General features: G+C 44.1%; 3 protein-coding genes and 1 non-coding gene across 4 annotated transcripts; 1 reads left to right on the top strand and 3 right to left on the bottom strand.

Moving 5' to 3' along the window:
- Positions 1-729: 729 nt before the first annotated feature.
- On the bottom strand, positions 730-817 carry trnay-gua (transfer RNA tyrosine (anticodon GUA)). Its single transcript is given in 2 exon segments — positions 730-765; positions 781-817. It is a non-coding gene; the product is annotated as a tRNA-Tyr (tRNA).
- Positions 818-2,757: 1,940 nt separating this feature from the next.
- Positions 2,758-9,123, bottom strand: LOC137908252 (bromodomain-containing protein 3-like). The gene is made up of 10 exons (XM_068752629.1): positions 8,935-9,123; positions 8,349-8,486; positions 8,131-8,266; positions 6,985-7,079; positions 6,621-6,875; positions 6,400-6,528; positions 6,120-6,291; positions 5,288-5,417; positions 4,927-5,201; positions 2,758-4,681 (listed from the first exon to the last, which is right to left on the bottom strand). Exons 1-10 carry the CDS (start codon positions 9,121-9,123, stop codon positions 4,578-4,580), a joined length of 1,623 nt encoding a protein of 540 aa, XP_068608730.1. The 3' UTR covers positions 2,758-4,577.
- Positions 9,124-11,357: 2,234 nt separating this feature from the next.
- On the top strand, positions 11,358-17,306 carry LOC137908322 (WD repeat-containing protein 5). Its single transcript, XM_068752715.1, has 14 exons — positions 11,358-11,436; positions 12,651-12,760; positions 12,860-12,968; positions 13,302-13,375; positions 13,493-13,582; positions 14,124-14,213; positions 14,302-14,385; positions 14,466-14,521; positions 15,260-15,306; positions 15,419-15,494; positions 15,668-15,701; positions 16,010-16,084; positions 16,210-16,297; positions 16,391-17,306. The coding sequence occupies exons 2-14, from the start codon at positions 12,683-12,685 to the stop codon at positions 16,489-16,491; spliced, it is 1,002 nt and encodes a 333-aa protein (XP_068608816.1). The 5' UTR covers positions 11,358-11,436; positions 12,651-12,682; the 3' UTR covers positions 16,492-17,306.
- Positions 17,307-20,783: 3,477 nt separating this feature from the next.
- Positions 20,784-49,682, bottom strand: LOC137908864 (retinoic acid receptor RXR-alpha-A-like). Its single transcript, XM_068753287.1, is given in 11 exon segments — positions 20,784-20,866; positions 20,869-20,930; positions 21,446-21,492; positions 21,494-21,552; positions 22,612-22,703; positions 24,399-24,531; positions 25,780-25,909; positions 30,678-30,847; positions 34,164-34,343; positions 36,291-36,441; positions 49,455-49,682. Coding segments are annotated over 11 exon segments (1,332 nt in total). The 5' UTR covers positions 49,680-49,682.
- Positions 49,683-71,690: the final 22,008 nt, after the last annotated feature.

The following is a 71,690-nucleotide window of genomic DNA, read 5'->3' as shown; positions in this document are numbered from 1 at the left end:
CCCCCACGCACACACACACACATTTTGTGCTTGTTTTAAATGATGTTATTTCTTAGCTCCAAATTTAAATGCATAATGAAAATGCTGGATTGTTCCTTAGATGTCATTATGAACCTCATCATCAGCCTCTCCCCCCCCCCCCCCCCCCCCCTTTCTCTCCTCTTCCTAGATGCTCCCAATCTCCCATTAATAAAATAATCATACTTGGTTGATCTATCACTTAATTGTCATTGACACCGTTATGCCACATGTTCCTTGTTAAATTCTCTTTGTCATGTCTCATTACTTTCTCATCTTCATCAGCATCCGTTCCCACCTTCAGTTTTTCTGCAGGGACATTAGGACATTTTACCTCCAGTTTAAAACATCGCAGTGCAGAAAACCCACGGGCAAGTAAATTCATTCATCGAGACGTTCTAAAGCGGCTTTCCCGCTTTGTGGGTCACAGCTGTTGCTGGAGCCTATCCCAGCTTGCTATGGGCGAGATGCTGGGTACACCTCGGACGTGTCGCCAGCCCCACACAGAGACAAACAAGCATTCACTCACACACTAGTATAGACAGTTTGGAGCGATCACTTCAGCTAAATTACATATTTTTGGAGGCGTGACGAAAACGGTGAACCCGCAGAAAACATACAACCTCTAAATAAAACTGATTCGAACCCGTCAACTTCTTGCTGTTTGGCGACAGTGCTAACCACTACGCCACCGTGCTTCCTTAAAACAGCTCCTTCGAGCCGGACTTGAACCAGCGCCCTGAGGATGCCTGCCTTGTAACTCTACAGTCCTCCGCTCTACCAACTGAGCTATCGAAGGACCAATGCGCTTTTGGCAAATGTCCATTCCCTTGGTAATCTACACCACCCCAATAAAATAAAGCACGACGTTTGGAGAGAAAAAGGCATTTTCAAGAATGCCACAGCTCGGGCAACATGACTTGTAGGCCCCATTGTGATACTGGAGGAGATTTGGGAGTTCTGGAATGACTTGCAGTAAGCCTCCATTTAAAGCCCATATAAAGCCTGGTTGAGTGAGCGAATGCAACACGGTGAACATACTCCACAGAAATCTCAGTCTTTTCTGCAGCCCAATTAGCAAAGCCTTTCACCCTGACACTTGACACAATGTTCGGTTTAACGATTAGGACTTAAGCATTGCTTTCATCAATCCGGTCTTTCTGACCGGGCCAGGAAACATTTCCCATGGGTTGGAGGGTTTGCTGGCCTAAAACCGCTACAAAGGGTCTGTGTACCAAGAGCGTGAGCGACACCCTAGCTCGGGTCTGCTGGTTAGTCTTTCAGGATTACAGAGGTCATAATGGAATTAGCCATAGCTCAGTTCTAATGGATGCTCATCAAAAGCAGGTTACACACACACAAGTCAACAGTTTTGATTCTTTAATTGGTCCTAGACTTCAAGAAGTGTGTAGTTCAACAAAAACGGGGTTCCTATTATGAGTGGGAGCTGATGTTTTTATCCAATCCACACAAAAAAAGAAAATATTCTTGAAATTGATACTTGAAATTCAAAATAAAAAAAACTTTGAGTACATTTATGACTTCTGGCCCCGTCATCTAAATCTCACGTCAAGCTGAATCATCAAGAGACTTTAACTCGCTGGAAGCTTGTATGAAGCATTGACAATGGCAGCAATCGAAATCGAGCATCACGTATTGTTCCAACAACAGAAAACAGTGTGCTGACGGACAAAGAGCTCCTCAAAGCTTTAAGAGTTGCTCAAAGTCTAATCTATATGAGACGTATGAACTATTCAAAGTTAACTAAAGCTTTATCTAATGGCAGGGGGAGGGGCGTTTGCTGCAGTTCTAAATCTCTCTCTCTTTTCTTAGAACTTTGTCCACTGCACCAAAATACACTTATTTCACTGATTATTATTCTATCAAGACAAATTCAACTGTTCATCATACCAAGACAGATGTCAGAAGGTGGAAACATGCCAACCTGATTAACTTGTTATGGTGTTTTTAAAAGGTCCAATATTGTATAGGGGACCTTATAGAAGGATGCTGGGGATGGAACTGCCAGAGAACAGGGCTAGAGGACGACCCAGGAGAAGATACATGGACGTAGTGATGGAGGACATGAGAGTGGCTGGTGTTGGGGAGGACGATGCAAAGGACAGGGTGAAGTGGAGAAGGTTGATTTGCGGTGGCTACCCCTCACGGGACAAGCCGAAAGTAGTAAAGGTCCATCAGCAAATTTATACATTGCCCTGAAATCCCTGAAAAACTGAAGTAATACCTTGATATACAAGTATAATTTGTTACCGGACTGAGCTCGTAAGTCAATTCACTTGTATGATAAATACATTTTTCCCATAAAAAAATAACTGACAAAACGAAGAAAATTTTCTGATTGGTGAATTACCGGTAAGCAAAAACAGTAGCTTTTGATTCCCCCCCCCGCCCCCGGACACACCTGGAAAAGCCATGACTTTAAAAGGTTCCATTGAACACGGGACCATTAAAGTTAATGCATCAGTTCCAACTCCATGCATGGGCTGGGAGAGATGGTCCGCTGTGGCCCAAAGTAACCGTTGTTGCTGCTAGCTGGGGGGCAGCGATTGGAAGTTCGTCGTGCCGGGAAGCTCCCACAAGTGAATATACTTTCTGTATATGCTGCATGTGAATGTGATGCAGTGCAGCTCTAAAAAGAACGCACTCAGCAAATGTATCATGTTGGGTAACTAATGGTTTTAAAACAGATCAATAAGCACCACGTCTTTTGTTACCGCACGAAAGAGACCCTCACTTTATCAAGAACAGAAGCAGTTAATTTGCAATTATAATTCTTGGTATATGCCACATTAGCATAAACCGTTCACAGAGCAGAACCGCATGCCTGCTTACTTCATGCTACACATTTCAATTCAAACATTGAGAATGTGTTCAGTGTGTTCCCCAACCCCGAGCGCTTTTTTATTTTGTTACAAGGCGTTGAAAAGAAAATGAAAACCGGAGACCCATTAATCAAAGCAAACAGTCTTTACACGATGCATCTGGAGAGTTGCGAGTGAGTGACCTTCTTAACCTTGGACTCGGGCGTTATGAGTGATGGGCACAAGCGGCAGAAGTGACTTGTTGTCATTGAAGTTGTGTCATTGATCAATCATGCCCAGAGGTCGTTGGTGGGCGCCCAGTGGCATGTTGGGAATACAGGAACAGCGTGCAGTAAAGTGTAAGCACAGCGGGCTGAGCAGACAGAACTGAACGTACGTGCCATTTACAGGCAGTCGCTGCTTCCTGTTTCAGGTTTCCCAGGACTCATTGTAGAGATAATTTACATTAAAATTATATTCTTAGTGAAGAAGTGGCAGCTACGTCTGTTTCTTTTCCTTAATGTGTGTGTGGGCTATAAATGCAAAACAAATGCTTGATTTAATTAAACCATAGTAAAACTGACAAGAGATCCAACATAAGCAAGGCCATGAGCTCCCTCTCCTGGCTGATTACTGAAGTGCAGTGTCAATGCACAAACACGATTAGAGTATAGAATTGGACTTTCCTTAATTAAAAAATTAAAAATAAACAATTGTGGATGGAATAATTGACATGCCACACTCGTGAAGCGTGAATGGAGAGTAAAAACTATACAGAGAAAATACACGTCTGTGTAAATCATTGTAAATGTCAGAGAACACTCAAAATACATTATTGTGCTAACTTTACTCAAAAGTAAAGTAAAAAATAAAACATTTCACGATAGTGGCAATCTTTGAAAAAGGTTCACAGAGGCACATACAAAATAACAAACTGTTTCAGTGTCTGAATTGTAAGACATTAAAAAGCAAAAGCTTTGATCACTGGATGATACAGAAACAGAATATTCTTTCCACGGGAGGCAGCTACATATTCCCTGCAAATAAATAAAAGGTGAGAGTTTAACTCAACTATATATCCTTCATGACGAAAATAGAGGAAAAGTAGTCTATAACCCTCCCCCCATGTATCCCGTGTACTTTAGCGGCTGCAGCGTTCCCCGATAGAAGACGACACACTGCAGTGTTTCAGACCACTGGCAATAAAAAAATACACAACCCTTCAGTCCCACAGGATTTTTGGACAAACCAAACCTTTAGAGAACACATCATTTTGATAAGAAAAAAAGAACGTTTTTTTTTTTACATGCCGATCTATATACACATACACACACACGAGACAAAAAACCCCCCACAAGTTCATAAATAGACTTGTGAACTGGGTGAGAACTGATGTGTGATGATGCGGCGCTCTGGACCTTCATCTACCTGAATCCTCCAGTCGCTCCTCTACCTCGTTCCTGTAATTGCATTTCTAAGAAGATGAATTTGGGAAAAGGCCAAAGCCGCAATTAAAAATGAACGACAGACGGGATATTGGCTGGAAGTGGGATGTAGTGAAATATTGCCTCGGCTCAGCAGCGACGCTGATAAGAAACACCAGCGGCGGATATTGCAGATAAAAAAAAGAACAGAGTGAGAAAAGTCACAGCGAACACAAAGTCAGGTTCACGCAGACGATAACGAGTACAAATGTAACCGTGAGTTACAGTTTTGAAGGTTCCTTTTTTAGAGTCATCATGAATTGCTGTTTTCTGAACTGGAGTCACCGGAGCTGCCGCTGAAACGGTCTGAAGAACTGCTGCGGCTGGCGTGGTGAGACGCGGCGTGGACGCTTCTCCCTGAGGGACGGGGAAGAGGCCGATATTTAAAATGTACGGAGTCATCTTCACTTTGCTAATAATTAGCATTTAAAGCAGCGGTTAGGGGTGTGTGAAACGTTAGATTACGCAATTCAGCATAAACAATAGATAAATATATGTAAATATTAAGCTGTCACACATTTACATGTATTTATTTATTATATTTTGCTCACACCTTTCATACCCTGATTTAGAGGAACGTGGCAGGAAGGCGTCATACTCACTTTGGAACCTTTGGAACTTCTTGTAAAGGCACGACTTCACGTATCGCTCGATCCTGCGCAGGGTGGACGGCTTCATCACCTCAAAGTCGATTTCGATTTCATCTGGGTTGCTGTCACACATGGAGTGCTCCAACGTTTGAATGATTTGGACCACGCGGCCCAGTTTCAAGCCCGGCAGGCGGTTAATGTCGAGGCTCAGCTGGTGCTTCTCTCCGTACGTCATCGGCAGACACTCCTCACTGGATTCCACGTCTTGACTCTGCTCCCACGGCTGCCTGAAGTGAAGGACAGTGCAGCCCGAGGGTCTCTGAGGTGGTGGCCTACGGTGGACGTGAGAGGTCCTCGGTGATGTAAAACATACCTGGAACTGAAAGTCATGCTGCCTTTAGCTCTCCTGCAGTCCTCGTTCTTTTCTCTTTTCTTCTTTGGTTTAATCTCAGGCACTTCGGAAAGGGCAGTGAGCTGATCGTGGACAGATTTGAGCTGCGCAGACGTTTAACAGGACGGGATTAGTGTCGAGAAAACCAAGAGCATCAAGTGCAAAAGCAAACAAAGCTGAGGCGTGACTGAGCTGTGCGAGCGAGTGTGAAGGGATGGCTCATCAAGAAAGGAATTCCCATTCGGGATTAACTGTACGCCAGGCTGACTCCAGATCAGCAAAATGATTCTATCAGCGGACAATATGCTCTCCAAATAACTGAGAGGAGACTTGACACACCGAGCTCTCCCTGCTGTGGATCTGACAGTCAAATATAAGAACCCACGTAAGTGTTTTAAGGTCCTGGCAGAGAGCAGGTAGAATCTCTCTCACCCATAGATGGTCTGACAGCGTTCCCACTACAGTATTACTGTATGTACTGTGTGAAAGAGAACACCATTAAGAGATTGTTTCTCCTCAAATATCTATCTACTTTGATGCTCGGCGTGCTAAATAGATACCGGAACACGTCCAAGAATTCCATAAACCTTGACCTGTTGATTCGAGAGAGTAGATTGCTGCAGGGATCATTCTTTCTTTGGTGAGAGCACAGCTAATCGAGCTAATCTTGCCTGTGAGCTACGCATTTGCAAAGCGAGGCAAATCTTCAGCTCGTTGAACAACAAGTCGGCGGATCCAGGAGGACGAGATGAGCAGCGAAGGTTTCTGTGACTGACTCGATAATCGAGGCTTTAACCTGCAGGTCTGAGCCGGACACCCACCTGTTCCTGCAACCCAGCCAGGAGGGCGGTGGATTTGTCGAGGTTAGCCGGGTCCGTGGCACTTATCCCACTGAAGCCAGCGCCCCGAGGGGACACGCCACTCATCTGTGAAGCGGCGTCCACTGGCTCATCCGGCATGCTTGCAAACCTCTTCTCGAAGACGCCCTGAAGTGTCGGGACGAGTAATGAGGAAACAAAAGCCAAGTTAAACGGCAAATGGAGCTTTAAACTATTCGGAAAGGTTCAGTTAGCGAAAGTAACAGCCCGACACACTTGAAGCTTTCGGGCATGAGCGACGACGCCGTGATGCGGAGGGTTGTACTTGTAGCAGTTGGAAAATATCAAGCGGACGTCTGCGGCGAACACTTGAGGGTCCTTGTACTCCGCTCTGTCCATCTTGTTCTGGGGGAAAGGAGAAGAAGAAAGAAAGATGCATTAATAATGAAAATCAGAAGAGTCAACATTTTGGTTCAGGCAAACATAAGAGTTGCTACTTTGACAGTGCCGAGGTCCATCGGGTGTTTGATGATGTCGTGGTAGTCGTGCAGCTGCAGGGCCTTGGCATCGACGGGCACGTAGAACGGCCAGGCGTAGGCCGAGTGCCTCTTTGACAGCATCTCCTTCAGGATGTCGCTGCAGTGCTTGAGCTGCCCCCCCCTTTGCTGCAGGAAGTCCTTCTCCTCAGCGTCCTTGCTGCTGAGATTGACGAGCCGGCCGGAGATTCTACGCGTCTTCTTGAGCCGAGCCTTCTTCTTTGACGGGAGAAAAACTTTAAATTATTATTATTATTTTAAATCACCTCCTACTCTCTTGACATAAACATATGATTGAGGGCGCGAAGCATAAATGGCGACTCACTTTTGGTGCAGTTTGTGATTGTCTGGGCAGTGAGGGCGGAGTCTGTGTGGAGGGTGTGTTGGTGACGCTGGGCTGGCCGGTCACATCCTGCCCACCTGTGTGAATGTATCAACATGCATTAAAGAGGAAAACGTGTTTTCATTAAACATGCGTTTAGACTTTCTCTGCAGGACTCACTCCGCTTCGATTACATGTTTTTATTATATTTTATTGTTATTTTGCATCAATTGAGTAATTTAATATTGGTTTTACTTTTATTGGTATTGTTAAATGTCGATGATTTATGTACTAAGGACTTTCAACGGAAACAAGACAGCGATGGCTTTTTTGAGATGCTCCTCTTAGACAGGATGTGTGACTGTACTTGTACTGTAATACATGCTACTGTGTGACTGTACTTGTACCCTAACATTCTATCTAATATATTCATCATCATCACGGTTGTGTATTCGGGCCTGCTTAAGCGCTCACGCCACACTGCTGCTGTCCCGAAGCATTTCTAAAGCGGCCGTGCCCGCACAGATGAGTCTCTGTGTGATCGGGTCCTAAGAAGAAAGCCAATTTCGCCGACTGCTAAATGAAAGCTGACTGGAGGAGCCACAGGAAGGACCCCCACACCGTCATTCCAAACAGGGAGGTAAAGGCTCCTTCATGCGGGCTGGAAGGTGCAGCTTTCAGTCAAACAGAATGACAGCCGGCGTTCTGCACACCCGTAGGAAGCTATTTGTGTGCACGCGCTAATATGCAGAAAACCACAAGCTGCTCGGAGGGCCCGTTCAGACCCGGTATCTGCATCCGTCCCGAGTGAGCCAGCTTTAATTACATCTGAGAGCCAATCGTTCCGACCGCATTGGAAGGCTGGTTGGGGCCAAATAACACCGCGTTCTTTTGTTAGCGTGAACGCTAATGCGTGCTGGCATGTGTTGGAAAGCTTCCTATTACACTGACATCCTTTGTGAAACATGAAACCACAACAACGGGAATATTAAGGGACTAATTACATAATTACATGTCTGATCTTTTTTAATGTGCTAAAGAAAACAGTAACGTTCTGTAAATGTCTCATCTCATTTCATCATGCGACGCGTATCTGCAGGCAAGGCAAGCTACACTTGTGCTACTAGGAAATAAACGCAAAGCCAATACCTGGAGCGCCGATTCTTTTGGGCTTTCCTTTGGCTGCGGGGGAGAAGACCTCGACTTCCTTTTGCGTCATCGAGGAAACCTTGTGCAAGTAAATCTTTTCAACGGCGAGCGCCATCAGCACGATGTCGTCTGTGGGCTGGAAGACAAAAGGACACCAAAGAAACGTTCCAGCTTTAGGGAGCGGAAGCAACCCGGAACGGTCCCGGTCAGCGGCTCACCTTATTGTAGATGTAGCAGTTGGTGAACATGGTGTTGAAGTCTTGCATGCATCCGGTCGCACTCCAGTAGTAATTGTTCTCCAACCGCTTCTTGATGGTGCCCAAGTCCATTGGAGACGTTATTATCATGTGATAATCCTGATGTGATGAAACGCGCGTCAGACGAACGCAGGAAAAGACGGCTCGTGTTTCTTAACCCAGCCGATCAAATTCTCCACTGATTTCAGGGAGGAAACGGGATCATCTCGAGATGAATGACATTCTCATTTCATCAGCCCTGATAATGAATTCATTTACTCTGGATAATCCACAGTTCTCACAGGGAGTAGCTGAGAAGTGCAATAGGGACCATTTAAGACTTAATCCACATCAAACGAGTTATATTTGAGAACTGAAGCGCCTCCTTTGAAGCATTAACCTCTGATCCGCCAGACGGCATGTTAAAATGATAGTAATGTGGAATTAAGGGTATTTCAGCCACAGTTTGAGGTTAGCTTTTATGATTTGCATACGGGCATGAAATGCAAACGCTCTGCTCGCGGTAACGCCGTCTCTAAAAGGTTTGCACCGCTTTGAGACAACTCACCGTCAGCCCCAGAGCAACGGCATCGACGGGCTTGTAAAAGGGCCAGGCAAACGGGTGCCGCCACAGAGACCTGACGATGACATTCTGCATGTACTGCAGCTGGTTGGTGCGCCGGCCCGGCTTTGCAGGGTTGGTCACCTCAGGGGGGGGCGGATTCACAAAGGGTGGAGGGTCCGTGTCCGTCGACATGGTGGCGGGCAGCTGGACAAAGAGATCGCAGGTTCGTTAGAACAGTCTGGCTCAGATTTCAGCGCTTTACAATGCTCACCCATGGTCATAGCACCACCTAGTGGCAAACAGGAAACGTCTTTTTTTTGGGTCAGAAAAATGTGTTTTCATCAAAGTGTGAAGAATGTTGACATAAAACGGGAGGCGGGTCCTGAGAGGTAAAGGGTGGCGCACTCATCTGGCATTTTAAGAACCCAAAATGGACTACATGACTGGGTCTGGCAAATCGTTTCCATCGCCTGGAAGAAGCGGGGCCTGCCACCTTTCATCCATCCTTTGTTTGATGTGCCAAACTGCCCATAGAAAATATATTGCCATAAAACCTAAAAGAATGTCAGAAATTGTGAAAATTCAGTGGATTTGACAACATTTTTCAGATGTTTTACTTTAAGAAGCTCCTCGTACAGGCGTCAGACAGTCAACTTTAACACGGAATCGTTATTAAAGACTTGAAAGTCGAGGCCACTGAGGCTCAGAGTCGTTTGATCACCCCCCCCGTGAAACAGGACCTTTCTAAACCGTGTAGCTGACGTCACAGACATGCGCAGTAAGGACGACTTGCACCGATACATCAGAATAAGCGTTTTCACGCGCCCTGACCGGGTTACAAACCGGTATAAACCACCCCTCTCCATCGGGATAGAATTGTGACCGGATCAAGCATTTTTATTCCGATCAGGATTCTAACCGGGTTAAATGTGTCCATGTAAACGCACCTAATGAGTGAGCCTTTAGCGACAAACATTTAATGCCCCGTGCTATTTCATGATGGAGTCGTACAATCACACCGCATACTGAAAGAAGGCACCTTCTGACCTGGAAAGTGTCCCAAATGCTCGGAGGAGATTTCTCTAAATGTCTGTGGAAAGTCGTTGCTTGATCCAGATCATCTTGTTCGGTTGTAAGAAGGGATTCGGGTCATGACCCCAGGGCCAGTCAGGGGTGGTGGGATTCCTGCTGCTTAGAGTTGTCCACTCTGCAAATGCCCCAATTTAAACATTCACTCTATGAGTCGCCAGGTTTTACAGCAGCGTTGAACACGTGTTGAATCTTAAACGTGTTGTTTAGAGGGGGGGGGGGGGGGGGGAGAGAGAGCGAGAGAGAGAGAGAGAGAAACTTTAACATGCTATTCTAGCAACTTCACACAAGCTTGAGTAACAAAACAAAGTGAATCTAAATCGCGGATGAACACATAATGGCGTATCAATAATTTATATTGAACAAAATAAATAATGTTCCAATTTACAGTTTTCAGCAATGTCGATGCTTCCGGTCATCAACTGCGAGATAGCTTCAACTTTAATCCAGATTTATTTTTTGGACGGAGTCCATCGACGCTGCTACACGGAGGGCTAACAGAAGTATCGATACTTATTGGGGGGGGGGGGAAGCTAGCCATTGTGCTCGCCTCTCAGCTAGCGCTAGCTGGCGCGCATTCGGCCTAATAACTGGAGCCACGAGTTCCATGAAAGGTGCGCGCTGACTCCAGAGGAGGGTAACAGCGCTCGGGCTACCGAACCAGACGCCTCCTCACGCCGCCGAAACACCACGACGAAACGCGGCGTACCAAAAAGGACCATTAGCGGCAACAACCTCACCTGCTGCTCCTGCGCGGAGGAGACGGGGGACGGAGCCTCGTTAGCTTCCCCTGATGGTCCGCGAACTAGCGAGGGGGGGGCTCCGCCGCCTGCTGTGTCGGGCTGGGGAGGGTCGACGGAGCGGCGACGCTGACTTTTCATTCAACGGGGTACATTTCAACGCGAAAAGTTTAGAGGAAACTTTTTTTGTGTTCCCCTCCCAATTCTTCCTGGTTCAGACTATCGTAAAGCTTGACTTCATTGGAGGCTTAATAAAGTTAAACTTCAGCATTCCTAAAGTGTTACTGCGTGTTTAATTCAAAATACCAATTCAATAAATGTGTATTTATTTAAAACATGTTGAATTGCATTAGAGAAACTAGAATTTTCTTAAGGAGTGGCTGCTATCGTAAATAGTTAAAGGGTTATTAAATAAGAAAAAGATGATCAAAATACATCGACTTTCTTCCAGACTTTGTTGTCCCTCATTGCTCGCCGTTAGCTTTAATGGTACCGCGCATGCGCAAAGCAGCACGCCTCGCCACATTCCCCGCTCCACTCGGCAGCTAGCCGTGCAGCAACGAGACGTTTCGGTTAACGCTTCCAATGATCGTCTGAATACACAGTCGTGTATTTCTTGTTTGTTTTGGTCTTGACGAGGACGAACGCAACGACCGCGCAGCAGCCTTCGATCTCCGTGAGTATCGGCTACTGATCGATCGCTCATTGTTTGAATGGAGGGGCCCTCCGTGGTGGATCAGCCGGTTTGTCAACAGCATGAATGTCTTTTTTTTTTAAATGCTGCTCGTTGTTTGGTGTCGTGAGGAAACCGGATTTATTCAATATTTGTGTTTCTGGAAGTGCATCGAACATCCGGAATGTTACATTTGAGCAGGAAATCGCTTTGGTTTCTCGGCGAAGGCCTTTTTGTTTGACGTCACCTTTTGAATTTAGTTGCGTTTGAATTTAAATTCAAGTCACGCACTTCCTGTTGATCCAATCTGGTTAGTTCTGTAACCTTAACCGACTGTTAAAAATATCTATTTGTAACGTGGATGACTCGGTTGGTCAACATTAGCTAGCTAAATGCTAGCTAAATAGCCCCTATTTCTAATTTGAGTTGAAAGCAGCTGCAGTTTCTGCCCCTTTTTTTTTTATTGCTAGACAAGGTGTATCTTTACCGGTAGATAAAACTGCAGTATTTACCATCGTACTATTTGTTTGAAGTAACTGCCATAGAGGTTGTTTGATAGCTGTCATTGCGCGGCTACTTCCGTTAGACGAACACAAAACAAACCCAAATATGGAACAGAAGTAAAATCCCAAACACAAAAATGTATGGAGAGAGAGGAAACTAAATATTGAGGGGAACGCTGGCCCATTCTTACCTGATGCCTTGCTCAGTGGTTCTGGGCCTCACACATCTTCAATGGGGGGGACAGTCTCGTCCCCCGTCTCCCAACCTAAAGCCTTGCTGGTGGAAGGGACCAGCGTCATTGTCTTTCTGGACATCCCCAAAGCGGATGTGGCCTGGACGGCACCTCTCAGAGACGCGGTCCAAACGGGGTTCCGTGAGGTTCTGCTGGCTCGGCGCTGAAGGAGGCGGCGGCGGCCTGTGGTGCACGCACTGATTTGTGCACCTGTGTGAGGCGGGGGGGTGTCGAGTCTCGTTAGTGTGCAGGAAATAAGCTTGCACAGGTGTGTTGCCGACCAGGTAACTGTTTGAATCATTATTAGGAACCGCCCTCCATTGTTTTACACACACTCACACACGCATGCACACACGCACACACACGCACGCACACACACGCACACGCACGCACACACACACACACACACACACAAACCCACATGCCACCAAGACTTTATACTCGTTGCTGTTTATGATGACGTTCATTTCCCTTCTGTCAGGTCTTTGCTCACTCGATGTTCATTTCGTCACCATGGCAACAGAAGATAAGAAACCAGAGACTGACACCAAACCTCCAGTTGTTCCATCAGCAGCCGCCGGTCAAAGCAAGGTGACGTGTTTAATCTGGAGACACTTGAGATTGGAATTGTCAGAAGTCGTGTAGAGATTTTGACCCCCCCCATTGACCCCCCCCCCCCCCCATTCACAGGCTGCACCTGCCAAACCGAACTACAGCCTGAAGTTCACGTTGGCGGGACACACGAAAGCCGTGTCCTCCGTCAAATTCAGCCCGAGTGGAGAATGGCTGGCCAGCTCGTGTGAGTCCCTCGTCTTCGTCCTCCGTCCCCGTCCTTCGTCCGCGTCCCCCGTCATGGTTCTGTCGCTTTTTTTCATTTAATCTCCAACTATTCATCAAAATGTTTGCGATCGGCTAAGGTAGCGCCGTCAGTTGCTATATCTGACGAAAACGATACAAATCTTGCCTGAGAAGTCTTTTAATATTTGGCGTAAAGGTTTAGAACCGGATTCTCTGGCGTTGCCACTTAACCAGGTCATCCTTGCATCCGTCAGCGTTACCGTAGCGACTGTCCCGCAGTGAGCGGCGAGCCGCGGACGCCTCATCGCCACTGAATGCTCGTTTGTCTTTACAGCTGCCGATAAACTCATCAAAATCTGGGGCGCGTACGACGGCAAGTTTGAGAAAACCGTATCTGGACACAAACTGGTGAGTTGGACAGATTCTGTCTCCGCTGCTGCCGGGGGGGGGGATGGAAGGCCACCTCACCAGGATTCCATCTGAACGTGCACGTTGTCCCGTTCCGTCCCCTCCCGAACGTCTTAGGGCATCTCTGACGTGGCCTGGTCCTCCGACTCCAACCTGCTGGTGTCTGCGTCCGACGACAAAACCCTGAAGATCTGGGACATCAGCTCAGTAAGAGAGGAGACCGACTGTTTATCTACGCTCCCAAACGCGTCCCCGGACGTCGTTTATTCGTGCACGGAGGCGCTGCGTTGGAATCATTGTGCTCCGTCTGTTTGCTTCACAGCGGAGCCAAACCAAATAGGCGCTGCTGTAAATAAATAACGGCCAGATCGAGATTTGTGGGGTTTTCTAAACGGGGAATCGGGAGTGCTGCACATTCTCTCCTTTTCTTGCCCCTTATGTTTAGCCAAAGGTGATCTTTAAAAGTATTAAAGCAATGCCAGTGAACATGTCCATTCATTCTAAACGGCGTAAACAGGCACCGTGTGCCCCCCCCCCCTCAGAAAAAGCTCCTGACGCCGCGGTTGGAGACGAGCGCGTGATTTGAAGCAGTGCTTTTGCAGAGTTTCCAGTGTGTGTGTGTGTGTGTGTGTGTGTGTGTGGGTGGGTGTGTGGGTGTGTGTGGCGTCTGCTACAACAAGCCGAAGGTTGCCTCGGACGGGAAACACTGGCGCCTTTGTTACACGCACGCTGTTTTTCTCTCGTCTAGGGAAAATGCTTGAAAACGCTGAAAGGTCACAGCAACTACGTCTTCTGCTGCAACTTCAACCCCCAGTCCAACCTCATCGTGTCGGGATCGGTGCGTACGGCCTGAAGCGCTCACGTCTGACGGGACAGGCATCGCGGCTGATGTTCATGTCGTTATTATTATTGTTTTGTGCTTCCAGTTTGACGAGAGCGTACGGATATGGGATGTGAAGACCGGGAAATGTTTGAAAACGTTGCCGGCTCATTCCGACCCCGTCTCGGCTGTAAGTTAAATGTGGCGGAACCTTTTGGGGGGGGGGGTTACGTCACCGTGCCAACGCTGATGATACGTCTCTGCTCGCAGGTCCATTTTAACAGAGACGGCTCCCTGATCGTGTCCAGCAGCTACGACGGCCTGTGGTGAGAACAAACTGCACCGTTCTCTCAAAACTCTGTTTAAAACCCAAAAGATCGTCTCGTGCGCCGGAGTGCGGTAAAAGCTTTGGTTTCCACTAGATTGGGAAAGAATAAGTGTTTAATGAAAAGGTCAAGTCGCCGTCGACTCGGCCCCCACGCCCATTTAAAGTGACTTCAAAGCGTCTATTGGTGCATAAATCAATCACAAAGCTAACGGTCATCAATCCACATCTCCAGATGGTGTCTTCTAATACTTCTGTAAGCTCCTTGTTCGACGCTGTTTGTATTTAAAGCTGTATTAAAGCGTGCGGCGGACAGCCGCGTCGTCGCCGTTGATCGGGCGAGGCTGAACGCTTGTGATCGACGGATGAGTGCTCGTCCCAAGCGCTCCGTTTGTGAAGGTTAATGCAGGACATGCGCGTGTCCGTATGTCGGCTGTCTCGGCGCTACGTGAAAACAAACGGCAGCTCTATTGCGTTCATTAAAAGGATGTTACCGATGTAATGGGCCTGCTGCTGTCGGTGGATTTGACAGCTGCCGTGTCTCTGCAGACACGGTTCACCTCAGAGTAAGGAAACCGGTTAAAGTTTTACTCTTATAAATATTGGAACTTCACCTAAGGACATGTCGTCGGCGTTCTTCTGCATCCTGCAGCACTGACGCGCTTCATTTTGTCATGGTGTTGCGTAATAAAATGCCTCGCAAGCCCTGATAAAATCCTATTTTGGTTTGCATGTGCAGCCGAATCTGGGACACGGCGTCGGGGCAGTGTTTGAAGACGCTCATCGGTAAGATTGACCTGCGACAGCGGAGCTTTCAGGAGTTTTCACTCTGCTGACCGGGCAGATTTTCTGACGTTCGCTTGATTGAATTAAGTCGCATTTGATTATTATTTGTCAGACGATGACAACCCTCCTGTGTCCTTTGTGAAGTTTTCCCCCAACGGCAAATACATCCTGGCTGCTACACTGGACAAGTGAGTATTTATTACCGTACTGCAACATTTGTCTGCTGTAGTTTCCTGGTTTCACCAGCAGGTGGCAGTATAAGTCCAGATTCGGCGCGCCTCTGCTGCAGCGTTTAGAGAAACAGATTTGATATTCGGTTTGTGTGAGTTGTTTAACAGCTGCGGTTGTGTTCACTGTTCAGCACTCTGAAGCTGTGGGACTACAGCAAAGGAAAGGTGAGGTCACATTTCTGATTACCTCGGAAAGCTGCTCTTAATGCTCTATTTTATATCCAGTCGTGTTACGGACTTTTAGATTTGAGTATTTTTTTGACACATTCCAGGTATTTTTTGAAATATAATATGGGCTATAATTTTTCAAAACCAGATTTGGAAATCATTACATAATGTTTTCATACACAGCATGCACATTGTGTATGAAAACATTGACTATTCCATAATTATGTTTTCTATTCAGTGCCTTATAAATGCTTAAGTACTTTTTGTGCGACACATAACTCTTCATTGTCTTTGCATCATTCCAGTGCTTGAAAACCTACACCGGCCATAAGAATGAGAAGTACTGCATATTTGCAAATTTCTCCGTCACCGGCGGGAAGGTAAGAACTCGGGTGTTTGACATGCGCGGCGTTTCCTTTGCTGCTAATCCACGCCTCACTTCCGCAGATTGTGTGTTTACTTTGGCTGTACCTTCTTGAAATGATGGTGTGTTGCTCCCTTGCAGTGGATCGTGTCGGGCTCCGAGGACAACATGGTTTATATCTGGAACCTGCAGACAAAGGAGATCGTGCAGAAGCTGCAGGGCCACACAGGTGTGTGTGTGTGTGTGTGTCGGTGGTCTTTTAGCAATGATTGGATGTTTGTGATTGTATAAATGGTCTCAAACTTCTAATCCGGCCTTTCAGACGTCGTCATATCCACCGCCTGCCACCCGACAGAGAACATCATCGCGTCTGCGGCTTTAGAAAACGACAAAACCATCAAGCTATGGAGGAGCGACTGCTAAAGCCCTTTTGAATCTTTGGGCCAATTTTCTTTTTCACGTTTTTTTGTTGTTAAAAAAAAAAAAAAAAAAGGACAGAAAGAGAAGGACTCGTTTTCTAACAGAACTCCTGCTGGAAGGCTGAGGAGGGGCTTTCAGGTCATCACATTCAACAAGGCGACCCAAATGTGACACAGTACGAGCCCAGAGCTGCTCCTGCAGCGGGACACGCTGCCCCCGATGCTCCACCCGTCTGTTAACATGTATTTGTTTTACCTAAGTGTTGTGGCTGCTCTGTATTTTGGACGCTCTGCAGTTCAAACCAACTCGTTCCGTCGAGTTCAACAAGTCAGCCTTCATTTCTATTCGAGTCCTTTTTGTAATTGGGCATTAAGCTTTCTTTAGGTTAAAAAATATCAAGTTAATTTATTTGTGCATCTGGCACCAGTATTACACCCCCCCCCCCCACGCTGCCAGATCAAGTTGGCGCCGTGTGCCATAGAAATATATAGAGGCTTCATTTTACCCAGGATTTGTTTGGAACGGAAAACGAATAAATCCAAGGAGTTCTTTGGTCCCACTGGAGCGTTGATTTTATCCCCCTTCACTTCAGACGTCTAGTTTTATTGTTTGACAGTGACCCAAATGCAGTTTTGAGTTCTAAAATTTGTACATACTCCGTCTTGGATTGTTTTAACTGTGCACGTTTATCCTCTCGTGCTCACGCCGTAGTTCTGAACACGAAGCCCGGCAGCCTCTGTTCTCTGTAGCCAGCCTGGATTTCGTGGAACATGTTTGCAGCTGTAACGCGCATCTTAATAAAGCCACTTGTTTGTTTTTGTATGTGCAGTATATATATTTCACCCGATGGAAAAAATGAATCTGTGACATCACAGGGAATCAAAAAGTGTCAGTCGAAATTACTTTGAGTTGTTGTGTTTTAATAACAGTTTTTTTTTTCTGTCCATGAAACATCAGAACAATCCACAAAGAACGGATGATAAAATGTCATCTCTTTAAAAATAAACAACCATAACAAAAGGACATCCCCCGCCTTGCAGCCACAGTTCCAAGTAAAGGCGACGGTTACCAAGATGCCAAAGCCAGCAGCGACTCGTCTCTCATTCGATAAGCTTTTCACACAACATATACGACAACGCAGGGAAAGAACGAAGTACACGAGCAAGGGATAGAATGACCTTTGTACAAAAATAGATCTTTTTCCAAGCGTTACGTTTTCTGGTCGACGCAACAAAGAAAGCATTGATTGTGTCACAAGCTCAGCTTTTCCTGATTACACTTTTAACACGACGGCCGAGCGACGCAGGCGTTGGGGGGGGTTTATCGCCGCCTTCTTTCTGAGGTCCCGTAAACGGGTGAGGAGAAGCTGGTTTCTGTTTAGAGCTGCTGCGATTCTGCTGGTTGATATGGATCGATTCTATAAAGTTAAAGTTGAAAAATGGCAAGAAAAACTATATATATAAAAAAAACACTGAGTTGGTTTGGAACAGTTGGTCTGAAAGACTCGTCTCCCTCTCAATGCTGGAATTACTCAAGGAACAGATCTGCCGATATATATTTATAAATATATACACATGTACATATGAACAAAATATAGCTTTGTTATAAAGCAATTGTGTCGGTCGCCATTCTACACGGAAACGGGGAGACATTCTCCTTAAAGTGGGGCGAACAAGATGGAAAAATACACAGTTTCATATTTGCTGTAGGATTTAACTGCAGGAGAAAAAGGTCAACAAAATGTTCGTCTGTTTTACACGCTTTCTGTTTCAGCAAAGATCCTTCAAAGGGATCTGGAACTGGCGGCCGATGCCGTCGCCACTTTAATTCAAATGCAGAGTTCTACTGTGAGTCAATGAGTCAGACTGACATTCCTGCTCCTTTTGCAGCTTAAATTAGTACAGAGTTGATGATGATGATGAAGAAACGGCCACCTTTTTGTCAGCTTGAACATCAGAAAAATTCAAGTAATGCTGCAGTGTCGCTTTCCTCCCACTAGAGGAAGCTCACAGCTTTTAAACGTCCGTCATCCACAACCCGACTGAAGCGCACACTGACCTTTGAGCACCGGAACCAACGCTTTCCCGTTAGAGAGCAGCCTCCAAACTCCACGGAGTCCTGATGGTGCCGCCAGAATAATGTTTCAGACTTCATTCTTGTCATTGAATATTTTTGATAAATTAAACAAGGCAATAATAGCATAGTTCTGGGGGGGGGGGGGGGGGGGTACCGGGGTTCATGTAACTTTCCAGAGATGTTTAGCGGAGCTTTAGAGGCAGGCTGAAGACGACTTCTTGTGTGTGCTTTATAAAGACAACACAATGCAAACACTTTTTACGGTTACAAAAAAACAGCTGCAGCTCTCTCCACCCAAGTTCGTTATTTGCATTCATCTGTACATTTAGGTTTTAAAATGAAAGCTCTAACATGTAAACGGTACATGTTCTAAGAAATATTCACACACAAATTTAGGCACATGGAATATTGTTTTTTTTAAAGCCTTTTTAAAATAAATTTTGTGACTAAGTACTTAAAACGAGGCTATTTTGATTTCAAGGATTTGACACTATTTGAAACAAAATCCAGTGAGTATTTGTTGGATCTTCTGAAAGCGTGATTATTCCAGCGGCACGCTCGATGACTCCGTTCAGCTCAAACATGAACCGCCTCGGTTTACTGGGGGTTTAATGGAAAACCAGGATCCGGGTTTCGATGTGTTCATGACATGGATGAATACGGAGAACTTAAACAATCCTCAGCGAGTTTTACTTTAAATGATTTTACTCCACGTTGCCATTGAGCAGCTTCAAACGCGAGTCGATGCCCGTTTCTATAAGCCAGACAACCACGACTGAATTAAACAGCCAAACGGTGGGGGGGGGTTAGAATGAACGTCCAGGAAAATATTACAGCAGACCCACACCTTATAAACTCTTGTTTTAAAAGATACCAGAAGTGTGTGAGCCGGTATGCATCTGCTCTCTAGACAATCTTTGGAAATGATGCATAGTTTCGCAGAGGACAGAAAGCAGAAAACAGCGACGCATATTTACACACGACATGGAGAAATATTTAACGCTTCAGTCGGCTGGATTTAGACGAGGTTGCCCAGAGAAGTGCAGAGAGAACTAACGCGTGCGCGCCGGTGACGAGGACTGAGGCGTTCCTGATTAGAACTCGGAGGCCCAGCTCAACTTTTAAGAACCGACTCTGCAGTCATGAGGTTAAGTGCCAAGTAACAAACAAAAGAACAAAAAAATAACGGCTCTGCTGCAACGACGAGTTTCACCCACATCCTACGAATGATAAAGTGAATTAAGGTCGGAGGGATGAGACGGGTGGATTTGGCGTTGCTGCTGAAAACTGAAGTAACATGAATACTGTGCCGGCTTTAACTTCCTGTACAGGCAGATAATGAGTCGCCTCACCCGCTGCGGTGTGGGTGAAACGGCGTGCAGAAATTCACATGCAAAGAAGCGGAGCGGTTGGAGGCGGGACAGACGAGGAGCTCGGCGGCCTCCCGACGGATGAGGCCCCGGGCTCACTTTGCAGCCGTTGTGATGTCCCTGCGAGGACCGCTGGGCTGCACAGATTGTACACGACAAGCTCGCCCAAAATCCGGTTCAGTCGATCCACAATGACCGAAGCCCTGATTGCTCGATTGCTGCACAGTGCTAAGAACACGAGTCAGACGTGGTTGTATTTGTTGGAATCGGGCAGAGACCTGACCTGAGAAACGGCTAGTGCAAGACCTGACGTGTTCAGTCGAGTCAGGCGGGAGTTCCTTTGAGCGGACGGATGAACCCCCCCACCCCACCCCACCCCCCGCCCATTGTTCCCTCCCCAAAGTCAGTCCAGTCCTGAAAGAGAAGCGAGGGCTCCTCTCCTAGTCCACGATTGTCCTGATCACAACGCTGAGTGTCCAAATACGGCATCCAAGCCATTCGTTTTTGGAATACCTGTAAGTACATAACTGTGTAACGGCTCCACGTTTCTCTTGTCAAGGTGCAGGAAAAGGATGAAAAGATGGCTCAATACATTTCGTTTGTCCCCTCGTCCGGCCTTATTCCAGTCTACCGTTGCTTCTCCGGTCGCCGTGTGATTTTCATATATATATATATATATATATTTCTTATTTATATATATTTTACAAGGTAATAAAACAGAGATGTGATGATTTGAAACACATCACAGGGAGCGAGAGAGAAGGCCTCCATTCAAAGTGATCTGTCCCTTGCTCCCGATCCAAGGCAGAGAGATGGGGGGGGGGGGGGGGTCTCGACCCTCCTCTGCTACTATGTCATTTGATGAGGGGCTTCTAGCATCTCCATGAGGAAGGTGTCGATGGGCGTGTCGCCGATGAGCTTGAAGAAGAACAGTGCTCTAGACACTTGAGGCCGATGGAGCGCAGCGCCGGTAACCGCAGCAACAGCTTGGCGAATCTGTCACACACACACACACACACAAGTGCAGGGGATGAAAACGGGAAAAGTATGATGAGCTGGATAAGAAAGAAGAAGGAGGGAAGGGCGGGTGACCACGATGGGAAACGCTCGGAGAACACACTGAAAAAAGTGTGCGCGGAGAATTGAGAAGTTTTCACGCAAGAACCTAAAAATATGTTTCCGTATTTTTGACAGCTTATAAACTTTATTCCACCCAGTATTTGTGAGTCCAACAACAACAACAACAACAACAGCTGATTGTCAGGAGAGCGCAGCGAGGTTCGAGCGTGCGCCGAACAGATGGAGCGTGCACGCGCTTTCAAATGTGTGCATTCGGCTGTATTAATGATATGCAGCTGATAAAACCCAAATACCCGAGGAGGCTGGGGAGGAAATGCATATGAAGACACGGCAAATGAGGAGGAGAGGAGAGCCAATATTAAAAATGGTAAATTATTCCTATGCACAGTGATTGCAGCTTATCTCAAACGTGTGCAGCTACTCTTCCGTACCTGCCGGGCTGCTCGGGGTACTTCTGTTTGCAGTAGGCTTCTAAAGACCGCGTAAACTTTCTCTCTCAAAGCTTCTACCTCGCTGGGGTTGGACAAGCCTTTGGAGTCTGTGGGGGAGACACACACACATTGCATCCAAATATAAATAAACAAACACAAACAAACAAACAACAACAGCAACCGAAGCGCTGAGACCGAGGGGGGGGGGGGGGGCTCGACCCGTCCCGCGTCTGCTGCAGCACAGACACGGTAAACAGATAAGCATTTCTGATCAACAAAATAATGAATGTAGATTCGCTGTCAAAGACTGGACTCAATCACAGTGTGGGAAAGGAATTACCCCCCCCCCCCCGCCTCCCCCTTTGCTTTCGCCCTCAGATCAGCCCAGTGAAAGCCTAATTAACAAGGAATCAGGCAGAGAAGTGAACCGGGGTCACTGGGCCTGGATGAGCAACACAAGATCAGTGTGTCTGGGCTGATCCACAGTGGCCCCCAGAGGAACAGGGGGCGGTGGGGGGGGGGGGGGGCATTAAACCTTGGGTCACACTCTGAGGTTAGTTTGGTACACGCTGGCGCCCTGGGACCGGGCTTAATACAGAACAGAACAGAACAGGCATTGCTTTAAGTAAATCTGCCACTTCTCTGGCTGGCGGGAAAACGCCATAAAAACTAAAATTAGACGAAACTAATCAGTATTTTGACTGTTGGCTATTTTGTTTTTTCTATTTCAAGCACTGAATAATCTGCTACTTCTGCTGTCCTCATTAAACCCACAAAAAGGAATTTTGTCTTGTACTTTTGGTGAACATGTGTAAAATGCTCTGGATTGGTGACCGGACGCAGGGAAGTGGAAGATGCTGCAGGAGCGGCCCGGCAGGTTTCCACGGACACTCCGGTACTCCGACACAGATTCCAGTGACACACTTTAATTAGCATCATGTTCGAGTGATGTCATGGTCACGTGGTTGTCACTTATTGTGGATGTTTAACGTGCCCGCTTGGCAACAACCCTTTAATGAGTTTTCACGTGGAAGCTACATAAGCGAAAGTGAATTCTTGCCACCGTTATAGCTTCCTTTCCCTTTTTTAGGCCACTACCTTCATTGCTGGGATGCTTGTTTTGAAATTACAGCAGCCAATCACAGCTGACGTGTATTGAAAGTTACCTGGGTTGAAAAGGACAATGGCTAGGAGGCACCCCAGTTCCGTCTTGTCCATCTGCATGTCCCTCATCTTTGACACCAGCTCAGTGAGCACTCTGCAGAGGAGAACAGTCAGACTCAGTCACACTTTGTTCTGCGCTCCATCAGGCGGCAGAAGTCATCGGGGTGTCGAGGGCGCGTTTTAAGCAGATTCCACTCTGGAGCAATACTCTTTGAATAAAATCTATTTTGAACAAATGCCCTGCGCCGACATTTGGCGCAGTCAGATGCGTGGAAAAGGTTACAATGCTGCAAAGTAATTATTTTTAGTGCATGGTTTTCATAAAAAGAAAAGCCACAGCGTCAACACAACCTGTAATCTAAAACCAGCACTCCCACCGGCTGCACGTGACGTCACGGTGGGAGTGTCGGCGCGTGGAGTCGCTCGAACTCCTCACCCCTCTTTGACTTGGTCACACCCTATTTTTATTTTCCCTCTCCTCCCGTTCTCATCCGGATGGTAAATTCAACTGCGGCTCTTAAGCTCATTCTAATTCAATTTGCTCCGAGGAGGAACAACGGGCCTGAAAGGAAAAGCAAAAAAAAAAAAGAAAAGAGGAGAAAGAAAAGAAAAAGTGTTTAAGTTTATCAGTCGCTTTATTCATTTGGTGGAGCGAGAGAGGAGACGATAAAAGAGCGATCTCTTCTCTGTATCTTAATGCTCGTCACAGTTAATGTCAAGATATGGAATACGTCCTGTGGCTGTGAACGCTGATGGGGGGGGGGGGGGGGGCAGACAGGAAGAGACAGGCTGCGGGTAATAAGGGTTAGAAGCCGATTCGTTTTTAATAAATTCAACACTGACAAGAAATGGCTAAATAACAGCTCATTAAAGGCCCAAAAATATATTTAGCTTCTGTGTTTTATAACCTCGAAAAGAGAGTCTGAATCTTGTGAGTTCAGTCTGTCTGAGAGCTGGAAGATCAGCCAGCCACGAGTCCCCCCCCCCCCCCCCCCCCCCGGCTGCACAACGATGAACACCATGATACTGGAAGCAGACAGTTCCTGAGCGGCTTCTTTAAAGTTGTGAGTATTTCTGTTTCATTATGCTGTAAATAATGAAACCACATTCTCATTAAAGGGCGTTTGAAATTGTAACGATTGGTTTATTAGCAATTCATTAATTATTTATTACCCTTATATACTAGTATAATTAGACAATATATTTTGACCAACTAATAAACTAAAGTTTAAAATGTAACTTGCCATTAATAACCTGTTGCTGCTTGCATACGACATTAATGACTAATTTATTAAGTAATACATTCCCGCGTCACTAAGTATTTATATATATATATATATTTTGTTACCATATCACTTTCTTAATTTATTTCTGTTAAATTAATTTTGGTTTTACTCATTTCTATTCAGTTAAATTCTTATTCTATATGTGTTATTTTGGTATGTATTTGTACGGTGTCCTTGAGTGCCGAGAAAGGCACCTTTAAATAAAATGTTTTATTATTATTATTATTATTATTATTAAGGGTGTGTGGTGATAAATTGATAATTTACTAACACGGTAATAAACCATCAAGTTCAGCTTTAGAGCAAACTACAAAGTCTAATTTTGATGGAATAAATACGTTCATCGATTTGAAGTTTTTCCATGAAATTCCATTTCAATCCTAAATTCTCACTGAAGGATGTTGATTAATTAACTACCAATGTTCATTACAAGCCATTAAATCTGGGTTAGACGGTAGTTTAGCTTACTGCATAATCCAAATGAAATATTATGCATCACTGACCTGTCGAAGATGGCCCCCACCCCGGCACTGTGGGCGCTGTTGCGGTGGACGTGCAGCCCCGTCGCCAACAGGATCCCGTCTTTAATCGCTATTGAACGGTGTGAAAATGATGCAATGAGGAGTTCATTCCAACCTGTAGCAGCGATGAGAGGAGGGATGGAAGGAAAATGAGACCAGGGGCGGGGGGGGGGGGGGGGCACAAGCAAATCTCTGTACAAAGGTTCACACAGCATTCAAGCAAAATGAAGCTGACAACAAAGAGGGAATTCCAATGAATCAATGAAGCTGCAGCGGGTGAAGCGTGCAGCTTTCCCAAGCACAGGCATCGGGCGATTACTAAAACATTTCCATCGTGCTTTCTGAAGAGACGGGCGTGTAAAAAGGGATGAACTGCGCCTGCCATCAAAATAAAGACGGCAGGCTTGATGGGCCAAAGCAGAGGCTTGACACAGGGAGCACAGGAGGCGCAAGACGCCCCCCCCCCCCCCCTTTGAGCGACAGGGCTCCTTTAGCTGTTCTGCCTGGCAACACTCGCCTCTTCTCCCATGAGTGGAGTTGAGGGAAGCTTTTATGTCGTGATGCAGCAGAACTAAAGAGGTTATTTATAGAAAACCTGAGAGAGAAGACGAGATGAGGGCTACAGAATAATGTCTCTCTCTGATAAACTGAAGTCTCTCCATCATATATGTGCTGTGCAGCCCCCCCCCCCCCCCCCATCAAGGTGGCTTTAGAACGTAATGGTGTAATTTGGAGTGACAGGCAGGCAGCAAGGACAGAAGAGCGTTTTAAAGCTGCCTCCGCTGTGATGCTGAGTGGGCGTCTTGTTTTACCACACGCATCAAAAAACACACAATGAAATGTCCTTGGTGGGTCTGACCGTCCTCTTAGTCACATGACCAAGATAGCGTTTCACGGCCGCATCGATTAAATGGTTTCTTTTACATGCGTCTTGCAGCCCACATACAGACACAGATAGAGAACTCGTGCACCTTGTTATCAGCTAAAACATGTTTCTGGGATTTTCCATCTATAGCCTATAAAATATAAAATATTACACCGCCAGTCATTTAAATCGCTTATAAATCAGCGGTCGACTCCCTTCAAACGATCAGGTCCATCAGGTGGAGCTGTTAAATACTAACAAAATAACTAGTTCCGTGTAAAACAGAATATTTTCCCAGTGTATGATTATGAACAGTAGTATACGTCCTTATTATTTATCAAAATATCACAGAGAAATAAATACACGATGTCTGAGTACATTTCCAGACATTTGAGTGTGTGCTTATTTCTACAGGACCCCAACGCTTGTTCAATACAATTTGTTACACCATAAAAGGGTTCCTTCTGCTCACAAAAGTTAAGATATGTTAAGCTGTACCGGCTCGTAGAAGGATGACCTGGTCATCGAGTGGCAGCTCAGAGAAGTGAGGGATCCTCTTGGCCCACTCCACCAGGGTAAAGAGCTGCTTGTCAGCTGCCTGACAGATATTTGTCACGGGATCGTTGGGCTGCAGGACGACACAAATCCAGAAGTTAGAAATTCAGATGCACAAAATGAAGAGTTGCAACCTCGTTTGATTCTCCCTTTGGAGGTGAACCTCGTGTCAGACTGGGCCACATCTCGCCACACATAATTTACATCTTACGCGAGTAGCTGATATCCTGTAAAGAGGAGAAAGACAAAGCTAATAGCACGTCCATCGCATGTAATAATTAAATTATGGATTAATCCATACCCATAATTTGAATGATCAAGTTTTATCTTTCCAAGGACGAGCTGAGTTTTCCAAAGTATAAGTTATTAACAATTTTGACAGTGCAAAGTACATTTCCTTTTAACAAAAATGCAATTCAATTAACTAAAAAAAAAAAAAGAAAAAGATATCCTAATGATAAAGTTATGAATGTTTTTCACAAAACCTGCAAGGCGGAGTCAGGGCAGCGCAGTGAAATGTGATGTTTTGCCAAGAAACACGAATCGCCAAACTTGTCAAGAAATTGTAAGGTGAAAAGGGTAAAAAAAATGGCTTCCTGGCCTCTTGTAGAAATATTCAAAGAAGCAGCCCCCAACAAGCATTTCACCGAGAATCACAAAGTTTAGTACACAAGATCGCAAACAATCCTCAAAGTCCAGGGTGGAGTCAAGTAGTGCACTAAATCACAGTTCTACCAAAATATATGAAGGGTACATCTCTGTCTCTTTAAATGTTAGACAGTTAAACATGTTCAGTTGGAGTTGATAATAATTGCCTGCAAATGAACCGACCATTCGAAGACAAAGACTGGATGTCCTTAACTGTCTGGAAGCATCAGATTGAGAGGAAACATCCTCAAACCAACAGGGAGTTCGTGAGCGGTGGTGGAATACTAATGTTAACTCGTATAACTAACTCACCAAAATGTAAATCCATCTGGGGGGGGGGGGGGGACCAAGCAATACTGCCAACGTCTGACAAGTAATTTACCCTGATCCCAGGAGTGCATACCAGTGATGTGTGTAAACAAAGACTGGTTTGCATAATCAAGTAAACACCCCTAAATTCTAAGCATCCCTGTGTGAACTCGTAACAAAGAACATTAGAAACTTCTTCCCCAACTTCCTGCACCAAATCCCACAGATCGATGCTGAAAGCTCAGAGGATCCCCCCACATCAACTGCAGCTCTCCAGAGGAGATTAGTTAAAGATGAAGGCAGACACATCCTTCCACTCACACTCTCCTCTCCTCTCCTCTCATAGCAGGCAGGCCGGCCGAACACGATCCCTTCTTCCCCTCCCTCTGGTGTGAAACTCACATTGACTGCAGAGCATCACAGATATGAAAAAGTTAAAGCAGACACAAAGCCTGCTCTGTGGTGAAAACTCCCAAGTCTTCCTTTTTCTTCAGGGGCCGGGGGGGGGGGGGGGGGGGGGGGAGAAAACAGGCACCCTATGAATATTTCAGTGTCTGATCTCCGTGGGAGACACGGACGGGCCGGCTCAGTGCGACAGTTTTCACGAGTTGCACTTCCTCTAAAAACACGTAAAAATATTCGGGTAATTCATTCGTGAGGGCAGACCAAGCCCCCCCCCCCAAAAAACAGACGCTTCAGCATTCGCCACGGCTCGTATGAACACAAGTCCCAGGCTTCTCGTTAAACACGGCGAGCCTCATGAATGTTGCATGGCTATCTTAGCCATGTTTACACTGACCTGGTTCCTTTGCCTCCGTCTGCTGAGATGACAAGAAAGAAGAGCTTAGACTGTACTTACTGTTCAAGTCACAGGATGTTACGAGGCCACCGTGACCCGTCAGAATGAGACGGACCCTCCCCTTTACGAGCTGCTTCTGTTTCTACTGTAAGATTGCATCTGAAATTAAGATGCAAATAAGCGAGACGGCAATCGATGCAAGGGAAAGTTAAAGTTCGACTAAAAAGGATTTTACTCGACAAAAATTCCAGGAATAAAAACACAGTCCTAATGAACGGGTTTAAAGCCCAGGCTGACCGTTCCAGAATCTCAGCCAGGGAAGTGCTTTGCATATCATCCCCATGAAAATTTCATCACTTAAAAAGGGGAGTCAAAGATTTGACTTTAAATTTTTCATTATTCCAGTTGAATCAAACGACACGAGCGAGACAACCGAGAGAAACATTGGATGCTCATTGAGGTCGGAATGAATTATCTAACATATATAACTCAAGTGTCCCACATTTTTTGAGCGGGGGGAAAAAAAACCGGAACTGATCGCTGTTGGCGCAGCGATGACTCATCAGCTTTCTATCTCCTAAATAACAGCAAGGCTTCCTTCGGTAAGTGCGAGGATCACGAGCAAGTCGCCCTTCATACGAGCGGAAGAAAAGCCATCCTAAAATAAAAGCAGAGAAAGAGAGGAATCCTGGGAACGGATACGACCACCTGCTTCTTTAGAGAGGTCCTGCTGCTCTTGGCTCGACCGAAGGCGCGTTACTAACGGCTGTTCAGCTCCTGTTCTAGGTCACAGAGAGATAAACACACACTGTTCTCGTGGGCCAGCTAGCAGGCGGTGGAGAAGCCCTCGTCACTTTGCTCGCTCATCTTAACGCGGCCCTCATAGGGGTCGGCAGGGCCGTCGTCCATAGAGACGCTCCTTTCTAGGGGACACACTACTTCCTCATGGCACCTCAGGAGTATTAGCTATCGAGTTTTGTTTTGTTAAAGGTTTTTGGAGAAACTACATTTACGTTTAGAGACGTGAGGTTTCAGCACTCCCGGTGAGTTCCTCCATTCGTTTTGTCTGCGATAGAGACACCTCAGCTAAACCGCTGCGGCGTCTGCATCACTGAATACGGCTTGTGGGAAATAGGAATTGTGTCCGGAAGAGGAATAATCTGGCGGATTTCTGCACTTCCCTTTCCTACAGTAAAAGCAGAGGCAGAATTGTTAGTTGTGTCTCTTGATTTGACATTGCTTGCTTTACTTTGGTTTTATTACGCACGTTCGACATGGATGAACTATTTTATGATTATTATACATTTTCCTTGTTTTGTACATTTGGAACGATGCTCCATGGTGCATGACCTCAACAGCCACTTATTACGGTCTGCTCACTGCATCATGAAATTCAGCAGAGCAAAGCCAAGCAGAAAGTGCAGCAACCATGACAACAACCCTGCTGGCTTTGCAACAAGGTAACCTGAGCTCGCTTTAACACGCGTATCAGGAGCAACCGTCATCAAATCCAACACAGCGGTGCGGAACAGATGTTTGCCCTTCAACTTAAAATGACTTTCTCTGAAATGAAAACCTTAATCTACCTTTTTTGTAAGGGAGAGACAGCTAGAGCTCTGGAGAGGAATATTTCAAAAACACTGACACATACAACCCTAATTACAGAGAAAAAGAAAATGTAAAATGTGACTGCTTAATTCTTTTCTTTTTTTTTTTTTTTTACATTTATTAGACTGAAAACAGTATAGATACAAAAGAGTTTTTGTTTTAGGTCATTAATTTTATGGCATTTTGTCTATTCCAAATCAGATGCCTGGAACAGGTTTAAAAACGTTTGGTAGGGGGTCAATAAAACATTGGGACAGTTGTGATTGGCTCAAACGCACCAGTTGGAAACATTCCAGGTGTAAACACGTTAACTGGTGACAGACGACGGCGTCGTGGTCGGGTTTCTTCAAAAGGGTCAATTGTTTTAAGAGGATGAGTTCAAACATGACAGTCCCAGTTCCAAATACCCCTAAACTGCATTTCCTTTGTCGTTTTTAAAGAAATGGGGACATGTTATAATCTACAATCCAAGACTCAGTGTATATGATTACGCTGTAATTACAAATTATTTACAACAGTACAGTTGGATTGAGGCTAAATCCTGTCACTTGCAGGTTAGTAACTCAATATAATCCTCGCATGATTCCGCTTCAGGTTGAAAAACGCTCAAACCCTGAACCGCATAAATCCGTCTATCCGTGGCGTTCTCATCTCTGTTCGGCAGGCAGTGGGCATCGGGGGACTCACCGAGGTTAAGCCCAGACACACTCAGTGCATTAGTGTGTCAGTGCTCCCCCGTGACTCCCCACTCTTTCTCCCTCTCCCAAATGTCAACAGTCATCTCCGACATATCCATCTAGCCCCCAAAATAGCTCCCATTTACTCACATAACAGCATTCGCATTTCCACTTTTTACTTCACAGGACATTTCCCTGCTTGAAGCAAATGAATACCCAGAAGAAGCTGTCCCTCTCTTCCTCCTCTTCCTCCTCCTCCTTTCAGCCCCATCCCCCACCCGCCCCACGCCTCCTATGTTAGGCTTGCCGCACAGCTCCGTGGATTCTCATGTTCCGGCAGAATTCCTGAGAAAGTGGATGCTTTGTGTGATGCTTCCAGGAACAGTCAGCCTGTTGCATTATTCATCGCTCTGTGTCAAAGACGGCCCCGCGCCGCCTAGCTGATACTGAGGTGGAAGGACTGAGGAAACTCACAATGGAGTTTCCAGCTCGCCGAAGGTGAGCAGGTAAAGCGGCAATCCGAAAAACAAGCAGCACCTCCAAAGGGACTAGAAAAGAGAGGGCGAGCGGTAATTCCACCCAGGACTCGCCGACACCTTCCCCAGGTGCACGAGGGAAGAGTGTCAGCCCCGACTCCATCCCAGAATCAACTGAAAAGGTGCATTACTCAAAAATAAAGAGAGAGTGTTCTGACAACGTCGAGGATGATGTTATCATGCAGACAAGTTGGTGTGTTTCAGTGTGTGTGTGTGTGGCATGGCATGCGAGCGTCCAAAGAGTGCATGGAAATTCCGACTCACTGAGTTGGACGGCACGCCCAGGTTGGTCTCGATGTAGGTCTCAGTTTTCGGTTCCACCGCCCGCTCCGCCTCCAGGATCTTCTCCACCGGCATGTCTTCGTTGGCGCAGCCGGTGGACTCCACCTCGTTCTCGTTCCGGTCCCTGGCTCGCTGGCGCTCCTCCTGAACGGCTGCATGTAACAAAACTGGTTCCGGTCACTACTGCTGTTTTTTTGTCTTGATTTTAAACAAATGTGTTCACACAAGGAAGAAGGAAAATTCAGTCGGGAAAGCTTATGTGGTATTAATAACTAAAAATATATATATTTGAATGAGGATTCACATTTTCTGTCTAACCTTGTTTATTTATTTTTTTTATAGTGTTTAATTTGAAAGTGAGTTAGTTCCTCTCCCCCTTTAGCTGCTTAACTTGTTTTTACAGCACATGCTTTGATTTACTTTGATCAGCCACGGTTCTAGTATTTCAGCACGTATTACTGATTAATCAGCAGTGTACTACCGAGATGTATAGCTGCAAACAAGACAGGGCTTTTTATTGGACTCAGTGAGGACTAATCTGTAGCCCTTGGAAGAGTGGCCGCAGAAAAAGATGAATGCACAGATTTTTGAAAGTCACTTTGCCTATTATTTGTAAAAAGTCAACTCATGGTGTGGTGAGACTATTCCTGCTGTTCCTAAAGCAACTTGTTTTAAACAATGCATCTAGAATCAAGTATTGTTGTTCTTGTGTGAGAATACTACCCAGAGCTTATTCAAGATACTGAAAACAGTACTGCTACATACATAATCATAGTGTTAGCTGGAATATCCTCCAAAACTGTCTTTCATTCTTAATGGAATGATTGGATTCTTGCTGATTTGGAGACAACTCTGGTTAAACTCACATAATGTCATAGTTGGACTTTGCTTCCGTCTCCCCTCGTACTGTTTCAGATAGTCGCAGCAAGCCAGTGAATAGTACATGACCCTTGTGTACTGTAATATTATTGTATGTATTATTCTCAGACCATCATTCTGAGCAGTGCAGGAAACCTTAGAGGACTTCTTTCAGCATTGTTACTTCAGAAATGTGTTTTTAAGAAATGCCTAATGAACAGCTGGCTCGTTCATACATACATAAGTACCATATTCTCTGACAATTTTATGCCTGCATGGTCACAAGAACATTTGAAATAAAAAACCCCTAATGAAAGTCAATGAAGACTTTGTCTTGTTCTCCCCCCCATGTTGTATATAAAAAGGGTTTGAGGCAAAACCGTGATGGTTCCTGTCATCTGATTGGCTCGGTGAGGAGACACAGGAAATGGGTTTGTGTACCGAGTAGACACAGAGACTCACTGTGGCCAAGGCGAAACCACACCGCCCAGCAGAACGGAAAAGATGCATTTGAGCTTTATCTGGAATTGTTATCTTTTCAAAATCCTGGAATTTACTTGATTCAAGTCGTCACAGAAAAAAATAAAATGCTGTAGCCTTTCTAAAGTGTTTCGTCCACGTGGATCAATGGCTTTCTGGCATAACAGGCTGAGTCATCAATGGCTTTATTAGGAGTTTCAATATGAGCATCCAAGCTTATGTACATACACACTGGGAGAATAATCCTGAATCCCTCGCACACTTCCCCTCCGTCTCCCCTATTCTGGTTTCTATTCCGAGTCCTGAATCAGAGAGGACATGGTCTGTTGGGGGTGGGGGGTGGAGTTGTTTGAGGAGGAGAGGGAAAGGGGCCCCATTTTAGAGGAACTGCTGTCTGGTGGTGGAGGTCAGTCCAAGGGTAGAATACTTGTGTTGGAGTCAGGGAGAGGTGAGCAGGGCTGAAATCATGTTAGCTTTACCCCCCCTCCTCTTCCTCTCCATTCCTGACTAGGAGAGCATAAATTCATTTAATCTGGTTTTCCTGTGGATTCGCTCAGCCTTTTGGGCTACTGCCGCTTCGTTCTCCAACCACAGCCCTCGGGGTGCGGGGGGGGGGGGGCATCGGCAGCGCCGCGAGTGAAGTGAGAGGTATTAAATGATAATATCCTTGAAAGTAATAAAGAGCCAAACAATGACATAAATAAAAAGTGAGGGAGAGGGGAGGCCAAGTAAAGGTCAAGACAAATTGTCCTCGGATAGAACAGCTTGAAAATACATTTTCTCAAAAACACCTTTTTGTTCTTGTTCACTTCAGTTTTGAACGATGGAGCTACGTCCCCCACATCGGCGCTGTGAATGACCAGTGCATCGCTTTGTATAATACGCGCTCTCTATATCCGGTATCTAGATACAGTAGCCGTCATGGTGAGAGGCAGTGATTGATTTGTTAAATGTGAGAAGAAATGGCGCCGCTAAGAGCGCCATTATTTTTAACACCTTCGAGGGGTGTGAAAATCCACACCTCCCTGCCTGTTGTTTTCGTTTCCCCTTAGACAGCCTTTATTGGCTCTGGAATCTGCCCTTGAAGATTATGTACTGTACAGAAACAGGAACAGAAGTACCCGAGTACCTTCTTCAGCAACTAAATGCATAATTTAGTCCCTGAAAGTAGAACATTTTTAAATAAAGCAGAAAACTTGCCATATTATGAGTAGTGTATAATTGAAATTTTGAGTTGACAGACTTTTACATTTGACTTAATACACATATAAATTAAATGTTATTGTAAAAATAATTTACTTTGCATATTGATACATATGTTAATTGAATCAATTCTCCCAATTTGTTTGTACATGACCTCCAGATTATTTTAGTTAAATAACTGAATCATAGGCAGACATTATAGAGACCTAATTAAAAATGTAGCCATTATATTGTATTGAACGGAGTAAAAAGGAGCGGTACTCCACGTGGAAGCAGTCAAATGAAGTGAAGCAGGGGAACTAAATCTATTGAAATAATAGTGAGACAGAAAATTGAATCACGAGTCTGTTTGCTTCTAGCGTTTACTGAATAACTAACGTCCCAGCAAGCTCTGATGAAGCGTCGCTGCTAAACACATTGCATCTGCAGGAGAGCATATGACTGTAAATGCACAGTAAATTAATCACAGCTACAAAGAAATAAATTGTTTCTCGGTTGCAGACACAGAAGGACTTTATTCTAATTTAACGTCAAATATCATGTGATTAGGACAGAATCTCCCTGTTTCGTCTGTGCAGTTCTACTGACGCTTGCTGTCTCTGGAATACGATGAAATGAACCGATGTGCAGTCACAGTGAGCGCGCTGGCATCTTCTCGTAGCATCGCACGCCACCGGTTTGACGACATACCATAACCGGAATTTGGATTTTCCTGTTCTATTAAATGGCTCTTAAGAAATGAGCTAAAAAAATTGTTTTACCTCCCTAAATTGAAGACATTAATACATAATAAACAGATATTCTGTGTGTTTAAAAATAAATCAAAACGAGAAACCATGATAAGATCTACATTGGTTTTTCTGTGGATTAGAGCAGACTTGATGGAATTAGTAAAGGGGACTTTGTCCTCAACGGTATGTGCTCTACCTTCTCTCTTCATGCCCATGGCCAAACACTTCTGGTAGCGGCAGTACTGGCAGCGGTTCCTCTGGCGCTTGTCGATGACGCAGTCCTTGCTGTCGCGGCAGGTGTAGGTCAGGTCTTTACGCACCGTCCTTTTGAAGAAGCCTTTGCAGCCCTCGCAGCTGTAAACCCCATAGTGTTTACCTGAGAGGGGGAGAGAGAGGAAAAATTGGTTATCTAACCCCGATTAATCCATCTGCTTTCCAGACTGACCCACCCCCTCTGCCCTGGCGACCTATTGTCTGGCCGAGCTGTTTGTCAGTTTACTGACGACACCAGAAGCTGATATCGGAAGACACATTAGTTCCCGCTAAACTTATCCAGGGAAACACAAGAGGACACAGAGCAGCGCCGTTCATAGTCGGAGGCAGCGTGTGGGCGTGCAAGCGGCACAAATGGACCAGCGTGGCAGGCAGCACTAGAGCTGTTATGAACAGTGAACAGACTGTGAATGGGGTTATGCTGGAGGTTAATAGGAAAGACGAGAGGGCCCTGCTGAAAGGCCAGCTGAAGGGGACCCTCGTTGGACTTTCATCCCAGTACAGTTCTTGCAGGTTTCCAACAACTCTTTTTTTTTATCATAATTATTATGACAGATGAATTTCATTTGAATTCTCCACTGTTGCTCAAAGTGCTTGCTGACTCTTTGCTAGTCAGACCGACCACCCTGAGAGTCATTAAATGTAGCATGACTTGCTATTAGACATTGTTTTGATGTTCCCCTTTGGGTGCACACAGCAACCATGACGCAGGTTGATAAAAAAATAAAAAAAACCTTCCAAATGAATTAGATATCTAGCTTTCGTCCTGAGGCGGAACATTTTTTCATGGTCATCATCTGAAAGAAACTCTGAAACACAGGGTTCCTTTGTTGACTGTGTGGAAACAATGAGATCAACATCTTTGAGGTTGAGGAGGAGGAGAGGGGGGGGCTGTCAGTTAGCCATGGGTAGAATGCTCTTGGATTCGGTCAGCTCAAGATCAAATGATAGGAAATGATTAAGGGGACCCTAGTGTATAACGATACATTTAAGATTGAAATAACATAAAATAAAAGTCACAATCGCGAAAGACAATGAAGTCAATCATGCCCTGCATTCTCGGTAACCACTTTTCCTGCGTAGGGCTGCTTTAAAAGCAAATTGTTTTCTCATCCCTGTAAAATCCTCATGAAAATAACCATGGTAACCATTGATCAGATTCAGCCCTTCTTTACTGCAGAAGAAGTGGTGGATGTGCCTGCTTTTTCTATGACACGGAGATTTTCTATTTCGGTCAATGCTGAATTGCGGTTTGTTCCAAACAGACCGTCCGATGCCCTTCAGAACATGCAGGCTCTTTCATGTGCATTTATGGCGCTGCCCTTCAATACGCTTCGCCAGGATTGGCTTCCTCCTGGCCTCATTTATGAAGGATTCCTCTGACTGTTGTTCTTCCAGGAACATGTCCGGCTGCAAGGGTTTCCATGCCAGGGCAGTCCACGGAGCCGTTCTCTGACCAAAGTTCAGTCTTTGGATCTTCTTTGGAGGTTTCTCAATGTGGTCAGAGCACCAGCTTTTTTTAAGACTTCAGGCAGTCCAATTTTTTTTTAATTCAGTAATAATGGAGTCCTTTGTAGTCCCAAACCTTGGGAACTTACTTTCATAGCTCTGACATTTCTTTGCTCAAGTCTACAATACATCTCCTGTATTTCTTCTTTAGTATTGACACACATGCAATATTTAAATAATCGTCTTTAAATAATCGGTTTAATTAATTTCAGAAAAGTTGTAATTAATTTTACATTTTTAAGCATGGCACACTAACTGATTCTTTTCTCATCATGAGGTTTCTCTGACTAGGTGTGTCAAAAGTAATTTTTAATAACGGTATGTTTAAATTCACACAACTAAAATGATCAAAAAGCTGGATCACGATGTAAAAGGCAAAACAATGTATTAAAATTCATTCCTAGCAACTTCATTGATTTTTTTATGTACTTTTTACTTCTTATTTTACACAGCATTCCAACTTTCTTTTTTTTTTTTTAACACCAGGGACCTTTATTGTGCAATAATAAGCACATTCACTTCAGAGGCTGATGCCACTCACCTGAGGAGCGGTCACCACATATGGCGCAGATGTGTTTGGTGAGACAAAGCGCTGTGCCCGAGGGCTGGGCAGGAACTTTCATCACGCCGTTCAGGCCCAGCGGCGGCTTAATGTCCTCCGTGCTGCTGACTGAGTTCATCGGAGAATTCAGCTGGAACATCGACACACACACACACACACACACCAAGCAGAGGTCACAAATCAGCTGGTGTGAGGCGACACACTGACATTAACTATTAAATGAGAGCCAAGTCTGATAAGTAGAGACACGGTGTGGTTCTACTATGCACATCATACGGCACACATTTTCTAAATGCATAAAATTAACACAGATGGTCAACATATCTGGCAGCAGCTCTTTAGGCCCGTTCCCCCCTCCTATTCCAGATCTAAATGTGGCACAGCAGGATCTCCACTCCACCCCGGGGAACTCTTTTATTCACGCTCTCAACAAGCCCTGCTGGCTCTCGAATGTTCTGCACCAGCATAACGCCACTGCAACATTTAATAGTGCAGAAGAATAAAGAGAGGGAAATTTGTTTTAACAACAGTTCAACTGCGGCCTTCAAGTCTTACTTCAACTGCTGCCTCCCTCCTCTCTTAAAAGGGAGCAGTGGAAATATTAACGCTAATGTGTCCTCTCGTTGCCTCTTGCTAAAAGTGGAGCGAGCAAGGGGAGGCTAATTATTATAACTAGCTGATAAACATTAAAGGGGAGGGTAGAAATCATCCAATTACACTAAAAGTACTTGATGGAACAGAGACAAACTATCTATTAGAACCACCTCCTAAAAAAAAGGAAAAGGTGGGGGCGGCGCTCCAATCTGTGCATCTAAAACACTGCCTTCATTACAATGAAGGAACAAACTGAACGTGCCAGCCATATGTAAAGAGCAGTTATCATGCTGACACAGGTTCATCTCCGTGCTACCTTAATTTAACTTTACGTTTCGCTTGTGGAACAGAAGGGAAACCATGCGGATGTCTGGCTGACGGGAAAAACTATATGACTTTTAGAACGAGAGAGAATATCACCCCTCAGCTGTGTTGACAGTGATCCAGATAGAATTGTACACACAACAGCCAAGAATGCTGAAACATCATCCAAACAGCCACAGAGCGCACAGAACGGATGTGGCTCCAGAAAGCGTGATAGTTCAAATCAGACCCATTTATGACTGGTGAGTGAATTGAATGTTTATTTGACATTTTATGTGATTTTATTTTTGAAAAAGCCTTCACTATAAAAAAAAGTGAAACTCTGCTTTCAATGCTCGGTTTAAATTTAAATTAGATTATTATGGACTACCATTCCTGACAATAGTTACATAGATAGTCTGCAGGGAAACACACAGACTTCGGTCCTGTAAAAACACCAGCTGCAGCGCATCTTCTGCCTTTGCTTCAGAGCTTTGAGCAACAAGTTTGTTGTCACAGTAAATAACAATCCTCTTTTATGTGAAGCTCACCTGCTGCTTCCAGAACAGAACATAAAGGGTCTATATTTTAGGTGACTTAATAAAACAGACAACACTGCCACAGTATAGGGTTTATGAATAATTTATATTTAGGTGATTCTTTTGAAATTTAGAAAGACATTTTTACATTTTGCATTTCAAGTCTTCACTTCAGCAACAATTCCGCCCACTCTCTGGTATACTCGTGAAGACTTGACCAGTTATAAATGTTAGTAATTTATCACTAGATGATCTATGTGGATGTGGACTCAGCCACGTTAGGAACAAATATCAAAGAAGCTAATAGAGAGGACACAAGCGCCGCAGAAACTGAGGCTCGGCAGGACACCATAAATGGGAGCTGACCTTTTGAAAAGCAACAAGTCACTGTCGATCTTTACAGCAGATCAATAGTGATTATGAACTAATTACCAACCATTCATAAACATGAAGAGGTGCCTAGATGTTGAAAGTGAGGAGGGCGAGCTGGCGTGTGTGTGTGTGTGTGTGAGAAGGGAAAGCCACGATGAGCTGAATTCAACTGAACAAAGAAACGGGTGCATGGTAATAAAGCCGAAATGCAGAAATACCCGTTATAGAAGCAATGTTTAAGGAGTAGCTTCATTCTGGAGGAAAATATAGCGGCTTCTGAATAAAGCCTTTTGTGATGTTTTCACAAACCTGACCTCTCTGACCACAAGAAACACAAAATCATTCATGAGCAGAACACACAAGTTCACCAAAAAATATACAAACAATTTCCCAGGCATTATGCACAGTCAGGCACACATGGCCAGGTACCTGATGTGGCTCCTGGAATGTAATTTCACTTTACACTGTCCATTTAAAATGCTTCAAAGTTAGAAAATTGGCAGCAAAGTTATACATGTTGGCTTGCGGCTAGAATATTCTTACACTGGGTGAGATATTCCAATCCTGGGTACAGATTTCCACACATTTCCTGTATCATTTTGTACAAATTACCAAGAAAAATTGCATGGCATATGTGATTTCACAGGAACTTGGGAAGCTGACTAGAATGCAATTTAACAAAAAAACTACAAAAGCACTCAGAGGGCGCAGATCTCCGCCAAGCAGCTCATTCCCCTCCTAATTGGATTTACACCGTCCACATGGTGATCAGAATCATCATCAAGAGGTTATTCTTGGTATCTTTATACACCAACCATGAAAAGTAAAATTGAATCAAGATCTGTCCAGGGGAAATCCGGGTAACAGACAAAAAAAACGTCATCAAAAAACATCATCTCCTTGGTGGAGGTAAAAAATAAAAACTGGGTTTCCACTATTTGGCTGAGAGTGATGCTCTCGTTTTAGGGTTGAGCAGGTTTCAAAGGTTTAACCGCTCCACCCCATGAAACTTTCAATCCGCACCCTGACATGCCTCATGGCCTGCTATTTACACGCTGTTTACAACACTGCAGACTGAAATCATCAACTTCACTGAAAAAGCACACTCGACAAAATAAAAAAGTGGTTGCATGCAGATTATCAAGTACGCAGTAAATGTGTCATTTAAACAACCAAATCAAATAATTGAAATGTTTAAATGAGAGGCTGATGGGACAAAAAGTACAAACACATATGGAAAATAACAACAATATGTCAACCCTATGTTGTAAAAATACGACGTGGTGCTGGAAAGGCCTCTGTCAGAGAATTAAAATATATTATGTTCCTCCAAGGCCCAAAGTCACCTGCACAACTGCATCATTCCTTTAGATCTAGTTTCATTGCACATGCACACACCCAGTATGCACACCTATCCACGTGCAAAAACGCACTCAACATGAGGTCCTACCTCAGCAAATGCCGGACGCCTTTTCCAGGTAGCACAGCGCTAGCAGGCCTGCTGCCTTCCCGACAGAAAAGACTCTTCTACTCACAATCTATTTTCAGTAAAGCTGCAATTCAATCTCAGCAACATTGGTCCCCACCGTGGAGTGGGCAGGCTGGGGTGGGTGGGTGCGTGGTCATGTCTCTTCTGCCCACAGCAATTGAAGCAACGCAGGGGGATTAAAGTGGCTCACGACTGGTTCTGGAAATAGAATGCATTCTTACTCCCATAAAACACATATATATGTGACCCTTCACAGGGAGGTATATGAACTGTGCATATGGTTATCTAGTCTCGGGAAACCCCTTCGACAACCCCCCACCCCCGATGTCTGTGTTTTCTGATTGGCTTCGAACTTCTACGCTGAAGGAGAGAAACAAATGAGTGGAATTTAACATCAAGGAAAGAAAATATGGGACTCAAGACTCCCCGCAGTACAATGTTCAACACGATGTGCTGAAATGCTGCAGCTGTGCTGCAAGTCTTACATAACATGTTGTGAAAGACATTCAAGTGGTACAGTACAGAGGATTGTCTCTGCCTGCTTGTGGGTGTCGGATTCTGCACAGGATTGATATATGTGATTATATGGCCTCAGCATAATACTGCAAATATGCAAACATATACAAAGTAATGAAATAATATTTTTGTCAAGCGGGTGTTGCCCTGGAGGGTAGAGGATAGTGGGCATCGGTGAATGTACGCAAGATAAACAATAAACTATAATAGATGTTTGTGGTGAAGCATGATTGGACGAAGGATCAGATAAATATATTGTTATAAAATGTAAATTAGTTAACATTCACAGCACATTGCAATGTTGTGTTGATTGAAAGTGTTGATTGGGCGCTAATAAAACGATGAGATGCAAGTAAAAAAAAAATTAAAAGCATAAACTAATGATTGATGTTCTTATAGTTTGATCTGTCTGCAAATGATCTATTAATCTTTTAAAGCAAAAAGCATTAAAGTATATTTTTAAACCACAACAGGAAATAACAACCGACAAGAGGTTGTGCAGTCAAATTCAACAATAAACTCAAAGTCTGAAAGTTTCACAAAAAATACAAACACAAAATAAAAAATAAATAAAAAACTGCAAAAGTAAAATACAGTGCGAGTGTGCTCGTCTATGGAGTCCCACGCACAACGAAGTCCCTTTAATAGAAACCTTCCCAGCAGCAGAGCAGGTCATGCACATTATTAGTATGCTATGTAAGCACATGGCGGTAAAATATAAAGGAAGGCGTCCTCCCATGAGTGAATGGAGGACAAATAAAAGACGAGGGGAGAAAGTGGAGGCCTCCTCTTAAGACAGGCTTAGCTTGATTCAGAAAGTCAGAGCGCAGACTTTGCTCATAAAGACACTTCAAAAGGAGACATCAAATCCTCGCGCGCCACTCCTCAACTCTCGTGTGGAACATTGGTTGCTTTCTAGTTCAAGGGCACCTTTTCAGAAACAGAAAGTTACCTTCACGGTATTCCTTCATAGAGCCGTGTTGAAAAACACCAAGGTTTTCCATAGCCAGGAATAGCACGCTCTATTTTATAATCCTTCCCCGAAACCATTATTAAGTTCCAACGTAAATTACATCTTATTTAGGGGCAAGACACAAAAGAAAGCCAAAAGGTTACAAATCTGGTGCTGACAGGAATGGTGAGAGGTGAAGACAAGGAACAGGTCCTGAAGCAACCATTCCAACCCCAAAGGTGATACCTCTCACCCCCTGACACCTTGTGGCAACCGTTTCCCTCTGAGAGCAAACTTATCTCTGCACTACTGCAAAGCACAGGAATGATTCCCAAAGTTCCTTTTCCCCTTTGTGAATCTTATCTAGTCACGTATCAGAAAGAGAGGGCGGTTTGGGTTTCACTTCGGTCGGTGTTGTTTGTGGGCCAGCCCTTCCGTGGCCCTTAGGGTGTATTTACAGCGCGACACCTTTTGGGATCAGTTACAGCACCATTATGGATTTGAACAGCACGTGGGAGTGAGAATGCACACGATCCACAGAACAGATTGGCTATTTGTGGATGAAGTTGGGGGTCATTTGTAGGTCTGTCATGTCACTGGAGTCTCCCTCAGGATAAGGAAAAGAGTCAAAGACTGATTGCAGTCTTGCGTTCAGTTAAAATTTGGTAATTGTTTTTTTTCCCCCAAAACAAAGTTATGATCGCACAGAGGTGTATCTAACACTAAAGCATTGCCTTCAAAGTCCATTTCGTTAAAGCAGTATGTCAAAATCATACTGATTGTACACCAACTTCTTTTTTTGGGTTCTTGTTTTTTTTAGCACAATTTACTGGATGAGTAGAAATGTTGTTGATGAATTTTAAACCAGATATTTTCCGGTTTTCCTGCTGATGTCCTCTGGCTGTTCCGCCTCAGTGAATGCTGTGATGTACAGTTCATTTTGTTTTTTTTGTGAATGTGTGTCTCCAAGTGTGTGTGTGTGTGTGTGTGTCTGCTCATTTGCATGAGTGTCTTTTTCAACAGGTACAAGATTAAACAGGTACAAACTCCTAAAACAACTCCAACGCAACACTAAAGTTCTAATGTATTCTCCGACTGTTCGTGTTGGACTACAGTTTGCGCTGCAGTAATTTAGCCATCTTGATTGAATTTTAACCATGATAAAATATGCCTGTGTTCATTGTTGTTCTCTACGTCAGTGTTAATTATGGTGATGGTCTTGAAGTCAAAATACATCATGATGTTTTATCCTCGTCAGGAAGCCAAGTCAAGTCCCACTTTCCAAACTCAGAAGTGCACGTGGAGCAAATTGTCACTTCAATGGCAATGGTTTCACACAAAATGCATTAAATGATCACAGTTAACAAATGAACACTTATCTCATCTCAGAAAATCTGCAGATAAAAAAGTACCAGTAACTTCAGTATCGACCAATTGGGGTTTGCAATTGAGAGGAAAAAAAAGCAAGATCGCTGACAGAGGAAAGCTGTGAGCTCACATCCTGCCTAAACTAATACATGTCTTTATTCTGAACGAGTGAATACATAAAGTATTTGTGAAGTCCTTCCAAAACTCTTCAGTATTGTAAAACAGCTGTTATTCTTGCCACTCAGCTGAAATAAAACAAATCCTATATGCAGCCCCAGCGGATGGAACTCAACCGAAGACATTATTCTAGACAGCTTGGAGGTTTCCAAAACCAACCCCTTGCTGCGCCATGAAAGATAAAAATAATCATTGCAAACACTATGTGGAGCAGTGAGAGTTGCAGCAGTGAAGCGGGAGTATGCAGAGCGACGCTCAGCCGTTGCCTCACCACAGCGTGGCAGCATCTGAGGATGTATCTGAGTGATTTTGACATCTTTGGGAGTGTGTCTGAATATAAAAGTCAGTGCATTTTCTTTTTATCTGTATCAGGTGCATTAGGCATGTGCGTATTGCCTGTATAGCTTTTGTCTGTGTTTTGTCTTGAGTTAATACCTGGAGTGTCCTTGTTGGCTTTGCGTGGGAATAAAGGTTGTTTTAAGAAGAAACCGTTGCACCCATGGGCAATGTACTGCCTTTCGCTGACACTGGAGGCCTCTCCCCTCACACCAGACGGCAAAGCCTTGGAATACCAACAGCCCTCTCTCACCTCTTCTCAGAAATAAACCACCCAGGTTACCTGTCATTCTGTATAAAGTCACATTTATACTGCTCCTGGTTGGTTACAAAAAGGGAGCTGGACGACGACCTGGAACAGAACTGAAACAAAACTATGACTCAGTTTTTCCTTGAGCTGAACCATGTCAAACCTAAAGCAGGTGTTAAGCAAAAGGGGTTCACTTACAGGTTTGATAGGATTAGAAATGAGGCAAAAGAGGGACAGTGAAGGTCAGACGTTTTGGAGACAAGGTCAGAGAGACCAGACTTCGATGGTTTGGACATGTCCAGAGGAGAGACGGACTGTATCGGTAGAAGGATGCTGAGGATGGAACTGCCAGGGAACAGGGCTAGAGGTCAACCCAGGAGAAGATATATGGACGTAGTGAGGGAGGACATGAGAGTGGCTGGTGCTGGGGAGGATGATGCAAAGGACAGGGTGAAGTGGAGAAGCTTGATTTGCTGTGGCGTCGCCTCACGGGACAAGCAGAAAGTACAGGAGTAATCGTCTGCACACACAAACTTTCTTTGTGTGATTGAATTTTTGTTTGTTGAATAATCACCATTATAAAATTGTTGCAGTAGCAAACTAGAAAAGCACTCAGCACTTCATCAACAAAATAAAAGACATGAAGATTAACCTCGAAGCCAAAGTCAAACTACCTCATCCATACATGCAACTCTACATAACAGTTTAAGAACGTCAGCCTTTCCGATCACAATCTGTGCATTAATGCAGATTTTGTTTTCTGAAACGTCGGCGTTTGTCTGCAATATTCATCCACTGCTGAAATACGCATAAAAGCTGGGGAGACTTTTGCTTTACTGTGTGGAACATAAGTGGGAATACGTTTCCAAAAGGCTTTCATTCATATACTGATAATTATCTCGACATTCATCATGGTTTGCAAAGTGTCATTTCCTTTGCCAGACTGAACACAATACAGCAGTAACTCAAATAGAATGTCAGTGTCAAAAAACCACTTAAAATAGCAGCGTTTCAATGGATGACATCCCACAAGTCAATCAGTAGTCCATGATTACAAGCGGATAAATCTGCTGGCGAGATGCTAAAAAAGATGCTTATAAATGCTTTTGCCTGTTTTTTGTACTTGGTTCCTATAATACAAGTTTTTACTGGCCACTGACAACTAAATAAGTAGTTTACTGGGTAAAACTGTTTTTACAGCATATATATTTACTGCTTTTTGGTGTGTGTGTGTGTTTTTCTGCCAGAGACATGCATAGAGAGAACGGAGATCGTAGCAACGCTCTATGCACACTTAAGTACAGGTTTGATAGCAGCGACCAAAGCAAAGTTAGTCAGTATAGTGATTTGTTCCTTTTTTAAGGGGCGGGAGGAAGACAAAGACAAAGGGCAAACTGGAAGAAGGAAAATATTTACTGGTAATTATAACACCAAATGCATTCACAGTGGACAAATGTAAACTCCAACAAGCAAAGTTCTGGAACATTATTATTAATGAATGTTTTTATTCTATAAGCATCTGAGCATCTATTCTTGATTGAAAGGTCTGTCTTCACTGTCTAACTCACTGTATGAGTTATTTATTCTGCCGCCTGTTGTGTTTATCCATCTCACCCATCGACTCGAGTTACAGTCCTCATCGGTCTCTATCAGTTATAAGTCCTGGTCTGGGGAAGGGGGTCCTGTTCACCCCCCCACCCCCCCCATCATATTGCCTACTGAAAATAGTCGTACTATTAAAGGCTGCCGCACTTCACAGACGTGACTCAGTGTAAACTCAAGTTGCTGTAAGATCGCACCGACAGATGCAACGCAAGCCCAAAAGGGATTATTTAAAGCCTTAAAATAAACATGTGTGGCAGAGGCATTTGAACCGCAGCTTCTATCCAGAGCCTGCATTAGGGGAATGCACTCGGAAACTTTAACCCAATGTTACTGTTTCTATCTATTATGCCTGGACTGGCACTCATTAATGGCTCGTCTCCCGTGGGGCCACATGCAAGTTAGAACAAACACGGACACCATGGGTTTCCACACTACATGATGTCAGCTCTCAAATAATGGCCTATGATCGGGTTGAACAAATGGAGGCTGTCTGAAGTGCATGCCGCTGGCAACATGAAACCACTTTCTCCACAGTACGCATCTCAACAATATTAAATTCATCAACGTAACTATCCCCTCTGTTGGTTTCTCTTTTCAAAGGAAATACTGTCATGCTAATATTTCTTTATTTTACCGTCTGTCCTTTCATGATTCCCTGCTTCTTTATACAAAATAACAACCAATATGTTCAAATAAAAGAAAGAGGAATTACAGGAAACTAACACACTCATACATCCTCAAGCACGATTGTAGTCTACTTATGCAACCAACAAATTTAGAAGAAAAAAAGTATGTTTTTCTCTACATAAAACTAAAAATTGTGTACTAAATGGCAAATTAATTAGACACATTTGTTACACTTCCTGGAATGACCAACGCTGGGGGGGGGGGGGGGTTGGTCTCTAAAACAGCTTCGAATTGCTACCTGGAGACACCTCCAAGAACAAAAAAAAAAAAAAGAACTCCCCCATCCATTTGCGAGTTGATTGACATTAGAGAGCTTTAACTGCTCTCTTGGGACCCTACACACAGGCCCTTTGTGCAGCCATTAGAGCTAGCCATGATGTCATGCAGTGACGAGGCTGAGGTCCATCAAAGACAGGAGTGGTGGAATGGGCCTTTAGTACTCCCACACAGGAAGGACCAGAGTTCCACTATGACCCCCCCACCCCCACCTTTTCCTTCTTCTGAATGTGTTGTACTTCAGTCTCCTAGTGACCCTCGCCCAAACACGACGTACCGAAAGATGGTGCATGACATCACCATGGCACTCACGTACAAGCTACTCGGCTTGCGTAGAGCTCGGCGATATATCGCTTCATGGTCCGAAAAATACGGTAGTGATTTAAAGGAGAAATCAGAATATCGAGATATATATATCGTTTATCGCGATAAAGCCTAAACATATCGAGATATGGTTACACACTGAGTCGCAAACCGGAAAATGGGTGTCGTCAGTGGTCTCACAGCAGCAGAACTCTTGCCATTGTGTTTGCCTGGCGTACAATGTGTTCCGATCCTTCCTATAATGCACTCCAGCTGCTTGGACAGTTGTGGTGGGAGATACTCTGGAAGATACCACCCCGCATCTTCCCCTGACACGACATCAAAAAAGCCTTATAACAGCGATACCACAAGCAAAGGCAAAGTGTGGATTGAATTGCAAAGGACTTTTCAAGCGGTGTTACTGTCTGGAAATACATAAATACAGATATCATGTACAGACGTGACAAAGAAAACCTTTTCACTGGAAAGCCCCAACACGTCTGTGTGTCTGGATGCTCTGGAAACATCTCAAAGGGAAGAAGTGTTGTTTGAAACGGAAGAATTGGCTGATGATAAAGGACCGTCTCTCTCCTTACATGTGGTTTGTATTTTGGGGCATTTAAGATTCCAAGCAAGAATGGGAGTTTTGTTCAGTCTTTTATCACATTGTGAATTATGGCTTTCATGTCGAAGATAGGTGAGGCTCATTATTCTCAGTATTTACAGAGTACGATTGTAAATTACACAGATCTTACTAAGAAGCAGACAGGATTAATTATATTCCCACCTGGATTTTAAGTTTTTTACGCATATAAAAAAAAAACTTTTTATCAAAAGAAGACACTGATGATTGTAGTTCGTCAAAATGGTAAGAAGTAAAGAACACACTGAAACACACTGAAACAGATCAAGAAGATATAAGTTGTGAGTTTGCAACTTGAATTTTGAATTTTCTGGGGTTCACAGTGTATGCAAGTTTAAAAGTCAAAGCATGTGGGTGTGTGGGTGCTTAGCTTGGGATCTTGTGCAGTCCCTTGAGTAGGGAAAAGGCCACTATTAAGACCTATTCACAAGCAGTCATACGGCTCGTGAAAACAGCAAGTCAGCCAAGTGTTAAGAGCAAGTGGCATATACCGTCTGACTCAAATCAAATCTCATCAGCCTGCCCCACCCCACAACCACAGGGCCTTAGCACCACCTTTAACCTCTCACATCAAACTGCTGCTCTCCACCCTCACCGAGCTGCAGCGAGCAGCTCTCAGCTTTCACAGGGAACAGCCCCAAAGCTTAAACATTACTATTAGTATCAGATTCAGAGCTGAGCACATTAAACATGTCCGAAACAGGTACCCGTATGACATGATAACCAAAGGAACTTTGCATTTGAAAATATGATTATTAGACATACAGAGATGCTATAAGGATGTAGAAACTATGCAAAAATAAGGGATAATAATATATCATAAACGTATAGTTGAATTAACTTAACACATGTATTCAGGGGGGGGGGTTATAATAGTAATGGATAAAAACATCAAGTGTACATGCATGCAGTTGAAATGTATCGTGGTTAGTAACAAACTTAAATAGGGGGGAAATTCAAGTCACCCAACTGCTGAAAGCTGCTTTAACATTAGCATTGAATATAAAGTATCTGGATTTTTTTTTTAAACACAGGAATATTAAAACTGAAAATATTTCCTGAAATGCATGAGCAAATTGTAAGGAAAAAATGTCCGAAGGTGTTATAAAACATTGATGAATAAAAAAGTGAGTGAGAATATTCATGATTTAAAGCGATCTGCTCAGGTGCCGAGCAGAAATAGCAGTTGCACCTGCTTTTCCTTTCTATATTTGCTCAAAGTGGCATGATTAGCCAAGAGGAAAGGAGGACAAATTAATGCAATAGAAGACATTTGCTACCTAAACATCCAACCTGCATTACAAAGCATGGCACTCTGGGACAGAAACGCAAGCACAGATGAAAGTGTTGAAGAATCAGAAGGGAGGAGGTTGAGGAGAGGGAACAGCCTTTCTAGCAATGAAAGAGGCTGGCCGCTTTTCTGAAGCTGTCCCTAATCCACTCCATTACACGTGGGACACTTCCTGATAAGCCCAACAATAGCGAGGAGAGTCCATTCCAAATAGCATCAAATTACAACACACTAACACAATCAGTACCAAACACAAAAAAGAGCAGCCACTGCATTTAGGGAGGAAACAATTTCAATTTCAGATACGGTTCCACACAGAAAACTGGGACACTGCAAGCTTTGATGTCTTAATTGTGGTTTTCTTTTTTTTTTTTTATGGGGGGGTGACCAAAAGCAATAGAGACAAAGAAGAATAGAGATGGCATGAAAGAGACAAGGAATTAAAAATTACGCCTAGATAGGTGCTCGGGCCTAAAAAAAAGAGAGAGTGAAAGAGGCTTGCCAGAGGAAAAGTAAAATGAGGGGATGAAAATGAAGGCTAAATATTGTGGGCGTGAGAGTGACAAATATGCATCAGATTTAGGAGAGAGTGCTCTGGAATCCCCAGTGAATAGGCCTTGATTAACTGTGGCAAAGGGTCAAAGCAGGGCCATTATCTGCTGGCGCTGGCTTAGGATCTGTGTGTGTGTGTGTGTGTGTGTGTGAGAGAGTGATCTTCACTTCTGAGATGAGTAAGCAGTTGAAACGCATGACATGCAACAGCACAGAAACATTTATATTATGTGCTGATCGACATGACTCCACTCGGCTTTGGCATCAGATACTTTTCTGACTTTTCCCTTAGACGACAGGACTGCCTAACTGGAGCTGGTCGTCACAGATAAGGAAGACCAAACCAGTGTAACCAAGAAGATCAATAAAATCAAACGTAAAATATAGCCATGCGATGGTTGTTTTACATCGGGATAAAGGTTAATAAAAAGTTTTGCATGGTTCTACCCAAAGAAGAAAGTTCTGAAAAAAAATACTGTATACAAGCACCTGGACATCTTGCAGTGTTTAATTATGCAAAAACGGAAATGTAAAACAACCAGTTGTGGTTTTAGGGTCAAGACTTCCTGTTGTTTTTTTATCTTATATATATACGGCAATCATCCTGTAGCTGTAACTTCAAATTTTAATTTGAAAAATAAAAAGCATGAAATGAAGCGCAACATTTAATGTGACATGAATCAGTTGCCTAGCAACTGGAAGCCACACTGCATTATTCACAGTGGTTCAGGGACAGTAGTTACTATATAGTTTAAATCCAACATATTAGACGTGAACAACTTTTGCCATGCTTTCCGTGTTGTTTCCTTGAATGCATACCGCCAGAATGTCGTGAAAGTAGCGAAGTGCGAGGGTGTAAATGTGCGACCTTGTCTCGGGCCCGACAGTACCTGTGGACTGATGCTGGCGCCGTATCCCATGCCGGGCGAGTTCATGGCGTGGGGGCCCATGGGTGAGCTGATGACAGAGAACGGCGAGGCCAGGCCATTCATGTGCGAACTCAATGTGCTGATGGGAGAGTGAAGAGAGCCGGAGGGACCCATAGACGTCGGGCTGAGCAGGGCTGGGTGCATCCCCCTGTGGGACGTGGGCGAGCCCAGAGGTGAGGAGGACATCTGGCCCGACGAGTCTGGTCAAAAAAAAAAGGAACATTCAGATGACTGTTTGATCCACTGCTGATTTATGAAGATTTCGTCATAGGATGAAGATTTTTTTTTTGTGTGTGTGTGTGTGTGAAACCCAATGAACATTAAACAAAACCTTTTACAACCATCTTCTCCACATACACTTTTAAAAAGACGATTTGACGCTTGAGATAATCACTGAGGGCGTTGGCAGTGAGAGTAAAGCACATCTGGTGAAGTGTGAAAGCCGATTTGGAAACTGAGCGCAGTCCAGGAAAATGAACAATTCAGCAAAAACACTCGAGACACTCGATTCCAACGATAGCGCTTTAGAAGAGGAGCCGCGAGTGAGCGAATGAAGGCTGGCCGTGATGTCCAAACGGCACGTCTCGTGTACTTCCTCTGAAACGTTTGCCCTGTACTGAGGGCTCCCCTCAGGGATCCATGAGGACAGGCTGTATATCTATAATGTATGTACCTGATGAAATCAGCATTGCGCCCTGGAGGACTGAACGTACAACTTGCACCAGAGCGGAGGGGAAAGCCAAAGTAAGAGTGAAGTCAGATGGGGAGATGAGGATACGGTCATGTGTACCAAACATATAAGTGATAATACACTCTCTCTTTCTTCTCCTTCCAAGACCTTGTCCCCGCTCTTTACATTGACAGAGCAAATGCTCTTTCGATCAGCTGTCAGCATGGCAGATATGGGACACACAGAGAAGATGGGACCTGTGGGACATCACTGATAACTCCCTCCCTTTGCCTGATCTGTCATCGCAGCCTTTCACACTCGCTTTGTTATTATGATCATCTCTGCCACGTCTACACTCGCCTCCTGTTTTCGTTTTTCCTCTTCTTTCATGGAAATGTGTGTCAATAGAAGCTAGGACGCATCTTTGTCCCCGGTATCAGCCGTCCACAGGACAGGCAATCGAGCTGCCAGCTCCACCAAGCCAAGCACTTCCTCCACATCCTGCTTACCTTACAAACACTTCCTGCAAACACGCGCGTGCGTTACACGAGTCCCATCCTTCTGAAAACAAACACAAATCCTTCTTAATAACGGGGCTCAGTGGGAAGGGGCTTGGGTTGGGAACCGGAGGGTCACCGGCTCACGTCCCGGCCCAGACAAAAATACAGAGCGAGTGGGACCGGTCCACCTCCAGGGCACTGCCCTACTGAGCAAAGCACCGACGCCCCCAACTTCTCCGGGTGCACCAACCATGGTGGCACCCTCACCCTATGTCCTCTCCTCGCCCGTGTGTGTCGGATTACAGTGGGAGTAAAAGGCCCGCCCTACAGGACATTTCTCATTTCACATGAGAATCTCTCATTCATTTCATCTGTCTCAAACTGGGAATTAAAAAATAACTAAATGTATGCATCGTGGATCGATGTGACAGACGGAGGAAAAATGTTCACCTTGACCTTTGTAGAATTTTGTTACAAAAAGTTTCAGACATTAAAATTATAAGCTTTCCTCCTTTTTATAGTATTACAACAAATGTATTATAGTTTTTTTTTATGTTATTTGTGTACATGAGGGGTACATGCAGACATTTTTTTCAAAGTATTTTAAAGTACTACATGAGTACTACCTGCTCAGGCCTGAAAGGAAAAAATATTCAATTGTACGATTTCCCCTTCATTCGCTCCCAAAGTTAAATTTTTCTGTCCAAGTCCCTCTCGGCTTACGTTTGGAGATCATTCTGTTTTGCAGTCTCTTTGAAAACACACAATCATGAGCATGTGGCCTACGCAGAGGCAAACAGATGCTCGTTTTCCCTCTGTGGATAACGCTCCTCTATTATTAATCTACTCTAACCACGGTGCAGATTTAGTGGAATACAAGGGTGCGACATGCAGCAAGAGAGAAAGATTGAAAGCTCAGTGAATCACACACTTTACGTCCAATTTTCTTTTCAAATCTCTTACTATTTAAAAAAAAAAAAGAAAGAAAGTTGACTCACTTGCACCTAACGTTCCTCGTGGCACATTAACAGAGTTCCTCATAGGGAGAAATGTGGATGAAGCCGTGGCTCCGTCAACAATAATACAGACCCTGGATTTTTCTTGTCTCTTGATTTTGAGGTGTCATACAGACTTTTTATTTTCTATTATTCGCAAGGACTTTTTAAGAAAGGAAGGTGAGTCACTTTTAAAAGAGTACAGAGAATAGTCAGGATGGAATCGTCGTCATTAGCAATTCTGCAGATGTGTTCAGAGGAAGAGTCAACAACAAAAAATAAAACCACACATTAATCACTATAACGGCTCCATACAAGTGATGTCTATATCACCATGACAACAGCAGGTTGATGTTTCACTCTCTCTCTTACATGAGGCTGTGTGTATCTGCACTTGTGTGTTTTCCAACAATTAAACCTTCAGCTTGTTTTTTTATTTTTCAGAACACCCTCTGTCTTTTTAATACCAATGTTAGCAAGTTCAGACTGTGTGTATGTGTTTGTATGATCATTAATTATGGATTGTTAGTTTACTGATTTCCACTATACAAATAGACTAATCTAGTCCCTTCAATTAAGGTGCAAGGAATAAAGACTCCAGTGTTTATTCTGTGGCAATGGAAGAGGAAATCTGTGTGTGTGTGTGTGTGTGTGTGTGGTTCAATTGTCAAAAAATGTTAGTAGTTTAAATTAGGATTTCATGTATTTATTTATTTTAATTTCAGGCAAATTAAAAACAATGTTAATAAAGTTATTCTTTGTTGTAAGTTGATCAATATTTATTTCTTTATTGTTAATAAAGATATAATGTTATGTTATGCAGAGGTACACTGAACAATTTTATTTCTTTTTTTTCCTCGGGGGGGGGGGCGTAACAGAAAATAATTGAGAAGCACTGAATTACGCATTTATCCTGAAATGCGAGCTGATCCTCTGGGATCAATAAAAGTATTCTGGTTTTCTTTTTACAGTATCTTAGGCTATCCGTTTAGGCTTCACAGCTAACCCCTGAGGATTTCATAATCCAGAAATGTTGTGGAGCTGTCGCTAATAAACATGTCAGTTGAGCCACTCTTGAGCTGCCCTTGAACACGGACCACTGCCAGGCCGGTGATGGTCTGCGTTGCTAGGCCGGTGATGGTCTGCGTTGCTAAGGCCGGTGATGGTCTGCGTTGCTAAGGCCGGTGATGGTCTGCGTTGCTAAGGCTGATGAGGCTGGTGGTGTCTTTGTTTTGGTTCCAGATGATGTTTGTTCAGCTTTTCTTCAGTCTTTGTATTGCAGTGATTATGTCTACTTAACACACACGATGGACACACTATAATGCTTGGACTCACAATGTGGGTTTTGCTGGGCTTTTTTGCAAAGTTAATGACCATATCGATACGGCCAGCACACAGAGCTTTAAACAGCCACCAAAATGTAACATTACACACACTTTCCCTACGGGATATTTTGTTGGGGAGTCTTTTTGTCACCAGTTTAAGTACAATATTATGAGAACTGGTTAAGTCTTTTGCAAAGCTTTATTTTTAAACAATATTGATATTTGTACTATTTACTGAATGTTGCAAGAGCCTTACGATTGAAATAAATGATTTTCCACTTTTAATGATCTAAAACATTTAAATTTATATATGAATAAATTAAGCCACATGTTAGTAAACTACAACAACAAAAAAAGTTCACGCGTTTGTAATTTTTTGTTTGTTTGTTTAAGTTCAAATGAATAAAATGTTCTTACGTTAAGGTCAGAAGGTCTTAGGGTTAAGGTCCAACAGCTCTCTGTCTTGTGATGAAATACAAATTGATTTATTATTAATAGAGTTCTTTGAAAAGCCTAGAATATTTCTCCTCAACACACCTTTTGCACAGTGCAAAAAGACCACAGCGAAGGAGATGTAGGATACAGACAGCCAGTGAACGCATCGTGCCGGCTGCCCTGTGGTTAGCAGCTTATAACAGATGCAGCGACTGACAAAAACCTGTTGACCAAAGACATGGCATGGAGCGGTAATCACCGCTGCTGCCTGGGGAGCCGTCTTCAGGAGAGGAAAATTACATTTGTAACCGATGTTCTCCGGCTCCTTTTGAGAACTCCTTACCTTTTCAGCGACATTGCTGCTTAGCAAGTCAGAGGAGAGGATTAAGTTAATAAAGTCCAATGTGCTAAACAACAACAGGCTCTTTGAATGACCTCAGGCAGCCTCCAGAAGGATGATTATGTGAGCGCTTCATCTTTGTTCAGCCTCTTATCTTGGTGGAACCCCGTGTCATTAAATAATTTGCTTGGCCTTTTCTCCTCAATAACAGATTCAGCGAAAACACGTGTCCTATTTGTGCCGTTAATGCCCTCTGAGCTATCGTGTCAGGGGCCGCTGTGAGAATCAAAGTAACCAGGGAAATGCGAGGCAGCCAGGAAGCCGTGATTCATGAAGCTTCCTCTTTTGAAAAGAAAATCACAAAAAAACAAGACCTTATCCGGCTCACTCACTGCCAAAACGCACTTAAGGGCGACATGGCCAAGCAAAGACAAACACAGAAAGACAGACGGATCAAATGTGACAGCCAGGCACAATGTTGGGTGTAATTTAACAACAATTATGAAAGGTCCGAGGACTGGTTTTCATTACCTTCATGTCATTTTATTAGTTCTAAGCCATTATTCATAAAGGCATCGCCTTTAATATGGACAGAAACTGCATTTTGAAAAGTATGAAGATAATAAAGAAAATCAACAACCAAAGTTGTTTTGTTTTCCTCCCAAATGAAAACGTTAAATAGTTGGTGTTTAGCCAACAAGACGTCATTCAGCGAGCCCAACGTTCCCGAAGGAAGCTCCGTTTCCCCCATTATGTCATTACATCGAAAGCCAATTATGCCACAATAGTTTGACCCTCATAATGTGACTCTTTGACCATTAAAAACCGAGTAATAGAAATTGGAACCAGATTGGCATCATCATTAGTTTGATAGTCATTCCAGGAAAATGTCATTACACTAGCAAAATTACACAATTAGTGTAAATGCAAATGAGGGAAGTGGAAAAATGACTGGAGTGGGGGAGAAATTAATCCACAAGGTGTGTGCGTTCAAGAAATCTCAAAATGAATCAGGAAACATTCATCCATCAGTCTTTGGGGAATAATTGTACCCATTACTAAGGAGGAAAAATAAACTGTTCCTTCCCTCTGGTGGCGTTAGAATGAGGAATCTGCCACTTGACAACTTGTTAAGAGGCAGCAGGTGATCGATGGCTTCCATTCGTATTGAGGAAATGCCGAAACACATTGTTATTCTACAGCTTGTGTGCTTCATCCTGTACAACAGCTGGATTGAGCCCAAGACAGATGCTGGCGAGCAGCGCAGCTGGGCTTCGAACAAGCAGCGTCACGGCTTGTGGAAATGGGTACGATTAAATTAGATTTGGAAGCGTGTTCACCTAAATCAGTTTACAGAATCATTTTAATCAGTGGCAACTGAGATGAGGGAAGACGATTCACTTTCTGATTTTGGGACAGATACAGATTTATGTCATTGCTTTCCTTCCTCTTCTGCAACATAATGCCCTGTTTGGAATAAAACCCCAAACGAGGAGGTTCCTGAGAATTTCAGGAGGAAAAAAATGGAGACCCTGGGAGCTGGTTGGAGTGAATTACAAATTTAGTTTTTCTGGTGATTGGAAACTATGAGTGTACGCGCTGCAGGAAGAGGCCTTGTAGCTAGGGGTAACACACGCACCTCGATAATGGGGGGTTGTATATTCTGAGCGTGCATTTGTGTTCTGTGCATGATTGTCAGCAGTGTACTTTGGATTTGTTGAATCGACTCACAAACAAATAAACATCCTGCAGGATCAGGATCAGAAGGGCATCATAGCCAAGGTAAATAAGCACCACCCTCTTGCTCAACTGCACAGACGGCCTGTCCAGGACACACAAAATCAATCCACGGTGGTTGACAACACAAAGAGATTATTTCACCAACGTAATGCTGTTTAATGCTCTGTTTCAAATGCATATTTCATTCTACTGGAAAGTCCTAGAGCTCTTGCCATTGTAAACAAATCTCCATCTCAATCAAGTTGTGTGTGTTTGATCAAGAAAGATGTCCGGATGAGAATCTTTTTGAAGTTCAGGGTTAGGGGAAGTTTTCAAGAGCAGAATGTCTGTATGTCGAATCAAGAATGGGTGAAGCAAAGTAAATAATGAAAATATACATTCGGAATTGATTAAATTTGTATAACTAATGGTCCAAACTACTGACGTGATTCAATGTAAAACATGGATTTGACATGTGACTGATGGATTTGTCTATTTTCCAACAACCTGATGCTTGTGTGCTCACTGTTTTTTTTTTTTTTGTGCCCTCCATCTTTCCTGTCTACTCCATTTTCTCTCCACAGCTTTCCTTGAACCTTCTCCGCTCATTAAAGGAACTCCCCAGAGGTGTGGGATAATCCCAGCTCGGAGTCGAGTATCTTTCAAGTCCTAGGGAAGACGCGCTGGCGAAGAGCGCTGCCAGCTCCTCTTCCTCTAGGATACCTGCCTAGGACCAAGATAGTCTCTGTTTTTTTCAGTCTCCCTCTCCCATCTTCTACTTTTTGTGCTTTTTCACACATGTTTATGTTCACCTGATTAACAATACTAGCTCGCAGTTAAAGGACACAAGAATTAACACCAGGAAGTTCATGCACCTCCAGGCCCTAAAGACCGCTCCTCCAGTCTTTTCCAGATGTTCACTTTTTCTTACTATTTACAACTCAGACTCATGTTCAGGCATGTCCTTTTTTCAAGTGTATAATTATTCAATCATTTGATTAAAAAGGGACCAAACTCTGAACCTGGGGAGACAGAGCCTTCTCCATCGCTGCCCCCACACTCTGGAACTCACTACCCCAACCACTAAGAGCCTGTTCTGATCATAACACCTTCAAGAAAGAACTAAAAACCCATCTGTTCAACATTACTTTTAATGTATAATTTTAGATTTTTAGATTTTATCCGGATCACTCTCAAAGTGATCAAGATTCATCCAGCGGTTTTTCCATAATCCTGCTAACAAACAGATAAACACCGTCAGAAACAGAACCTCCCTGGAGCCAACAAAAGCATCTTCAGAAGCATATCTAAGAACGCAACGGACTGCTGGAGGAAAAGAATCAATCATTGAATAATGAGCCATTGTAGAAACACATTTGATTCCAGATGTGCTGTATTATACTCAGAGAAGTCAAATAATTAAACAAAAATTCCATTCTCACAAGCGGTACTCTATATCAGTGTTTTAATTAAGCTCATCTGTTTGCTTGTTGTTGTTCCCACGAAACCTGAACAGGAACGGCATCATTGTGCCACCAGAGGCAGGAGAATATTCCACAAACACATCTCCCGTGTCTCAAGTAATTATGTTTACAAGTCTTGCTTGCACATATGCAAAGGCAAGGCTTTCAGACTTTTCAAAGGCAACAAAGTGTGTGGTTTTTTTGGGGGGGGGGTGGGGGGGGGGGGTTCAGTCTCACCTGCAAACAATCGTCCCTCAGTCCTCTCAAAAGGCTGCTTCATAGCAGGATGCATTTTGTCCCAATGATGCAATGATGCAGGACACATTCGCTGTGACATTTGGGCTGGAAAAAAAAAAGTCATTTTCTGGAAGGGCTATTCGCCCACTGGTGGAATAAGAATTTCTCTCTGCTTTTACCCCTCATGGCCTGGGATGCCTGAGAATTACATGTTGGGATTGGCTCCTCGACAGAGGCGAACTAAAGTGGGTGTTATGATTGGCATGAACAGCCACACTTGAGAGGAACAGGTGTCGTTGATTGGCCCGCGCCGATGCGCCCATGGTCGTGGAGGCTCGCAATTGGTGGAGAAAAGACACCATGGCTCTGAGAGGAAGCTGCTAATGCCGGGCATATATGCGGGCACGGGACATTATTGGGAGAGAACGGGAAAGTGGGGTGGGGGGGGGGTGAGAGGGGCGTCACAGAGAACAGACCACCTGGATCTTGGGCCTCAAAGGCCGACCTGACAGAGTCAATCTGAACAACAGTGAACAGAAGACAGCTCGTCTGCTGACTTCCTCGCTCTTGCATTTTCACTGGCAGCTTGCCAACAAACACACACCCTCCTGCAAGACTTTTAAAGAGGGGTTTCAGCTTCAGAGTTTTTTCCACCACGTTAAAGGGGACTTATTATTTTTAATGAAAAGAACAAAAGTGGATCAAAAGGCTCAAAAACACCAAGAATAGCCAAGAATCAAGTCTGAAAGGATACCGGTGTGATCTAACAGTAAGTATTAGGGTACACTGAAGAAGCACCCACATTAGGAGGGATGAAGAACATTAAACGTGGAAAGCTGTTTGATTTAGTGGACTCATTTTACCGTGCAAAATTAACAGAGCAACTGGATTTCCAAACTTAAAAGAATAAATTAAGAAACATCTTACGAAGCAACTTTCTGGAAAAATGCTCAAATATTCAGGAGTTTGCTGTATACTGTATTTGAAAGGGATAACTTGGGTTGTCGTGTCATGATCAGTCGATGTGAAACTGGAAAAAGGGAATCAAACACACAGTTTGTACCATTTATAATCCACGTGCGCCGTCACACATTAATCAGCCCCTAGTTTGTCGTACCCTTGCCTCCAAACTGACCCTTTTACATCATAGTCAGGTTGACCTGAGGTGACCTATCACTCTCGAGTAAATGCAAGGGCTTCAGATGTGATGCAACGGAAGCCACTTCTTCAATTGGCTTCTCTATCATCCTCTCACCCAGTTTTACATTTATATTTCTGTCTTCACGTGCTTTCACACAACTTGTTTTTCTTCGCCTCATGACCAATACATCGTCTATAAAGTCACGTTGCCATGACTAACATTGAAGGGGGGGAGGAGGAGGAGGGGGGGGGGGGGGGGTCTACTGCTCTAAAGGGTCATGTGTGTGGGTGGGACACAGAGAAAACATCCAAACATCAACAGAAGAGAAAGCTCAGCCAAGTCAACAAAGCAGTGGGAGGAGGCCTGTAGATAAACTCCTCATTACCACACACATGCTCAAGTGTTTAATTTGGACTCAACCTAATGTGATCGTTTGGAGCTACCTCCCTTCAGCTGAGAGGAACGCCGCCCCCTCGCCTGGGAAGTACGGGAGCGTGAGCGTGAGGAGGACAGCACGGCTGCCTCCAGAGATAAGTCACGCTACAAATACAGACGCCGATATCCGACCGCAGAAACATGATCAACATGCCAGTTAGACCAGGAAGGAGGCGGCCTCAAGGCTTCTCCTACTGCACAAATACAATTCAGACACACGTGCAAATAAAAAATTATGATGTGCATGAAGGCACACTGTGCACTGGCATGAATGCACAAACACACAAATACCATGGCATAAGTCTTCCTTACATCCACCCACACATGATCTACGTAGTCAGACACACGGCAAAAGATAATTGGACAGTCGTATTATTGGAAACAAAAAAAGAAAGTGTGTTGAAACAATTATTTCAACAGACAAAACAGTTTTGTCAGGAGAAACAGACACGGGAATATTTGTCCTCTGTAAGTATTGAAAAGAAAAACAATTGACCAACGATCGGAATCAAGAACTGATCGATCAGGAGCTCAGCAGTATCAGAACTAAAATATGATCGGGGCTTAACTGGCGTTTGTAAGACTAACATTTGATCGAAAGGTTCTGAAAAATTAGGATTAGCATTTGTCATTTCACACGTGAGCCATTCCCATTAGTGATAATGGGAATGCGGTCCGGGGCGATGTGGAGCAGCACGTGAGAGTCGGCCGCTCAGACGAGCGCTGCTCGGCCTGGCGCTGACTGATAGCTGGCTGCGGATCCTGTGGGGCATCGGGAGTTTAATCACCCATAACCGCAATTACAGACATGCACGTCAGACTCATAAAGCACTGAAACAAGATGAGCGCCTCCCTCCTCTCCGCCCCTCGGTGCACATCGGCCAAATTCCACTAAAGCTTAAGGAGGAGCGAGAGAGCTGAACGAACGAATAAGCTGGCAGAGGGGGGGGGGGGGGGCAGCGATCTCTACCTAGTGCACTGCATGAGAAGGAGGATCGCGGCGCATTAATTACTGTCTTTTAATGCACTTATGAGCCATAAAGCAGGTCATCATGGGTGGAGAGAGTTTCTACTGAAGAGACGTGAGGATCTCTCCGAGCCTCGAAGCGTCAAAAGCATCTAAATGCTGCATCAGCGAAGGATGCATTAACATATGCGAAAATGTAGCCGCACATGCACGTATGTGTGTCCAGCTATGCATAAGTATATACACACACGCACACCTAATGTGCATACATGGATATGCATGAGATATAATGATCACATAGAAGCTCATACGCAGCAAGACGGGCTTCAGAATGGATTAAGATGCAAGCTTTATCAGTGGGTTCCCACAATCCCCTATAGATCATCCCAGTTCTCTCTCTCTCCCTCTCCTTTTTTCTGATCCACTCCCTCTATCTACCCCCCCCATACCTCAGGGATAGTGCTGGAAGAAAAGGGGAAGTGGAAGAAAAACATACTTGAACAAGTATGCTAATGGTGAGGTCAGAGGCAGGAGGTCGACGCCTTTCACGACTCCACCGCGTGACAGTGAGTCGGCAAACAAAAAGATTAGTGCTCGTAGGTAAACGAGGCAGGCTGACAGGGGTCACAGGGTCAAATGGCTGTCATCTGCAGAGAGGAGACATAATGATGAGGGATGTGCAGCGAAGCAGCGTCTCAGCAGGAGCGTCGATCATCGGTTAAAACACTGGATAAGCGGAAAAAAATACAATGTCCTCCTTAATAATTATTATTTTGGTTGATTGATGAACTTTAGGAGCAGAAGGTGAGAATACCGATGTGTGAATTTAGTTTTGTTAAACGTAAAACCAAATAGTCATCTTTGAATCTGACCCCAGGAAAAAGTCAAAATCACAAAATTATTTGTTTCAGCATTTAAAAAAACCCCCAGAAGTTAGACATCTTCAAACGAAATGTGTTATTAACATTCACACGGCCAATTAGAGAAAATAAAAACATGACCCGGGACCTGCAGTTCAGCTCCACAACCTACAAAAGGGCCAATTTAAATATTTCTGCACTGATGCTGAAATATAGATTATGTAAGATCAGACGAGACAAAAAGCAGAGACAACCTTTGAGCCCCAGAGTTGATCGGGGGGGGGGACCCAAAGATCATCGCAGCAGTTAATTCATGTAATGGTGGCACGCAACGTAGCCTCCGTCTCCCACATGGGTCCTTCCATAAATAAGACCTCCGCCAGGGGCGATGAAACTATATGGACGTAAACATTACAGGAAAACACCCCCCCCCCCACCCACCCCCGTCATCCCCACTCGCCCAAACCTGAGTATCTTTCCCCATTATCCTTAGTCAAGCCTTCTCACATGTTTGCCTCCTATTGACTCTTCAGCTGTGCAACGGTGCGAGATAAATGGGGTGGGGGTAGTGGGTGGGGCTGCCCCACGTGTGAAAGGTCAACCTTTATCTCCTTTGGTTGCAGGCGAGCTAACGCTGTGTAAACAAGACAGGCAGGAGGATCCATCACATAGACCTGATTTATTGGCTTAGTTGTCTGAAGACTGCATCCGCTGGAACACGATTCAGGATTAATCACACGGAGAAAAAGAAGAAGGGAGACGGAATCAGAGCCGTACAGGAAAGCCAATGGCGAGGGAGGATAGAGACGCGTTGCCGTACCAACAACAAGGAGGAAGAGACTGTAACAGGCATTTCCAGCCTGCAGAGCTTACAATATGCTGTTGTTATCTATAACTGTAGATTTGTGCGTTCGTTGATTGCATGCGCGTGATTCTAATTTCGCTCGTTTCTCCGGCGTGCCGTCCCCTCAGCGGCCCAGCAGCACACAAACAGGAAGGCGGGGGCGCCTTTGTCTTCCTGCTTTGTTACGCTCAGGGATTTGCAATATGGAACATGGAAGTAAACATGTAGAGGAACGCAAACTTGGACTGCCCTATCCTGCACACCGGTACAAGATTGATCCCAGATTCTGCCCTACAAGGTGCAGGGACGAGCACACACGCACGCACACACACACACACACACACACACACACAAAAACACACGAGCCGCTTCCTCCCCTCCGACTCTAAATGCAGTCCAAAGTACAGAAGGGCATGAAACCGTTTTAATTTATTTAGTATTTATAAGAGATACTACTTGACGCTGGTTGAGAGAAAACACGATGGGTTTTTTTTCTGGAGTCACTATTTGATATTTATTGCATATTTGAAGGATACTTTGACAAACAAATTAACAGATTAAAAATCTATTTAAACTCTATTGTAGTAATGGGAAAGTTACTCCGTTTTTGATGTGAACCATCTGAACCATCTGAACCATGTGAACCATGGTGGTGATGAACCATCACCACCATTTTGATGTGAACCCTTTAATGTCCTCTAGACTTTTATGCAATTGCGCTTTCACATTCTTGTGTTTCATTTTAACCGCATGTCCACAGGAAGACAGAAATTGATTAAATAAAAATATAATGACTGGAAGCCAGTGTTCAGTCTCTCATCCTAACCCACGCTGTGTGTAAGTTGTGCTGTTTCCTTTCTGTCCAAAGGTTCTTAAAGAGGCAGTTAAGGGATGATCGACATAAATGTCACTGTTTATTAAAACAGGAAAGCCTGCATTAGGAACTGGAGGTATTGTGTTTGAACGCAGAGGGGGGGGGGGGGGGTCACAAGGCAGGCTCCAGCGGACTTGCATTCACATCACCCGCACATATGACAGCCTGTCAGTTCTTCCATCAATCCGTGTGCGCATGTGCGGCACTTGACACACACTTGCGAGGGACATTTCAGTGTGTGTCCGTCCCTCTGCTGAGAAAGTCTGAATAATGGAACTGGTGGCGCGCTGGTGTCGGGTGACATGTTCCCGATGCAAAACTAACCCAGCTGTTCTGTAATCATTAGGTTCTCAGACACTGTGTGTGTGTGTGTGTGTGTCACAATAAATGAAACGGATGGAAGGAAGGGTGTTAAACAAGCATAAACACACAGTGTATGTCACAACCAACTTACAGGAAGCTGCTCCCACCCCCTCTTTTAACATTTACATTGATGATCGATGAAATCGAACTGTGACAATATTTTTTTTAACAACAAATGGTATCAAGAAAGCAGCAACGCAGGTCATTTCATGTGGGTTTTAGAATGCAGCATCTCACCTGACCGCCGCATGCTAAATCTGAAATGCGATCAAGCACAGCTGACATGACAGATGCGGGGGGGGGGGGGGGGGGGGGGGGCAACGAATTGATGCATATGTATTTCTAAAACAACCTTTCCTCACACTGGGACATTAGCACACGGATTGATCCTGCATTAAAGCATTAGGACCTGGCATCAGGAGCCTGATCCTGCTGTCCCGACAGGACAGGAGGTCTTTACTCGGTACGCATTAGCAGTGAGGGACTTAATGTTCCACATCCCCTAAATTGTTTCATAATATTTTGTGCAAATATCTCACGCAGATGATTAACTCCTCCTTAAGAGAGCCGATAAGGGCAGAACCTGTGCAACCTGGGGTTGCAGGTGTTATGTTGCCAACCTTCCCTTCATCAAATCGGCTTTGGTGACATCCGCAACAGTGCTCGGGTACATCACCCCCCCCCCCCCACAAACACACACACCACCAGGCTGGCTATAATACCAAGCGTGTGCTTTAGCTTCGAAATAAAGATAGCCACTCTCCTCCACTTTCCTTCCCTCACTGTCTGTTCATTTCTGCTCCTCCAGGGATGAGGCGGAAGCCTAGAGGCTAATGACATGCAGCCTCATCACCCTCCAAGTTCCCGTCGATGACGACCAAGGCAACTGACCAGAGTGAGAAGAGGGGGAGGCAGAACCGATGCCAGTGAACAGACGTGAATCTCGACATGTCGCACGAACAAGCAAAGACTCTGCTGCAACATCTCATCTGACCTCCGTAGTTACAAGGACAGGAAGGCCTCCCTCCAAATCACCAAACATTCTGACCTAAAGTTCAACCTCCTAATGTGACATCACATGACACCAAATGTTCCGGCATTCTTTCGCTGTTGTTCTTCAAATAATAAAAGCCGGAATATGCATGGTTGAGAAAACAAAAATAAACCACAAAATTGGCTTCTTCCTCGGTTCTGGCTTTGTCCAAATATCTGGCCCTGTTGCTGTTGGCTGATCCAGATGTTTCACACAAACCTTTGAGATTCTCAATCAATTTGGAGGAAGCAAGGAAAAAAAAAAAGAGCTGTGTAATTAATGGCCTTTTTCCCCAAACCACGTGTCTCTGTGAACTTTTGCTTTTCATTATGTTCATCCATCACAACTGGCCTTTTTATTTAGAGTAAATATTTCCTGTCTCTATTTTTGTTTTCAGGATTTATCTACGTCTCCTGTTTACCCAGCACAGTAACCCTCTGTTTGTTTGTCTGTGAAGATCCAGTCCAACTGAGTCTTACATCCAGAGTGTATTTGGAGTATAGAAGGAGGCCTGTGCCCCTTAACACTTAGTCAAGCTCGCCGATATCACATGACACTCGGGCTCAAAGTGATGCATCCATCACCTGGCAATAGCAGAGCTATAACTCTGAAGGAGATATCCAATTCATTCCAATTCAGTTCATTCATCCAGCAGGTGAGACGACATGATTAACACGCTGTTCTGTGTTAGGCAGCACGGGGCCTGAAGACCGACAACATGCGCATTCATGTTTAATTGATGTGAAAAAATGCATTATTTCTTTCCTCCCTTTCGAGCTTCAAACCCTCGCAGGCTGCACTGGAAGCCTCACTCGACGTACGTGCATGTGGAGATTAACCATGCACTGCCTCAGAGAATACATTATTGACGAGGTAAATATATCTGAAGATGCAACAGAAGATGAATTTATGAAATAAAAAACAACCAATTTGGACCTTAAATAAGAAGAACAGTACAAAGTACAATGACTTTCAAAGGAGAAGGAAACAATGCATTGCTTTGTATTCAGTTAAAAAAAATTCATTAGGCATTAAATGATGCTCCACTTCTTTGCATTTCTGTTCACACCCAACAGTAGTCTGAGGGATTAAAGTCACCTAAAAATTGCAGTTCAACATCCAAACCTCTCCTCTCTTGACTGAAATTACACTGTGGGGATGTGACCGCTTCCTGGCTGTCCCGTGTGCCTGGATGCCCGCTCTCCTCTGTAACAGTGAGATAGCATTTCACTGTTAATAGTCTTAATATTTGTATCATTACAATGAATGAGGCATCGACGTTTCACATAAAAGTCATCACGTACTAACAAAACCTGCGATTCATTTTAGTCGCAGGCCACAGTCCGAAAAGGCATTTTAGCATTGCTCGTTCATCGTTTTATTCACTACACTGTCCGGTTCGATGGCTCTGCTCTCAGCGACCATGTCGCGCGTTTCAAAAGAAGCCATTTTTTCTACCGAGTTCCACAAAGAGTTCCACAAAGAGTTCCACAAAGCCCACTTGTACACTTTAATGTGAGAGAGTCCAATTAGCTACGAGTTGATGAGCAGACCGCCGAGAGAGGGGCAAACATGGGGCCAACTGAAAATGAATGTTAATATTGTTGCTGATCTGCTGGGTGGGTCAATAACTATTTAGAACATAGTCAACAGTATTTTTTTAATGCATAAATGTCAGCAATTGACTTACTATTGTGTTATTTATTTATTGTTTTACTTAGAAATATACTTATTGAACAACAAAAAAGTAAATTATAAATGTAATTTTTGATTGCATTTGTGCTTCTTTTCCTGATTCATGTTTACAACAGGGCGGTCCGGTGGCGCAGTGGTAAGCACTGTTGCCTCACAGCGAGATGTTCGCAGGTTCGTCTCCGTGAGGAGAGGAGTTTGCGTGTTCTCCCCTCTCCTGCGTGGGTTCTCTCCGGGTTCTCTGGCTTCCTCCCACCACCAAAAACATGCAGCCTAGGCTGATTGGTGACACTGAATTGCCCGTGTGTCTGTGTGGCTGATTGTCTGTCTCTGTGTTGCCCTGTGATGAACTGGCGACTTGTCCAGGGTGTACCCCGCCTCTCGCCCATTGACTGCTGGGATTGGCTCCAGCTTGGACCGCGACCCGATGACAGAATGAGCGGTTGGAAAATGAATGAATGGATGTTTACAACAAACGTGCTAATTATTCTTCAAAGGTCAGGCGATAATATTTAAAAGGAACATGAAGAAGAAGAGTTTGCATATTTTGAGAAACATACTATATGTCTCACAGTTCATCTTAAACGAAGCCTGCCAATTAGCTGAACAGCTTGGCAGTTCTTATCCTCCATATGACAAAGACCAGTCCCCTATAATAAACACCCGGTGCAGAACAAGCAGCGATTAGCTGGTTGCTGCTGAGGACGAGTCAGGAACGTTGGAGGCCGTAAATTTAATATAACTTGGAGTTTTGAATGCATCAGTCTGGTGTCTCAGGCCTCTTTGGCTCTTGACCTGATGAGAAGCGGCCAAGGAGAGCATAACTCCAGCCAGCCAATTATATTTCGGGAAGCACGAAGCGTAGAGAGGCTAACAAGCGCCTTCTCTGTGACCCTCCTGACCTCTGCAGGACCCTAATGGGAAATATGAGGAGTCGGGAGCCACTTTAACTCCACGCAACCCCCCCCCCCCAATCTCAAGTCTCAGACCCTGCTGTGTGACTACAAGGTCTACAAACACATGCTGCCTGTCTGTCCACATGGCTTTTTACTGCCGCGCTGATGCTAAAAAGCACCGCAGAGAAAGGCAACGAGTGTGTGCAGACACACGTTCCATGTTTTTTGTCACTTGCATTTCCTTTTAGCTCAGTCTAGGCGATGGAGTAAAACGGCCTCTGTCAAAGCGCTGAATGGTAAATGTGTTGTAAATGAATTGGCAGGATCTGGGAGGCAGTGAGATAATTCACTCTCATGAGGCGGGACTTATGCGGCTTGGCTTCAGACAAAATTAATACTTGAACAAAACGATGGAGAGTGATTCAAAACGCCAGATGAGGTCATCTCAGCAGGTGAGGAGAAATCAATGGCGGGGCTCCTATTGGGTGGTATATTTCCAGGACATCGTCTCTCAAGCCACATCCAGCTTTACTAAAATAAAAAGAGGGACGTTCACCCAACAATGCTGCCGCATTTTCTCCAAAGGCCGAATTGGTCCTGTCATTTGGAGCCTCCAAACACAGACCATATGTGGGTTCAGCCCTGGCAATCAGACTGCATTGTGGAGCAGGCGACTGAGTTCATCAGGAAAAAATTAGCCCGCCGCTCTGCAGGCCCTGCTCCCATTGGCCAGCCGCGCAGCCCGCTTCGTTTGAGGGCACCCCAGACATTCCTGTGGATAATCTTTTCCATTCCTCTGCTCAGCTTGGTAAGGACCGACCAAATCACAGCACAAGGCCTGCATTGTAAGGACCGATATAAAAAGCCGGGTTTTCAATGTCGTCCCTCTTTTATGCCTTTCCTGCAGCTCACCTCATACACCACAATTCATAGAAGGAAACGTTTTTCCCATCAAAACTTTGTCCTCGTAAAAGACACGCCAACGTTTTTTGCCATTTCTCAAAGTGATCCTGCAGAAAACCAAAGTGCCGAACATGAGGGTTCTCACAGTCCCTTTCCAGTAAGAGTTTGTTTTTGAAAAGCCCCAAACAATGTCCAACCGCTGAAACCCGAAACGGGCCACATCAGTGTGCGGCCCGGAGTTCAGTTTTGAACACGATTTCCCAGGCGAAGTTTGCTAACCTTCCCAGAAACCTCCTGCTCGTTCCCCACTATGAGACTAGTGCAAGCCCCCCCCCCCCACACACACACACACACACACAGCAGCTTGTCATTGTGGTCATTGTAAGGCAGCTCAAACACCAAGATTGGAGGACAGTCACAAGATCTGAGGATTTACAGCAACACATTCCAGAATTAGACCCACAATTATTACAGAGTCCATAAACTCTAGACTCCCGACCTTTGCTGTGACAGTTACTGCACTTTGTAGATTAACTCTTGCTCTTAGCTGCCCAGGGCGCATTTCACATGAATTAGTTTAACATCTCGAGAAGAGCCAACAAAAGGCATAACAATTCAACACTTTCAGTCCTCTTCTCGTCTCCATTTGTCCCTGAATTTTAAGTACACAAAATAATCCAACGTGCCTAGTATCCCAGTGAAACCGAAAATATACACAACCCGAATAAATGAAACGTCGACACTCTGAAAAAAGACTGCACCCATCATTCAGATGCTTTTAGTTGCTCAGGAAATACATCCACCCCTCACTGCAGCCAGTGCCCTGACAGAAAAAAATGCTGCAATCAATCATGATCGTTCTGTAAAACACACAATGATAGGGGTGAGGTTGGCGGGGGGGTACAAAATTACTGATCATGCTGAAACTTGTCCATGAAAAAGTATTTGCTGGTGGAAGACAGGGGAGGGGGTTCTCACTTCGCCGCCAGCGAGATTTAAAGAAAATAAATATTCCAAAGACGTGAACGCTTACTTTAATTTGAGTTAAAGAGGAGAAATACTGCACATTTCTTAAACCAGGAAAACCGTGGATTTAGGAAGATAATCGGTATTTAAACTGTATATAAAAGACATTTGTTCAGAACTGATCCTGAACATGACAAGAAGCATGGATTGAATAAAATGCAACAGGATATTGCGTTAGAAATCAAAGTGCTGGGCTGTCCGTAAGCTTGAAAGACTATGTCTTACAAAACGAGTCATGCTCTCCTCACATGACGGGCAGCTCGGCTGGTCACAGCTCTCTGCAGAGGGAGGTCTGAGAGATGAAGTGATAAAAGCATCTGCTCGTGCCACGTTACAGCACAGCTTTAGAGCCGGCGTTCAGCCAACAAATATTAATGCAGAAGTACTTTAAGAACAGACGCAGAAGAGTAAAATCTGCTTTATGCAGTGAGAAACCACAGTAAAGTGCATCTTTACACATTAAATAATGTAATTATCATCACTCCCCTGGATCTAATGACAGACTCTAACTCCAACACATCTGACCAGAGACAGTGGTGTGTGTGTGGGGGGGGGGGGGGGGGGGGCTTGCACGAGAAACTCAAACAAATAAACAAAAGCCTTTCATTGCATTTGAAAAAAAAAATTCTTTAAAGATAACATTGTCCAATTTGGACATTAAAGTTATCTCAAGTCAGTTGATGAAAAAATAAATATATTTGTAGCTGTGTTTTCTATTTTAATCTGTTGTAAACACTAAAGAATAAACCAAAATAGAAATCTTTTTTTGTTTGTTGCTTTTTCAGTGAGGTGGGATAATAAGACATTCCTTCCTCGCAGTTTCCAAAACTAGCACCCTGTTCACTGGGGATTCATTTGATCACCTGCTACTTGGAAGAACTCGCACAACATACATTCCTTACCTGGCATTCCTCGACATTTCTTCCAAGAGCAAACAAACACCAAAGTAGTTACAGGTCACTTTGTAAATTCAGTGTTACCTGAGGATAGGCGACGCTGATGGAGGGGACACATCCCAGTGAAACAGGAACATAACTCGCCTGGGCGACCTCGCTGCATCGGAGGAGCCAATGAGCACTGTGGCTTCAAGAAGCCTGCAGAGACAGGGATGGAGAAACATTAGAGACAGAACATTCGTTTATCTTCCTGACCGCTTTGTCCATCAACGGGCGAGAGGCGGGCTACGCCCTGCCCCCTTTCCCCTGACAAGACCAGACATTATGCAACGAACATTAGGAGATAAGAAAATACACACACAGCAGACTTCCAAGGTACATAAATATAGATAGAGATACGTTTTGGAAGTTGTACCCAGTTAATATTTAGAACTGGGTGGAATGAATGAAGTTGAATTTGCCCAATGTAAAACAATAACCTGAAAATATATGCCTACTTCAAACCATGTAGCACAAGGCTAACACTAATAAAAAAATACAATTACTCTGACATTCCTGAATAAATCTAAATCATACAGACTCAAAGTGATGTTAAAGTATCATGACTGACACGCAGACCTTTAGCAAATTGGGAAATTCTCTGTGAACCCCGTTTCAACATTCAAAGTTTGTCATTCCGAATGGCTCGCTCAAGCAGATTTAATTGACATCGACAAATTTGATCCATTCCTCATGATGACCTTAATATTTGCAGGAACCCCCCCCCCCCCCCATCATAAATAAAGCCCCTTTATTGCCACCATGAAGACCATGTCAGTCCGGATGAGCTCACAGGATGACATTTCAAACAGCCAAAGAGATATTGAACTGGAAAAGCACTCGGAGAGCGCATGTTTCTGTCAAGCTGCTCATTCTCCTGGTAATTGGATTTACACCATCCACACGGCGATCCGGATCATCATCAAAAGGTTCTAAATTGTTCTTGGTATCTTTATACACCAACCATGAAAAGTAAAAGTGAGTTGGAGTTGATGTGTATTTTTAACTGATTTTTAAATCTCTAAATGGGGTTTTCAATGTTAAAATGTTATATTTTTTTCCTGGTCTCATTCTGGATCAGATGCAGAAGTCATTTTGCATGGTAGTGGATATCAAACCCCTTTATGACTGTGATTTTTGGTGAGTGAATTGAATGCATATTTTACACGATAATATATATATATTTATTTAATCATTTTTTTAAAGACTATTATAAGTAAATGGGAAAATATGGATTATTTCGTATCCAGGCGGATATCTGGATTGCTCTCAAAGTTAGACCAAGACCCATCTTCAGATTTTTCTTTTCATCATGATCCATCTAGCAGTTTTTCTGTAATCCTGCTAACAAATTGATAGACAAGCAAGCAAATGCTGTCAGAAACATGAATTAGTTCCCCTTGATAAGCTATTTAGGATGCTGACACTTTATTAAGGCTGTGGAAGAGTGTGTGTTCCATACAAGTAGTTATCTGGATATGTGTTGGTATGTGAAACAGACTAAGATCATCCGGACAAACTCTAAATTACAGAAAATAGATGAAGAGACATTTTCACAGTTGCATTGGACTGTCAAAACTATGTATGGAGGTGTTTATAATGTCCAAGAAAAGGTTTGAGGTTACATATTTATTAGATTAGTTCACCCCAATGAAGATTCAAGCTTATTTTTCATCAGGTGAGAGTCTGACTCCCAAAAATCTTCTATTACACCTACAGTGTAAATGAATGACCCTGATGAACTGGTTTAATATTGTGCCATGCCAATAATACCACAGGTCCATGTTTGAAATTATATAAAGTAAAGTAGAAACATACCATGCAAATTAAAGATTATTCTAACTTATGTTAGCTGTGGAATCTGTTTATCTTGCTCGGTTTCAAATCATCAATCGTAAAATATTTGTTTTCTCAGAGTTTTCTACAATTACAATTAACTTTCTACAAAAGCAACTAATTTTCTCCAATGCGGAAGGACTTTTCTGAGAATTCAAGGATGAGGCGAAAGTACATTCCTAGCTGTACACAAAGGGTCAAAGTACAAACAATGACATATGGTATAGAGCTCAGAGCAATGTCATTGAACTTTAAAGTATTAACACATAAACTTTAGCTCCCAGTCAAGCTGGGCTTGTCCAAACTGAGCAGTAAACTAAGCAGACAGTAGACCCCCACCCCAACAAGAAATGCCAGCCCTGCAAGCCGTGTTCCCACGGGGACAGGCTAATTCTAAAGTGTGACGTTCAAACACTTTGTATTCCACCTAAAGCTTGAGACAGAGACAGAAGAAGGAACAAATTAGTTTGACCCTCAACATGAACTTCACCTGTCAGAAAAAAAAATCTGCTTTCAATATAAATACATGGAATTCTGAGTCACGTAAAAAAAGAGACAAGATGACTCAAAAAGAGGTGCGTGCACGTCTTCCCGACGGTCGGTCTTTAGTGAAGAGCTTTAATTCACAGGCCTTGAAGTAAATGATCAAAGTCTGTCTGTCTGTGTGTGTGTGTGTGTGTGTGTGCAGTTGGAGGATTTGTCATCAAG

The sequence above is a fragment of the Brachionichthys hirsutus genome, chromosome 19 (assembly GCF_040956055.1).
Source record: "Brachionichthys hirsutus isolate HB-005 chromosome 19, CSIRO-AGI_Bhir_v1, whole genome shotgun sequence".
NCBI lineage: Eukaryota > Metazoa > Chordata > Actinopteri > Lophiiformes > Brachionichthyidae > Brachionichthys > Brachionichthys hirsutus.
This window is presented reverse-complemented; position numbering and strand designations above follow the sequence as displayed.

Excerpts from the sequence above, each read along its gene's own strand:
- LOC137908322 (XM_068752715.1), top strand. The coding sequence starts at position 12,683 with ATGGCAACAGAAGATAAGAAACCAGAGACTGACACCAAACCTCCAGTT. Across the intron at positions 14,386-14,465 it reads ATTCCGACCCCGTCTCGGCT|GTCCATTTTAACAGAGACGG; the intron begins GTAAGTTAAATG and ends CTCTGCTCGCAG. Across the intron at positions 16,298-16,390 it reads GAAGCTGCAGGGCCACACAG|ACGTCGTCATATCCACCGCC; the intron begins GTGTGTGTGTGT and ends CCGGCCTTTCAG.
- LOC137908252 (XM_068752629.1), bottom strand. The coding sequence starts at position 9,123 with ATGTCGACGGACACGGACCCTCCACCCTTTGTGAATCCGCCCCCCCCT. Across the intron at positions 8,487-8,934 it reads CCGTTGCTCTGGGGCTGACG|GATTATCACATGATAATAAC; the intron begins GTGAGTTGTCTC and ends TCATCACATCAG. Across the intron at positions 8,267-8,348 it reads ACTGCTACATCTACAATAAG|CCCACAGACGACATCGTGCT; the intron begins GTGAGCCGCTGA and ends TTTGTCTTCCAG.